Raw genomic sequence first — 72,089 nt, 5'->3', positions numbered from 1 at the left:
ACGATTTTATTCTTGGAACAGCATTGGTCTCTAATGATTCTCTAGCCAAGAGAATCATTTTAAAGTCCTATAGTCTTACTTAAAAAGGCAGAACTGGTTTGTTGTTTCCTGTTTGCGTGTTGGCTTGACCAACATGCTTTGATGTTTCCAAATGCGAGAAAGAAAGTTGCCATAGTGGCATGCCTGCTGGAGAAAGGACAGGACTGTCCCCATACTTTCAGGTGTGTGCCTGTGACTGAGGCCTCAGAGTTGGGTTATGGTGTCTAGGGAAGTTGTTTGGAATAAGTCTAAATAATGCAACTACATTAGCAAAAGAATAGGAAGAGCAACCTCACTACCATGGACAAAGGGCTGCTCCCTTGTAGCAAAAAAAGGAAACCAACTAGCTCATGTAGCATCATAAGGATGGAACAGCTTTCCCATGCCCTCCCATCTAAGCCTTTGGAGCCTCAAGCTGGTCTATGCTAGGTAATGGGGGTGAGAAGGGGGAGGGGTGGAAAGAGACTTTTAAATTGAACAGAAGATTGAAATTTTAAGTGGGGAAGGATTAACTTTTAACAAAGAAAATGACCCTGTCTTAATAACCAAGAATGCTTGACAAGTTATGGAATCAGTCTAAGATGTCTTTGAGGGAGTCTATTACCTACTGGGAAAAGTATATGCAAGCCAGATGTCAATAGAGCTGAATTAGTAGAAGTTTTTGGGAAAAAATTTTTTGTACTTGGATAAGATTCCTCACTGGGCCATTTAACAACAATTATATTCTGTTGTGCTGACACACTTCTGTCCCTTTGCCACTGCTTGGTGCGAACCTAGAGAATGTTTTCCTGACTGGGTTCCTGTTCTAACTGTCTTTTGTTTCTAGAGGACATGGCCCATGACTCTCTTTCAGAGATTTGCTCTGCTCCCTTTGACATTAACTTTCAAGCTTTGAGTTTATCCCCACATCACCTAAGGTTTCAAGAATCCCAGTGGAGAACCATTTAGTTCAGGAGCTGTTTCCAAAGATATGTGCATGGGTCCAACAGGCACAAAAATCTCTCAAAAAGTAGCCAAAAGCTATTGCATGAATCATGGCAATTCATCCTTCTTCAAATAACATGATTTCCCTTTTTGTTTTCCAAATTTCTGTTATATTCTGTTTCTTTTTCTTATTTGTTCTGCTCTGTATTTCCCAGAGGAGTGCCCCATAATTTTCTTGTGAACTGGATAATTATAAAGTCTAAATGAGTTCTTTTCATGTGAACATCTCCTAAATTGTTAACATACTCAAGTTTCTCATTTGAATAATGGCTAGAAATTGTTAAATTTGAGTTATGTATGCATAAAGTATTCCATCATTGGAACACTGGAAAATCTTTTGAGGCTATTGATTGTATTGGGCTAAGAAGTTGTTTTTCTTATATGTGTTTACAGAAAAAAAAAAGAACTATGCTATTTCAAAGTGTTTTATCTTTGGGCTTATTTCTTTCTAAATGTGTAGCTGTTGAGCACTGTATCTTTTGTGGCAAAGATTGTAAGGCTATTCTAAAAGAGATGTTAGGCAAATTTTATCACAGCCATTATTAGTTTGGAAGACTTTGAAAATTATTTTTTAGATACTTATGACAATGTATTTGCTCCAATTAGGAATGATAGAGGAGGATCCAAGGAAGGCAGAGTTTGTCATTCCTCATTTGGCATAAGGGCTTTTAAGGCTTGGGTGTGTATGTATTTCTCAATTGAAATGCCCATCTGAGTTCCCCTCCTGGATTCCGTCAAGGATCATATTTCCCTAATGGTCAGACCTCTGTAAAACTAGATCACAAAATACACTCTTTAGGAATGAGACTCCTCTCACAAATAAGAGACAAGGTGACTGTCTACAGGATAAGACTTAAGATAGATTGGGCCAATTGAGCTTTTGGCACCTTTTCATAAGTTTAGGGAATGACACAATTTCTAGGAAATATATTATCTATATCTTCTAGATCTGCAAATAAAATAATGATGATTGTCTCGTGCTTGTAAAGTCCTTTATAGTTTACATCATATTTTCATGTCTTAACATTTATTCCTCTTCACAGTAATCCTTTGAAGTAGGTATTATTATCCTTACTTTATGAGATACTCATTTACTTTCCTAATATGGTATCCCTCAAAATCTTATCCTAGGTCAGTCAGTGCTTTTCTGATCATCCACAACTTTGGCTTTACTTCTGGTGGATAGATCTCTCCCTGAGAAGCTTTAGGACAACCTCCTGGAATACTCCTCAGCCCCAGCACACAGAAACCTCAGCATGGCTGATGGTATTGCTACAGTGACCATATTGGCATATGAAAAGGGAGATTTTGTCCCCAAAAGTTCCACGATCTCCCATATGATCCATTGTGACATTTAGGTAGTCAACCATTTTGAAGTTGATAAACTTAAAAAAGTTCAAAGTATAAACCATTAAGAGGTAGAGTAAGTTTCACATCTTCTTTCAACTTGATCCCAGTTAAAAGAAGCCAATATCCTCTTCTACTCACTCATGGTTATATTCTTCTTCCAGATGCCCTGTATAGTCCAGATTGTGATTCTTCTGACTCATCGTACTGATCCTCAGCTGAAGTCAAGTTCCCCAAGTCCCAAGAAAAATGGGGACCTTTTCTGTTTTGGCATTAGGGCTCCCGCTAAGGCCGTTGGGGTAACTATTCTCTTATAGGTCATCTGGTCTCTGACTTAGCACCTGTGAGTCTGTCCAGGGAAATACCCAGAACTGACAGCCTCTGTAGGTTGTCACTCTGCCTATTTCTAGCCTTCAGTGGCTAGACTCTTAAAATGTCAGGCAGCCTTTTTTGTGAGGCTAAGAATTCCATCTTGTTTACCTTTGTATTTCTAGTAGTGAAATTTCTAGCAGTGCCTGGCACCTACTAGAAGTTCTGTCAGTATTTACTAAATGAATGAATGAGAAATCTGTATGTTCTCATTTTATGGAGGGAAACTATTACAATGAGTCTTGAGTGAATTGTTAAAACATGTGGTTGTTTAGTGAATGAACCAGGACTTGAAATCTGATTTCTTTATTTTGATTCCAATGTGTTTCCTCTGACTTCTCATTCCATTGTGTTGGTGGTCCTTAAGGTCATCTTCTCTGTTCCTATTCAGTGCATTTCCAGATGGCATATTTCCTTCACTTTTCCTAAACCCATTGAGCTACACGTCTTCTTCTGTGTAACCTCTCAGCCTCCTATCCCCTAAAACCTATAACTTTTATAAAAGTTCATCATAATGCATGACATCAGTACAGTCCCATTTCACCTGGGCAATATAGTGTGTCAAACGGGAAAAATCGTTTAACCCACACAAGCTGCCATGGTATGTTTGTATCCCTTGCCACATGAACAGGATAAATTTTACATCTCTAAACTATTTATTCATTACAAAATAACAACTTTAGTAAAATTTCAAACACTTTTGAAAGGGTATAAAATGAAAAGTAAAAATCCTACTTCTCTCCATTGATTCCCAGTGTTCCTTTCTTTGTCTCATGTGTATCTCTAGGAAGCTATCTTGCAAAAACAAGCATAGGCATGTACCCTTTCAACAAGAGAAACAAGGGGAATTCACACTCAAAAGTGATGTTGAGTGAAGAGAACAATCTTCAGAGTGATAGAGGAATAAGAAAGCAAGTTGATGAGGTCATAACATTTAGGCAAATTTAAAAGGTCACAAAAAATAATAATACCGAATTCATGTTACCTATGTATGCATGAAAAAGTATAAAAATAAATTAATCAGATACACACTAAATTCATGTAATTCCCAAGAGATGAATAAGGTTCAAGGGATAAAGGATGAAAGACAAAGGGAATTTGGAATTTTTTTATGTACAGACACATTGAAGGAAATATGACCAATGTTACGAATTACCAGTTTCAGGGATATGTTCATGGGTGAAATTTATTCTTTGTACATTACTTATTTTTTTTAATGTTTATTTATTTTGAGAGAGAAAGCACACAAGCACAGGTGGGGTAGACAGAGAGGGAGAATGAGAGAGAAGCCCAAGCAAGCTCCACACTCTCTGCTCAGAGTCTAATGGGACTTGATCTTATGAACCGTGAGATCATAACCTGAGCCAAAATCAAGAGTCAGACATTTAACTGAGCCACCCAGGTGCCATTACTTATTTTTAAATACATTTAAAAAAAAGATTTTAAAGCAAAGTAGATTCATTCTATACATTCTGCTCTGCACTGTACTTTTTTCCCCCCATTTAACCATATATCTTGGAGAGTTTTAATCATTTTAGCATATATAAATCAACCTGAGTTTTAAGTGTATGCATATCATTGGACCATATACTTAAGAATGATTAAAGTAGGGAGTGCCTGGGTGGCTCAGTTGGTTAAGCATCTGACTTCCGCTCAGGTCATGATCTTGCAATTTGTGGATTGGAGCCCTGTGGTGGGTTCTATGCTGATAGAACTGGGGACTGCTTTGGGTTCTGTGTCTCCCTCTCTCTCTGCCCCTCCCTGACTTGTGCTCTGTCTCTGTCTCTCTGTCTCTCTCAAAAAAAAAAAAAAAAAAAAAAAAGAATGATTAAAATGGGAAATTTATGTTATGTATATTTTACCTCAATTTTTTAAATCACAAAAAAATGGTTTCATGGCATTTCTTTCTTTTTTTAATATTTATTTATTTTTGAGAGAGAGAGAGAGAGAGCACATGCACAAGTGGGGGAGGGGAAGAGAGAGAGAGGGAGACACAGAATCTGAAGCAGGCTCCAGGTTTTGAGCTGTTAGCACAGAGCCTGACACAGGGCTCAAACCCACAAACCGTGAGATCCTGACCTGAGCCAAAGTTGGACATTTAACCAACTGACCCACCCAGGTGCTCTGCATGGTATTTCTTTATATTTTGATCATTTTACCATTCTTCTATGGATGGACATTTATGTTGTTAGCAGGTTTTTTTTTTTTTTTTTGCTGTTGCAAATACTGATGTAATGAATCTAAACATACGTTTATATGTTACCACATGCATCTGACTGAGAATAGAGATAATTTTCTAAAATGGCTTTGGCTCACTATGGAATTTTGATATGAATTTTAAATGACCAGTCCTAGCTAATATGAATTTTAGATGACATTCATTTATCATTACAGAATTTAGCCAAGGTATTTCATTCATGTACATTATTTATACTTTGGGGCAACACTGTCAGTCTTTAATATTTTTAAATTTAAATTCTGGTTGTTATCATGATTTTGGTTAAAATTCCACTATCAGAATTATTATTATTATTATTATTATTATTTTTAGTGTTGGGGTAAATCTCCAGTTGTTTATACCTTACCGTGATGGAATTTATCGGCTCCTTTTCTAAGATTTATTAATAAATAAACTTGAAAACAGAAGACATTATAGACCTACAGAGAAAAAGCCCCCAAAAGAAGAAGCTGGGGCCCCCAAAGGTAAACTTAACTCCTACAAAATTTTGTGTAACGCAGACCCAAATATTTCGGAAGTGTTTAGTATGTTGACACCAACCTATCACTCCACTATCAAAGGATATTTTTAAATGATAACAGTGAAGACTGTGAAGTCTGAGTCAGCTGAATATAGATCTTTGAGAATTCAGGTTATTCCTAAAATTGCCCTATACATTTTTGTTCTAATTTCCATCCCCTACCCCCACCCAGGCTTTCTCATTAGAGGCATTACATTAAATATTTCTATTCACTCTCACTTTTAGGCTTTCATATTTCAAAGATATTGTAAATTATGGGAATAAATATTTGCCTGGACATCTGGGTGGATACACATTGTATCCAATCATGTGGCCAATCATGTGGCAATGCCCATAAAGGAAGCACATGATTGATATTGCAACTGCACAGATTTCTCTCTCTATAGATAGATAGATGATAGCTAGCTAGCTCCCTCCCTGGAGGAAGAAGCACTGACCAGCATTTCCCCCCACTCCCATTTATAGTCATTTTAAAATTGTTTTAAAAATATGGTGAGGAGAGGGAGTTGTATGCATTTTTAAGCAGAGGGGAATGGAAACCAACCGACAAACAAATAAACAAAAACATCCATTTCTGAGAGGTTTCAATCTCGATTTGGGGGACTCTGATCTTAACGTCAGCGTGCCGAATTGTTCCAATTTTCCCATGAAGGGACCCAGCCTTCCCGTCCCGACCAAAGAAATTGCAGTCTACTTTTTAAACTTATGCTTTTGTTTTCGTCTGAGTCATTGGGAGTCTACAAATTCTGTCATGTGGCTGTGCTCAGTGGCCCTAATAGTCGTGATGGAAGCCGTGTGTCAGCGCTGATGAAGGAAAATGGAAAAAGAATAGAACACGTTAATACTCTTCGGTGGAGGGGTGGGGTGGCGTTCTCTTGCTATTTGGAGGTAGATGTAAGCTTGGGATCAAAAACACAGATATGATTCAATTATGTGAAAGTCGTGTTATTTTTGCATCACACGTCACTTCAAGGATTTGCATGCTACTGTCACTAGGCTATCGAAAAAATAGCTTTAAATTCAGGCTCTGATAAAATATTTTTAAAAGTACAAGAAGACAAATTTTAAAGTCTGCAGCGAAGAACTGCTTTTTAGAAAAACTGGATCTATGTGCTATTTGCATGTAGATAACTCACCCTGCATGCAAGTATGTATACATCCGTGCATAATTTTAAATGACAGGCACCAATTTAATGCAGAAGCCAGGGCTCATTAGTTCCCTGAGAAAGATTGATTCTCCAAAGCCGGAATGGCGCATACAGCAACTAGATAACTTGTAATGAATTGAATTTTCCTTCAGCGTACCTAATTAGTGACTCTTTCTTTTGCTACTTAAAGGATATAGACGTTTAAATAGATAAATGTTTGGAAGTCTGTTAAAATGCCAGAAAGGTATTAAGCCTTCATGTGCATGGGCTCTGTGCAAAAAACAAAAACAAACAAACAAACAAAAACCACGAGAAAAGCACTTCATTCTGGAAAAATTAAGTTGTCAGGGTTTTGCTTTAAGAGCGCCATACATTTCTGGCTATTTGCAGAATTACTTGGCAAATTTTATGTGAGGTACGTCAGCCTTCAACCACGTCTTCTGGTTCCCTCTTGATCGGCTACCTGGATGACTGGCTCCTCAGCGCCCCTTGAGGTAAAGCATAGGAATCCCTGGAAGGCATTTCTCAACTCAGAGCTTTGCACGCAGAGAGGTTTGCTTTTCTCTACAGTGACATGTAGACAGGACCAGTCCAAAGAGAGATACGGGATCATGTTTTGGGAAGTAGACTGATGGACCTTAAATAAGTTTCTCTATTCATAAATGTGTTGCACCCATGGACCCAAGACCTGAAATTGTAATTTCTGGCAGCCCTGAAAATGAATGCTGTGGTAATTCAGACTTCTATCTCAGATTTTCTTGGAATTATCGATTGTTTCAAAACCCCACATGGCATAGATTAGACATGTAAAAAATGATGTAGTAATTTTAATTACATTCCATCTTGAGGTAAATTATAACTCTGTCCTGTTTCTTATCATCAAAAGCACCATATGTATTGAATTGTGCCAAACATTAACAAATAATAAGTCCCTTCCTGGGGAATGTAGGGGAAGTCAAGAAAATAGAGATAATTCAGTGGTGGTGTGATGGTGTTTATGAATAGAGAAAAGCTCAGCGTCTATTCTCTCAGAGAATAATGCATCCCAACACATATTATCGTGTTGGATGGAGATTAAATGCTGTGGCCAAGGATGAGGAGATGGAGGCTTCTTCACTGAGTGGCTAGAGAAGAGACTTGTTTTTCCACCTTCAAATGATTTGGATCAGTAGGTAGCAAGTCTAGCAGCGCTGGGATAGAATAGGAATTGATCACCTTTGAAGTCAAGCTATTTAAGAAAAGAAATTTTACATTCTGAACCGAGATGGCACTGACTTTGTCTCTAAATCTTTGGGTGCCATTTCGACCAAAAAAAAAAAAAAAAAGAGTTAGTCTTCACATATACAACATATAAGGTTGGTTCATAGCCTATGAATTAGAACAGCAACAAGAAATGCATAGTCCTTACTTAAGAGAGTGGAGTTCCATGTTCGTTTAGTAGTTTCATTGAAAAACATTTTTCTTGCTTTCTTTTCTAGATATTTTCTATGCCACAGTCTGTGTTTTCAAATATGCAAGACTTAAAGGACATATATAGTTATTGTTGATAGAACTAATCATTAAGTGATGCAGGATTCCAACAAATGTAAGTTCTTGAAAGAATGAAACACTCAAAGCCAATAGAGAGAAATCAGTATGGATAAAAGTGGAACTGACAAAGCAGACTGACCCGGTACACACTTTCCCAGCCTCCCTCTATGAGAATTGGACAGCTGTCCCAAAACATTTGAAGGGTTCTCACGTGGAAGAGTCAGAGCAGATCAGTGTTTTTCAAACTTTTTTTCATAACCACCTCCCTTTTTTTCATAACCACCTTTTTAAAGATTTTTATACTAACTGCTTCACCCTCACCATGAAATCTTTGTACCACATATACACGATGCATGTGTTTATGTACTCTATGTATTTCTGTGCTTGATACATAAAAAGAACAAGACTTCTTTTGCTGTCTCTCCCTAAGAACTACTTTTCCTCTCCTTGGAGGCCATATGACCCCCACTGAGAGGTAGGGATAGGCTGAGGTGATTAGAGTCACTCTCTCAAATAAAAGCAAATCCAGACTTAGAAAGCAGAGGTTATTCCTAAGAATTGTTGCAAAGGGGAGAAGGGAACTGATTTCTAGGGGCACAGGCCTCAGGTAAAATTCAACATCATCTGTCCCTCAGAGGGACAGGTTTTTAGCTCAAGGTTAAGTTGCTAAGAGCCAGAATTTTCTGAAGGTGAATCGGTTGATGTTCCTGGACACTGGGTTTGTTCAAACAACTACTGACTGACCCCTCAACCTGTATGCTATAAATCATGTGTCACAAGGTGTAGACAGACTGAAAGGCCCATTTAAATCTGGGTTTCTGTGATAACTATAAAGCACAAGACACTGAAAATATAGCCATTCCCTTTGGAAACTACCTCGGGCATTAGCTCACAAATAGATTTCCTCACCAAGTTTAATCTCAAATATGAGCTACAGCACTGTGTTTGAACTTCTAATTCCCCATGCCCTGTAAGGTCTGATTCTGTCCGTAAGTTCAGAGGAGGAAGCAGAGAATTCACATCCAAAGCATCTAGGAACCCTAAATGCCAAGGGAGAAAACAGAGCTAAAACATAAACAGGTAAGCTGAGTCCTACAGTGAGGAGGTGTGGGAGTCTCTGTAAGGCTGGGGTAGGCCCAGGAATCTGAAGGAGGGAGGAAAGAGGAGCTACAGATGAGTTAAGAGCCAATGGCTGGTTGGTGGGGAAGTTGTGGACACCTGCCTACAACATTGTCTCCCAAAGGAGCCATCCTAGGTGGACCAGAGGGCTCGCAGGGCAGGACTGGAAGGTATACATTGATACCCCTCAAATAGCTCTCGCTCCATGCCTCTGGGGAATGCACTTAATTTACCTTCCTGGGTCTCTATGTCTTATGTGCCAAATGCCCTAGAAAGGACCAAACAGACTTAAGGTCCCTTTCTGGTTTGAAAGTGCTAAAGTTTTGGATTCTCTCTAATCTGCTTCATTTCTTTCAGATTCATATTATCATAGAACATCAGCTATTGTTGATTTTTAAGAGAAGCCTCACGAATACAATATAATTTACATGCTCCATTTCTTAACTTCTTTTGTGAAGTGTTTTTCTACTTGGATTACCCAAAATTTTGAAATATTGTAGTTTTTTTTTTTTAACTTTTCTTGATCAAAAAAAAAAAAATCTTATGGGCTACACAGATTCTGCTTTGCAATTTAATTATGCTTGGATCTAATGTCAGTAAAATAGTTAAATATTGAACACAGAAATTTAATTTTTGTCACTAAGTAAATTTAAACATGTTCTATTTAGTTTCCAAAGAAAGAAGTCATGAAGAAAATACCTCCTGTATTCTCATAAAGGTGTTGAATTTTAATTAAATATAGAGTTTGGCTTCATATCATGCATAAAGGAATAAAAGCACATTGTAGAAAATTAAAGGAGCAATTTAGAAAAAAAATCTCGCTTGAAGTATTTTACTTAAAATCTTCAGCTCTGAGCTAAATAACTGCTTAATTTCTTTAGATAACCAAAGAACACTTAAATAGAAATTAAGAAAATTGGTCTTAGGAGTTTGCAGTTTGAGGAACGCATTAAATAGATTTTATTGACATTCTCTTGAGTATACACAGGCTATTTTAAATCTTATACCTTAACTAGTTAATGTAACCGTTAGGTCCCTATTATTTTCCAGGCGAGGCGCTAAGCATACAACAGTGAGAGTACAGCTGGTCTCTGCTCTCAAGGCCTTAAATTCTCTTCTGTTCCAAGGAGGCAACAGGGCAAGGGGTTCACCTGTTTGGTTGTACAGTCTGATTACCTGGGTCCAACTTCAGTTCCACCTTTTACTAGTGCAAAATGTTAGGCAAGCTGTTAATTCCTTCACGGTTTTAATTCTCTCATCTGCAAAAGTGGGGTCACCATAGAACTTCAAAAGAACTTTCTAGCTAAAATATTTAGAACAATGTTTAGAGTATGTTAAATATTCAAAACACGTGGGGCACCTGGGTGGCTCAGTTGGCTGAGCACCTGCCCTCAGCTCGGGTCATGATCTCACAGTTTGTGGGTTCAAGGCCTGTGTCAGGGCTCAGTGCTGACAGCTCACGGCCTGCTTTGGATTCTGTGTCTCTCCCTCTCTCCTTTCCCCTCCCCTGCTCATGCTCTCTCTCTTTCTCTCAAAAATAAATAAACATTTTTAAATATTAAGTATTAAATATTTAGAACATGCGTGTGATGATCTTTTTGATGCAGTAACTTGGTTAGGCTACGGCCCGTTATTCAACCAAACACTCATCTAGGTGTTATAATGAAGGTATTCTGTATGTGATTAAAGCTACAATCAGTTGACTCTAAAGAAGAGAGAAAATCCTACAGCATCTGAATGGGCCTGATTCAGTCCATTGAAAGGCCTTAAACTCTGGGCTGAGACTCCCCTGCAACAAGAAGAAATCCTGCATATGGACAGCAGTTTCAGCCTGTGCAGGGGAGTTCCAGGCTGCCCTGTGGGTGAGCACTTTTAGAAGAAGAGACATCTCCCTTATACAAGAGAGGGAGAGCGCTTATTTCCTCTTTTTCTCTCCTCTGTGTAAGCAAGCAGGGAGAGAGCTCTCACTAGAACCCTGATCCAGGACTTCTCAGCCTTCAGAACCGTGAGAAATAAAGGTTTCTTATTTCAGCCACCAGTCTCTGATATTCCTGTGTAGCAGCCCGACCTAACAAAGCCAGCAGGCCTCAGATTCTACCCTGGGACCCCAAAATGCCCTTCTTTCTTGTCCTCCTCGAGGGCTACTTATTCAGTTATTTGTTCCATGACCTACTCAGCATGCATCCAATGAGCTCTTTTGTTTTCTATTGCTTACATTTATTAGATTGGGTTTTCTATTCCTTACGGCTGAAGAACTCTAATTGATACTTTGGGATTTTGCCCTGAGGTCTTTCCTCATTGCACGCAGACAACCCGTCAATTCCCATGGCCTCAGCCACTCCTGTATGTCCTTGTACGCCTCCTGTGTGTCTTCAGCCTGGAGCTCCCTCATGAACTCCCCACCTGCATGGATGATTACCTAACTGCTTCTCTTGGATGGCTCCCAGGAACCCAGAACCCAACACATCCCAAGTGAACTTGGAGACTTTCTCCCCTAATCTACTCCCTCCCCTCCTCTACTCTCTACTTCAGTGATTGACACCATCCACTCAGTCACTCAAACCCCACCTCCTCCTCTCCCCCCTCGTCACCAGACTAGCATTTGCCTGATTCTGTTGATTTCCCCTCTTACTACCTCTTTTATGCATTTACTTCTCCCTGCCTCCAGCCCGCTCACAGCCTGGTCCACTACGGTAGCCTCCCCACTTTCCCCCATTCTCACATTCCTCTCCCTCCCTATCCACTTGTGCCAACCCATACACCTGAGACTTATTCCTAAAGCAATATCTGATCAGTTCTCTCTCCTGTTTAAAATCCTTCTTCCCTATGGCCTAGGTAAAAAGGAGACTCTGCATGGCAAACAAAGCCTCCCAGGTCTTACCTCTGCCTGATTACCCCATCCCTCTTTCCCCACTGTAATCCCCTAGACTTTAATCTCCTGGATCAAATGGCACTTTACTTAAAATGTCACCCTACTCTCCCTGTTCCTCCAGTCCATCTGTGCTTCTGCCAATCCCTTTGCCTGGAGTGCCCTCCCCCACCTGTCCCCAGCCATCTGCCTGGTAAACACCTACCCATCTCTTTTTTCCAAAGACCATCATGCTTTTCCTATTACAAAAATAGCAAAAAAAGTTGTTGCAAAAAAATTCAAAATGTACAGAGAAGTGTAATAAAGAAATAAAGATCACCTAAACCCACCACCCAGAAACAAACCTGGAACCGGGTGAGCAAATTCTCCCATCCTAGCTTTGCAGCAAAGCCATGGCAGGTGAGTAGACTGCCCTGGGAGAGGGACAGGGACCAGCCTTCCGGAGCAGGACCTGCATGGGAGGGGGCAGGGAAAGTGAGTCACAGAATGACTTCAGGTAAGGATCAGGTAATCTGGACCCTCGCTCCTCTCACCCCACTTTTAACCTTTAGCTACTGCACACCTGTGAGTATTTATATTCTAATCAATATCCTTCTCTACCATTTTCTCTGTAAACACACTCATGCCACATATTCCCTCTCTTAACAAAATGCTGTTTGATAACCTGTTTCAAAAAATAACCATTTTAAGGTGTAGGGGAGGAGCCAAGATGGCAGAACAGCATGGAAGGTTTTTGTGTGTCTTGCATCCATGAAATACAGCCAGACCAACACTAAACCATCCTACACACCTAGAAAACTGGAGGATTAACACAACAATCTGCACAACCTGAACCACAGAATTCAGCAGGTACGTGGCGCGGACAACTGAACTTGAGGAGCAAGAAGCCGCAAAAGGTAGGGAACCGCTTTTGTGGGCAGAGAGAGGATGGACACTGGGGAGGAGGAGAGAATACAGGAAAAGCACCCCTCCCCAAAAGCAGCTGGAGAGAAAGTGGAAAATTGGAAACAGCCGCAGGGACTAAACTAAAAAGGGAGAAAGGAGAAAAGAGAGGGTTTAAATTCCATGAAGACTGTAAACAAGGGAAGTGCAAAGGCTGCAACTCCGCAGCTCCATACCTGGTGGTGCTCTGGTGGGAAAGGTGAATCCCCAGGAACAGATTGGGGTCTGGGACGTTCTCGGGCCACACGGGAAAAGCGGTTTCACTGCTGGAGGGGCTTTGGTAGAGACTGTTGAAGCCACCTGGTCCCAGCAGACCCCGGAAGGCGGCCACATTCGCTGGTGCTGGGGCAAGGTCCTTGAGGGTGAAGCCTGGTGCCAGATGTGTGTTGTGATTTTCCATGGTCCCTGAAACGCTGCTACACTATCTCACGAACTTTTTCTGGGGCGGGCTGGCACTTGGCCACAGTCTCGGGGCACCGGCAGTAGCAGGGTCCAGCAGGCATTCCTGGGTGCAGCCGGCATTCGGCCATTGCTCAGCGAGACCCTCCTGCAGGGGGGCGGAACGGGTCAAAGCCGCAGTCCTTCAGAAGTAAGGGGCCAGGGAAAACAGCCGCATCTAAGACAAAACTCAGGAGAGAGGTACTGCCTGGGGCCTGGTCATGGGGAGTGAACGAGAGTGAAGACAGAGGACAGGTGCGCGATTGCTGATCTGGGAGAACAGACTGGGTAGGTGGCGCCATTTTTTACCGCTCCCGCACATGCGCTTATGCACCTACAAGCGCTGCAACAATCCACCCCAGTAGGCTTGTGGTGCCATCTAGTGGAGAACGGAGCCGTTACACTGAGCCCCGCCTAGCTGGGCCAACCTTGCTCTTCCACAAGTCTCACCACCTGCTTAGTTTATGGACTATAAAGAACTACATAGACTGACTTCTAGGGGAAAACGAAATAATTTCAGCCTTACTTCAATCTGTTAGCAGGTTCATCTATTCAATTTTCTTTCTTTTTTTTTTCTTTTTCTCTTTTACAATTCTTTTTCTTGAATACAGAAAGGGAAAAAATTCATTTTTATTTTCAATTTTTCTTAAGAATATTTTCTTTAATTTTCATTACTATATTTTTTACTTTTGTGTAAATTTTTTCAAATTCTATTTTACTTCCATCATTTTATTTTAGTCTGCTTCAGTGTATTCACCTTTTCAAATTTTCAATTTCCTTTTTTCTTTCTTTTTCCTTTTTTCTGTTTTCTTTTCTTTTTCTTGAATGCAGAAAGAGAAAAACTTCATTTTTACTTTCAATTTCTATTAAAAATATTTTTAATTTTTATTACTATATTTTTTGCTTTTTGGAAACTTTTTCAAAATCTATTTTACTTCCATCATTTTATTTTAGTCTACTACAGTGTATTCACTTTTTCAAATTTTCAAACGATTTCTTTTTTTTCTCTTTTTTCTTTTTTATCTTTTTTAAATCTTTTTTGTTTCTTTTCTTTTTTCTTAAATACAGAAAAAGAAAAAATTCATATTTATTTCTAATTTTTATTAAAAATATTTATCTTTAATTTTTTCTACTATATTCTTTACTTTTGTGTATATTTTTCCAAATTGTATTTTACCCCCATCATCTCACTTTAGTCTACTTCAGTGTATTCATATTTTTCAAATTCTCAAACGATTTTCTTTCTTTTTTTATTCTTCCTCCCCCCCATTTTTTCTCTAATCTGTCAAACCACTTTCAACACCCAGACCAAAACACACCTAGGATCTAGCATCATCTATTTAATTTGTGTTTTTAATTTTTTATTTTAATATCTTTTTTTTTTAAATGTTTATTTATTTTTGAGACAGAGAGAGACAGAGCATGAACGGGGGAGGGGCAGAGAGAGAGGGAGACACAGAATCGGAAGCAGGCTCCAGGCTCTGAGCCATCAGCCCAGAGCCTGACGCGGGGCTTGAACTCACGGACCGCGAGATCGTGACCTGGCTGAAGTCAGACGCTTAACCAACTGTGCCACCCAGGTGCCCCTATTTTAATATCTTTTTAATTTTAATTTTTTATTTCAATTTTTCTACCTAATTAATTCCTTTTTTCCCTTCAAAATGACAAAATGAAGAAATTCACCCCAAAAGAAAGAGCACAAAGAAAGGACAGCCAGGGATTTAACCAACACAGTTACAACCAAGATGTCTGAACCACAATTTTGAATCACGATAATAAGAATACTAGCTGGAGTCGAAAATAGATTGGAGTCCTTTCTACAGAGATAAAAGCAGTAAAAAAATAGCCAGGATGAAATAAAAAATGCTATAACTGAACTGCAATCACGGATGGATGCAGAGGCGTCCATCCTTGCAGCAGCGGCAAGAACGGACGAGGCAGAACAGAGCATCAGCAATATAGAGGACAAACTTACAGAGAATAATGAAGAAGAAAAAAAGAGGGAGATGAAGGCAAAAGAGTATGACTTAAGAATTAGAGAAATCAGTGACTCATTAAAAAGGAACAACATCAAAATCATAGGGGTCCCAGAAGAGGAAGAGAGAGAAATAGGGGTAGAAGGGTTATGTGAGCAAATCATAGTGGAAAACTTTCCTAACCTGGGGAAAGACACATCAAAATCCAGGAAGCACAGAGGACCCCCAGTAGATTCAACAAAAACCGACCATCAACGAGGCATATCATAATCAAATTCACAAAATACTCAGGCAAGGAGAGAATCATGAAAGGAGCAAGGGAAAAAAGTCCCTAATCTACAAGGGAAGACAGATCAGGTTTGCAGAAACTATCTGCAGAAACTTGGCAGACCAGAAAGGATACAGTCAGTGTGCTGAATCAGAAAAATATGCAGCCAGGGTGCCTGCGTGGCTCAGTCAGTTGGGCGTCCGACTTCGGCTCAGGTCATGATCTCATAGTCCATGAGTTTGAGCCCCACATCGGGCTCTGTGCTGACAGCTCGGAGCCTGGAGCCTGTTTCAGATTCTGTGTCTCCCTCTCTCTGACCCTCCCCCGTTCATGCTCTGTCTCTCTCTGTCTCAAAAATAAATAAACGTTAAACAAAAAAAAAAGAAAAATATGCAGCCAAGAATTCTCTATCCAGCAAGGCTGTCATTCAAAATAGAAGTAAAAAAGTTTCCCAGACAAACAAAAATTAAAGGAGTTTGTGACCACTAAACCAGCCCTGCCAAGAAATTTTAAGGGGGACTTTCTGAGGGGAGAAAGATGGAAAAAAATATATATATATATATACCAAAAGCAACAAAGATTAGAAAGGACCAGAGAACACCACCAGAAACTCCAACTCTACAAGCATCATGATGGCAATAAATTCATATCTTTTAGTACTCCAAACGTCAATGGACTCAATGCTCCAATCAAAAGACATAGGGTAACATAATGGATAGGAAAACAAGATCCATCTGTATGCTGTTTAGAAGAGACACACTTTAGACCTAAAGACACCTTCAGATTGAAAATAAGGGGATGGAGAACCATCTATCATGCTAATGGTCAACAGAAGAAAGCCAGAGTAGCCATACTTACATCAGACAATCTAGGGCATTATATCATAATCAAGGGGTCTATCCACCAAGAAGACCTAACAATGGTAAACATTTATGCACCAAATGTGGGAGAACCCAAATATATCAATCAATTAATCACAAACATAAACTCATCAATAGAAATACCATAATAGTAGGAGACTTCAACACCCCACTCACAACAATGGACAGATCATCTAATCAAAAAATCAACAAGGAAACAATGGCTTTGAAGGACACACAGGACCAGATGGACTTAACAGACATATTCAGAACATTTCATCGTAAAGCAGACCAATACACATTCTTCTCCAGTGCACATGGAACATTCTCCAGAACAGACCATGTACTGGGACACAAATCAGCCCTAAGTAAGTACAAAAAGATCAAGATCATACTGTGCATATTTTCAGACCACAACACTATGAAACTCGAAATCAACCACAAGAAAAAATTTGGAAAGGTAACAAATACTTGGAGACTGAAGAACATCCTACTAAAGAATGAATGGGCTAACCAAGCAGTTAAAGAGGAAATTAAAAAGTATGTGGAAGTCAAATGAAAATGATAACACCACAACCCAACACCTCTGGGACACAGCAAAGGCAGTCATAAGAGGAAAGTATATAGGAATCCAGGCCTTCCTAAAGAAGGAAGAAAGATCTCAGATACACAACCTAACCTTACACCTTAAGGAACTGGAAAAAGAACAGCAAATAAAACCCAAAACCAGCAGAAGATAGGAAATAATAAAGATTAGAGCAGAAATTAATGCTATGGAAACCAAAAATAACAAAAAACAAACAAACAAACAAACAAAAACAGTAGAACAGATCAATGAAACCAGAAGCTGGTTCTTTGAAAGAATTAACAAAATTGATAAACCACCAGCCAGTTTGATCAAGAAGAAAAAGGAAAGGACCCAAATAAATAAAATCAAGAATGAAAGAGGAGAGATCACAACCAACACAACAGAAACAAAAACAATAATAAGAGAATATTATAAGCAATTATCTGCCAATAAAATGGGTAATCTGGAGGAAATGGACAAATTCCTAGAAACATATACACTACCAAAACTGAAACAGGAAGAAATAGAAAATTTGAACAGACCCATAACCAATAAGAAAATCAAATTAGTAATCAAAATTCTGCCAAAAAACAAGAGTCCAGGGCCAGATGGCTTTCCAGGAGAATTCTGCCAAATACTTAAGGAAGAGTTAACACCTATTCTCTTGAAACTGTTCCAAAAAATAAAAATGAAAGGAAACTTCCAAACTCTTTCTATAAAGCCAGCATTACCTTGACTCCAAAACCAGACAGAGACCACACTAAAAAGGAGAACTATAGACCAATTTCCCTGATGAACATGGATGCAAAAATCCTCAAAAAGATATTAGCCAACCAGATCCAACAATACATTAAAAAAATTATTCACCACGACCAAGTGGGATTTATACCTGGGATGCAGGGCTGGTTCACTCTCCGCAAAACAATTAACGTGATTCATCACATCAATAAAAGAAAGGACAAGAACCACATAATCCTCTCAATAGATGCAGATAAAGCATTTGGCAGAATACAGCATCCTTTCTTGATAAAAACCCTCAAGAAAGTAGGGATAGAAGGAACATACCTCAAGATCATAAAAGCCATATATGAACAACCCAACACTAATATCATCCTCAATGGGGAAAAATTGAGAGCTTTCCCACTAAGGTCAGGAACAAGACAGGGATGTCCATTCTTGCCACTGTTATTCAACATAGTATTGGAAGCTTTAGCCTCTGCAATCAGACAACACAAAGAAATACAAGGCATCCAAATCGGCCAGGAGGATGTCAAACTTTCACTCTTCGCAGATGACATGATACTGTATATGGAAAACCCAAAAGATTCCACCAAAAAACTGCTAGAATTGATTCATGAATTCAGCAAAGTTGCAGGACATAAAATCAACACACAGAAATCGGTTGCATTCCTATACACCAACAATGAAGTGACAGAAAGAGAAATCAAGGAATTGATCCCATTTACAGTTGCACCAAAAACCATAAAATACCTAGGAATAAATCTAACCAAAGAGGTGAAAAATCTATACACTGAAAACCATAGAAAGCTTATGAAAGAAATTGAAGAAGACACAAAAGAATCGAAAAAGATTCCATGCTCCTGTATAGGAGGAGCAAATATTGTTAAAATGTCGATACTACCCAAAGCAATCTACATATTCAATGCAATCCCTATCAAAGTAACACCAGCATTCTTCACAGAGCTAGAACAAATAATCCTAAAATTTGTATGGAACCAAAAAAGACCCCGAATAGCCAAAGCAATCTTGAAAAAGAAAACCAAAGCAGGAGGCATCACAATCCCAGACTTCAAGCTATACTACAAAGCTGTAATCATCAAGACAGTATGGTACTGGCACAAGAACAGACACTCAGATCAATGGAACAGAATAGACAACCCAGAAATGGACCCACAAATGAATGGCCAACTAATCTTTGACAAAACAGGAAAGAATATCCGATGGAATAAAGACAGTCTCTTCAGCAAGTGGTGCTGGGAAAACTGGACAGTGACCATGCAGAAGAAGGAACCTGGACTACTTTCATATACCGTACACAAAAATAAACTCAAAATGATGAAAGAGCTCATTGTAAGACAGGAAGCCATCAAAATCCTTGAGGAGAAAGCAGGCAAAAACCTCTTTGATCTTGACCGCAGCAACTTCTTAACAGTCTCTGGAGGCAAGGGAAACAAAAGCAAAAATGAACTACTGGGACCTCATCAAAATAAAAAGCTTCTGCACAGCGAAGGAAACAATCAGCAAAACTAAAAGGCAACCGACAGAATGGGAGAAGATATTTGCAAATGACATATCAAAGGGTTAGTATCCAAAATCTGTAAAGAACTTATCCAACTCAACACCCAAAAAACAAATCATCCAGTGAAGAAATGGGCCAAAGACATGAATAGACACTTCTCCAAGGAAGACATCTGGATGGCCAACCAACACATGAAGAAATGCTCAACATCACTCATCATCAGGGAAATACAAATCAAAACCACAATGAGATACACCTGACACTTGTCAGAATGGCTAACATTAACAACCCAGGCAACAACAGATGTTGGCGAGGATGCAGAGAAAGAGGATATCTTTTGCATTTTTGGTGGGAATGCAAGCTGGTGCAGCCACTCTGGAAAACAGTATGGAGGTTCCTCAAAAAACTAAAACTAGAACTACCCTACGACCCAGCAATTGCACTACTAGGCATTTATCCAAGGGATACAGGTGTGCTGTTTCGAAGGGACAAGTGCACCCCCATGTTTATAGCAGCACTATCAACAATAGCCAAAGTATGGAAAGAGCCCAAATGTCCATTGATGGATGAATGAATAAAGAAGATGTGGTATATATATACAATGGAGTACTACTCAGCAATCAAAAAGAATGAAATCTTGCCATTTGCAACTACATGGTTGGAACTGGAGGGTATTATGCTAAGTGAAATTAGTCAGTCAGAGAAAGACAAAAATCATATGACTTCACTCATATGAGGACGTTAAGAGACAAAACAGATGAACATAATGGAAGGAAACAAAAATAATATAAAAACAGGGAGGGGGACAAAACTTAAGGGACTCATAAGTATGGAGAACAAACTGAGGGTTACTGGAGGGGTTGTGGGAGAGGGGATGGGCTAAATGGGTAAGGGGCATTAAGGAATCTACTCCTGAAATCATTGTTTCACTATATGATAACTAATTTGGATGTAAATTTAAAAAAAATAAAAAAAAAATTAAAAAAATAACCATTTTAAGTAGGTTCCAATTTTTCACTTGCTTCATAAAACTCCACTGTAGTGGATAGACTTGTACACATTCTTTTGAACATTTGTTTATTTAATTAATTTAAATTTTCAGAAGTGACATTTCTGGTTGAAGGGCAGATATGTGCTCATTTAAAATTAAAAATTTTTAAATTTGTTTCCACACTGTCCTTCGCAATGATCAAAGCAATCTTTATTCTCTCCTCAGTGTATGAGAGTTCTTATTTTATCCTAGCTTATCATTAGTTGGTATCAACATTCTTTTTAATCTTCACTAATCCAATAGGTTAAAAAAAGATCTCTCATGTTCTTTTTAATGGAAATATGTTTTAAGATTATAAAAGTAATGCATACTCGTTACTGTAAAAAACACCAAACTATACAGGCTGTTATCAGTTGAATTGCATTGTCCCTCTAAAATCTACATTAAAATCCTAACTACTGGAATCTGTGAATGTGATATTATTTGAAGATAGGGGATCTTTGCAGATATAATCAGTTAATATGAAGTCATAATGGAGTAGGATGGGCCCTAAATCAAGAGGCTAGTGTCTTTACAAAGAGAGAATGATCTACAGACACAGACACAAACAGGGCAGAAGGCCAAGTGAAGACCGTGGTAGATACTGAAATGATGCACCTATAAGCCAAGGAATGCTGAGGATTGCCAGCAACCACCAGAAGTCAAGAAAGGAACCTCCCCGAGAGCCTGAAGACTGAGCTTGGCTCTTCTTGATTTCAGACTTCTAACCTCCAGAACTGTAAGATGATAAATTTTAAATCACCCATTGGTGGAAGCCACCCAGTTTATGGTATGCTGTTAAGGCAGCCCTGGAAATGAATACATAGACCTCAAGGAATAACCACATTGACAGTGTGACAACTATTTCAAGAAGTTCCCTGAATCTTGTTCAAGATCAGCCTAGGTACTGACCCCTCCAGGAAACATTTCCTGAACATACTAGGTAGAATTTACCTCTATGGGTCCACTGGACACAGTGTGGCCTTTGTAACTAAAACTATGCCACATGAATGTGTATGTATATCTGCCTTCCTATGCTAGGCTTCTTGAAAGAAAACACTATATATTTTTTTCATCAGTGTGTCTTCAACATTTAAAATACAACCTGCCATGCAGCTGGCACCCAATAGTTGTTTCAATATTTGAATGATCAAAGGCCAAATGGCCACCATGTCATGCAGCGTATAAGCTTTGGAATCAGGCCAACTTGAGGTTGACTTTCAGCTCTTTGTTATAAGTGACCTTGGTCACTTCTCTGTGCATCACTTCCTTCCTTGACCTCAGCTTTACCTTTCTACCTTCAAAAGCTCTACTCCAGCCACCCTGGCCCTGATGAACATGACAAACATCCTTGTGCCACACAGACCTTGGCTCTTGCTGTTCCCTCTGCCTGGAACACTCTGGCCCCAGAATCTGTGTGCATTGTGCCTGCTTCTCCTTCAGCCTTATCAGGGAGCCTCTCTCCCTCTACAAAATAGCAACATTCCCACACTGGCACCCTGCTTTTTCTTTTTCCTCCATAGCACTTCTCATCATCTGTTGCATTCTGTGTTTATTTGTTTATTTTCTAGCTGTCCCTCCACCCCTATTATAGTGCAAGCCAGCTGAGGACAAATGCTTCACCTGTCTCCTAATGGCAGGACCTAGAACATGCTTAACATATAGTATCACTCATAAGCTTGTTAAATTAATAAATCCATTTCTGTATCAAGGATAATTTTGACTACCACAGGGGAAATTTTAATAACTCTCAGACACCCCAGGAAACCTTCGAAGATTAGGCAATATTGATGAATAAGAGCTCATGAGATGGAGAAGGGAAGATAAATATTCTAGACATAGTGATGAACAGGAGCAAAGGGGCAGAGTCACAGTAACCATGGCAAGCTGGGGGGAGCATGGTAGGTTGGTACAGCTGAGATGTGGGCTGCAGGGAGTGGAGTAACTAGAAATGAGGTGAGAAAGTAGAGCCAGATTGTCAATAGCTGTGGGTGCCTTGCCACCTTCTGCCAGGAAGGAATTGAAGAAGGATTTTTAAGCAATGAAATTGTGGGATTCTTCTATATAGATACCTCTTGCAGCAGGTAGATAAACATAGTGAAATAAGATTGGACACGTGGAGACGATTCGAGAGGTTTGAGCGCAATCAAGATGGACTCAAGGAAATTTGGATGAGCCCACTTACTTTGCAAATAGGGAGAAAGGTTCTGATTTCAAAAGCATTTTGTGGATAGAAGCCAGTCGTCTTGATGAGCAATCGAATATGGATGGCAGTTTCTAGTTTGGAAGGGTAGTTGGATAGTGAAGCCAAAGCTAATGAGTAAGGGAATCTAGAGAAAGAAGTTTACAGGGGTGGGAGTGAGGAATAAACTGAAAAATGGTACTGTATTAGGTATTGCAGGAGCCAAGGGAAGAATTTTAATGGACAGAGTGATCAAAACTGCCAAATCAGTAGAGGTCAGGTAAGAGAGAACTGAAAAGAAACCAGAGACTGATGTTATCCAAGTGCTAGATGGTTTTAGGGACAGGAGGATGGGGCACAGTAGTAAGGGCAGAGTCCAGACTACAGTAAGTGAATGGCAAGGAGGGGATGTAGATAATTCATGTAGATTGCATTTTGAAGTTTCAGCTTTAAAGTATAAAAGAGGGCAGTACTACTTCATACCTGTAGGGTGGCTATTATTGAAAAAAAAAAAAAGAAAAGAAAATAGCAAGTGTTGACATGGATGTGGACAAATGGAAGCCCTTGTGAGCTCCTGGTGGGAATGCTAAACAGCGCAGCTACTGCAGAAAAGAGTATGACAGGTCCCTAAAAAATTAAACGTAGATTTATCATGTTTCTAACTCTATGATTTCCATTTTTGACTATATACCTTAAAGAATTGACCTTGGTGCCTTGAACAGATATTTGTACACCCATGTTCATAGCAGCATTTTTCATAATAATCAAAAGGTAGAAACAATCCAAATGTCCAGCAATGGATGATCAAATGTGGTATCTACATAAAACGGAAGTTTTGTTCAGCCTTAAAAAGGGATGAAATTTAAAAACATGCTACACATGAATCAATCTTGAAGACATTATGCTAAGTGAAATAATCCAGTCATAAAAGAAAAAACTGCATGATTCCATTCATACGAGGTGCCTAGAGTAGTCAAGTTCATAGAGACAGAATGTAGAATGGAGGTTGCCAGGGCCTGGGAGGAGGAAGGACTGGGGAGTTAGTGTCTAATGGGTACTGAGTTTCAGTTTGGGAGGATAAAAAGTTTTGGAGCTGGATGGTGGTGATGGTTGCACAACAGTGTGAACGTACTTAATGCCATGGAACTCTACTTAAACATGGTTAGATAGTAAATTTTATGTTATGTATATTTCACCATATTTTTTTTTTTAAAGAAGACCAGACAGTTTTAAGTGGTAGCCATCTGAGTCTGGTTTTTTCCCTCTTTTTTTAGAGTGGAGGGAATTGGCTTATGTTCCTGGTAGGCGGGATGGGAGGAATTGGTGGAAAGGAGAAACTGCAGATTGAGAGAAAGACGGAACTATAAATTATTCCATTTGTTACCAGAGCGACTGGTACAAAATGTCACTGCTCCTTCAATATTCAAAATGGCTGAAGTCTCCATTTGGCTACTGCCATTCTTCCTTTCCAGGTTCTCCCCTTTCCTCCTACACCTCCAGTGATCAAACTAAACTCTCCCGGGGTTACTCAAACTTGGGGTTACCAAGCCTGGGTACAGTGGCAGGAAGCCAAGGGAACAAAGGAGCAGCCAGCTGTCTGCAGGGCCATCCTGGGCTCTGTGGCTGTTGCTGTTGTGGCCACAAGGTGGCACTGATTCTCCGGCGGCCAACGCTATCCCTGACCTAGGGGGATGGGGCGGAGGTGGGGCTGGGTAGGAGCAGCACACTCCTGGGAGGCTGCTGGTAGGTTCCACCTCTGCCACCACTCTTGTGCAGCTGCCACCGTAGGAAGAAAGGATGTCTGAAGATCTGGTTCCTGCTTCTTCTTTTCTCTGGAGGCTCTCCTGACTCGCTGCATTCAGGGAGTCTCTCTCTGAGACTTGCGCCATTGTGGTTGAGCAGCCTGCTCTCAGCAATCCTACTATGAAACCTCCAGGCTTGTACTTGCCCCCAGGAGCACTTCCCAATCCTAGCGGGGTTCAGGGAGCCTATCTCAGTCGCATAAACTCTGAGCCCCATAGCGCTGCCCCCTTCTTATTTAGAGCTTTACTTCCTAACCCCAGAGTACAGGAAATCCTCCCCCCACCCTTTTTTTTTTTTTTTTCAGTTCTTCTCACAGAGGGAAGGTGTTTTTTCAGGGTGCAAACTCCAGTTTGTCAGAACGTTGACTGCGCAAGCCCTTCCCTAAAAAATTTGGAGGGCAGAAGATAGTCTGGATAGAAGGGTCAAACTTTGAAAGAAGGAAGGACACATAGCTCTCCTTCTGAGAAAAGAGATAAGGAAGTTAGGTGGGCAAAAGAAAGGGAATTGAGGAGACCTGGGACCAGTTTTCCTCCATATTTTCATTATGAAATGGACATAGATGTCATGTCCAAAAATGAGGAGGAGAATAGTAAGAATGAGGCACATTTGCAGAAAAGGAAAACTGCAGAGGGAGGGGCCAGTAGGCTGAGTCTTGCACAAGGGCCCATGTGATCTTGGAAACCAATTTGTTCACTCATTTACATATATAAGAACTACTTATTGAACATCTATTGTGATACTGTTTCAAGAGGTGGGGATATATTAGTGAACAAAGTAGAAAATACTCTCTGTCCTTGGGAAATATTCTTAGTTGGGGAGGGGTACTAAAAATAAAGAGTGAACATAATTCATTAATAAGTGGAAAGGAAAGGTGATGTGTGTTATGAAAATAATAGTTCAAGGTAAGGGACATCAGATGTTGGGGAGGTGGTGAGGGAGTTATGACTTAAAATTCAAAATCAGATGTTCAGGAAGTCCTCATTGTTTTCACAGACCTGAAGGAGGTGATGGAGTTTGCCATATTGCTACTTGGGATGGGGTGCGGGTTGGGGGCGGTGCTGGAGCATGGGTGGCAAGCAGTCCAGCAGAGAGAGCAGCCAGCTAACTGCCTGGCATGTTACTGTCACTCCTAGAGAATATGGGATGCTTCAGTAAGAAAAGAGAGAAAAGATGAGATGGTTGGGCAGGGTAGTATAGTGCAGGGGTGAAGAGGGGTAATGTGGGAAGAAATTGAAGGAAATTGATGTGTGAGTCAAGGAACTGATGATAGGGAGTGATCCTGTGTTCCAAGTACACGAGGGCAGAAGGAACCAGGAGGTCTTGACAAGAAGGAAAGGAAGCTTAGTAGAAGTTGTCAGAGTGGGAAAAGGGAGAGGATTCAGTGGATATGCAATAGGTACCTGGGTTAGAGTTTGAGATGCCATTAGTGGAATAGTTCAAAGTGACGACAAAGTCAAGAGTGTGCCCTTGGGGGCACCTGAGTGGTTTAGTCAGCTAAACATCTGGGACTCTTGGTTTCCACTCAGGTCATGATCTCACTGTTTGTGAGTTCGAGCCCCACATTGGGCTCTGAGCTGACAGCACGGAGTCTACTTGGGATTCTTTCTCTCTCCCTCTCTCTCTGACCCTCCCCTGCTCTCTCACTCTCTTTCAAAATAAATAAATAAACTTAAAAAAAAAGAGTGTGCCCTTGGGAGTGAATTTCTAAAAATGGCCTGATGTGGGCTGACACATGGTGCATGCCCAAGCAAATCACAACTACCACTGCATTCTTCTGAAAGGAGTTTCAGATTATATTGAATAGTACAGGAAATTTCTCTCAAGCTTTACCAACAAATGCACAATAGAATTTATCATGCTCCCTAAAGCAGTTGGGAATGCGTGAATGCCTGACGACCAATATTATAGAATAAATAAAATTATACTCACAAATGGTAGGGACCTTAAATTCACCACCAATCTATCCATTTCTCTTATAATAGGTGGATTATTTTGTTCTCTCCTAAAAGGATGATGCCTGTCTATGTTTATGTAAATTTTGGTGAGGCTGTGTGGGGGTGTTGAAGTCACAGAGAAGTGTAGCAGAAGCTTTGTGAGCTAGCAACTTCCATTTCTCTTTTGCCAACTCCTGACTCTAAGGAAGGAAGTATTGCTGGGAGGGGCAAGGTGGAGTAGAGAAATCTCAATCCAGAACTGTGTATAGGGAGGCCTGGGTCTAGTTTTCTTTACCTGGGAATGGTTTCCCTATTGCTATTCCCTTATCTTTCACCACTAAATATGCTGGCACGTCCTCTGCTATCTTGTGAAAAAAGTTGATCTTTGGAGGCTGATGATACATGAGTATAAAAGAATGTGGCTGGGTGGAAGGGAAGTGCAGAACAGTGATGACTCATGCATTCATTTTCTACTTCAACAAATATGTATTAAATGACTGCTAGTAATGTGGAGACATGTTGCAGATGGGGTGGGGGGAACACATCACTGAACAAAACAAAGGTCCTGCTTTTCGAGACTTATGTTCTGTTAAAAGAAGATAGAAAATACATAAAGGTAGTAGGCTGTAGGGGTTGAATTAGAGGAATCTGGGGGCTGATCAAGGAAAAAGATGGCTGTGAGCAAGGCAGTAACATACAACAAGCTCTATTGGGTGGCACGTAGATGGGTTTGCATGAGAAGGAGGTTCCTCACAGTGTGAGACCATCCAGAGATTGTGGTGAGGGGAGTAGTACCCAGATGGAAAGGAGGGCAAAGGAAGCTCCAGGGATGGAGTGGGGGTTGGGAGGTGGGCGGGGCGGAGGGAACAGGAGTTTGAAAGGGGGTTTATGTGTCTGGGTGATATCGTTCAGCAGCATGGCGAAAAGTCTCTGGGTCAGAGAGCTCTGAAGGGCCTTCTAACTACAGTCCCCTATCTTATCGATGAGCAACAAATTTTAGGTACAGTTTTAAGGGGTATACAAAGCAAGCATGCTCTAAATGAATGGAAATCTGCATGACTGGGCTATTTTTTCAATAATTGGATGTATACAAATTTGAGTTTGGTTCATGCAGGTTTTTGAGCTAATGGGACTCAGCCTGCAGTGAAGATACTGTGTAGACAACGTAGAGGCTAACACACAGAGAACATCTTTCGCTCACTTATAAATGTATGTGCTAAGGAGAAAAATAGGGCAAGGTAAGGAGACACAGTGTCACAGGGGAAGGATTATATTCTAGACAAGTTGTCAGAGAAGACCTTTGTGGTAAGGGGGCATCTGTGCAGAGACATGCGAGAAGTAAGCGATTGAGTGTGCCATGTGGAGACCTGGGGCAGGAAAGTTTTGGTAGTTTTGTTTGGTTCTGAGGAACAACTTAGAGTCCAGTGAGGCTGGAGCAGAATAAGCAAGAAAGACAGTGGTGGGAGATGAAACCACAGTACTTAGAGCCACACAGGCCACACACAGGAAGGATTTTGTTCTGCGGCAGAACTGCCCACTGGACATAGGGGCAATGTGATCTCATTCGCATTTTAAATGTGCTCTGATATTCCACAGAAACACATGTTATCCAGGAAAGGAATGGCAACGGCTTGGACCAGGTACTGGATACTGGGGAAGGCCGTGAGACACCAAACTCTGGAATTTAAAACCTAGAACTCATAGATGTTGATAAACTGAGTGTGAGGTATGAGAAGGAGAAAAAAAGGAGTCAAGAATGACCAATATCTTTGGCCCACGAAGTTGTCCTGCACTTGCCATATTTAAATGGTAGACAACATGGTGTCTGAAATATGCATTTTACACATTTAGGTCTCCGCAGAGCTGTTAGTGGAGACAGCACAGTATGGACAGGAGCAGAGGCTATGGAAGCAAATGGCAGGCAATTGAATGCTGGCTTCCCCATGTAATAGATTATGTGACACTGGGCACATTTCTTAACTATTCCCACATCTGTAAAATGGACATGATAATAGAACTCTCATTGAGATGCTGTAAATATGAACATATATAATGGGGAGAAAGTACCTAGTGCCTGATACATGCCAAATGCCCAGAAGGTGTACCTATATTTATTACTAGCAGTGTTCAGGTAAGAACTTCAGAGATAGGAATGCTTACCACTGGGCAACAGAGAGAGGGACAATTTCAAGTGAAGTGAAGGATATTCACTGATGATGATGATGAAGGATGGGGTTTGGGAAGGATGTTTCTTCCCTTCCTTCCTTCTTTCCTTCCTCCCTCCCTTCCTTTCTTCCTTCCTATCTTCCTTACTTCTTTCCTTCATCCCTCCCTTCCCTTCCTTTGTTTCTTCCTTTTTTAATTTTTATTTATTTATTTTTTTAAGAATGCTTAGGGGGCACCTGGGTGGCTCAGTCAGTTGTGTCTGACTCTTGGTTTCTGCTCAGGTCATGATCTCATGGTTCATGAGTAGGAGCCCTACGTTGGGCTCTGTGCTGACAGCATGGAGCCTGCTTTGAATTCTCTCTCTCTCTCTCTCTCTCTCTCTCTCTCTCTCTCTCTCTCTCTCAAAATAAATAAATAAACTTAAAAAAAGAGAATGCCTAGAATATGCTTTGTATATACATGTCTTCAGCCAGTCGCTTTGTGTACACAACCACGGTTCTTAACTGGGGATAATTTTCCTAACAGGGGACATTTAGTGATGCCCGGAGACATTTTGGTTATCACATTGGGGGAATGCTACTGGAAACTAGTGTACTCCCAATTAGAATAATCTTTAGAGTGGTGGGGGGATATATTTTAGCTGCCCAAAATTTAATGGGTTAAAGCAATAAACATCTGTTATCTCACCAGTTCTGTGAGTTAGGAATCTGGGTGCAGCTTAATTGGGTCTTCTAGCTCAGGATCTCTCCAAAGACTACAATTAAGGGGTTGAGTTGGGGCACAGATTTCAAGGCTCAATCAGGGGAAAATTCACTCCCTGCTGGAAACAGGTCTCCAGTCCTCTCTGATTGTTGATTGGGGACATCAGTCTAGCACACAATCAAGCTTACACATTTGAGGGCATAAAAACAGAAGTGAGGATTACTGGGTCCATTTTAGAGACTGCTCACCCCAGGACACAATTTAGCAGTATGCATTCAAAAGCATTAAAAAAATATGTATTTTGTTGGCACATCAGTTCTAATTCTCAGGTTTATCTTAAGGAAATAATCAAATGAGTGCACAAAGATATGAATGCAAGAATGTTTTTTATGGAATAGCATTTAACAGAATAAAATGGGAACAACTGTTTAAATAAGTTATGTTATAGCTACACGACAGAATAGCATGCAGCAGTTAAAAGTTATGTAGATGCATGCATAGTAACATGGAAAGAAGTTGTTGAACTATTACTGAGTTTAAAAATCAAATTGGAAATAACCTTTAAAATGCAGACTTTTTATAAAATGTTAAATATATACACAGGAAAAAAATCTGGAAAGACAGACTCTAACATTTGACAGTTATTATTTCTTTGAAATGATAGGAATACACTTTAGAATTTTTTCTTTAGTCTGCTTAACTCAAATTATTTACATTTTCTCCAGTGAAGATATAGTATTTTATAGCAAAAATGAGCCAATACTTATAATAAGTAATGAAACCAACTTTGCTTGCTAACTGTCCTACTGTACATTTAGACTCTGTCTTAGTCCATTTGGGCTTCCATAACAAAAATACCATAGACTGGGTGACTTAAACAACACACATGTATTTCTTGAAGTTCTGGAGCATGTGAAGTCCAAGATCAAGGTGCTGGCAGATTTGGTGTCAGATCAGAACTTGCTCTTTGGTTCAGAGACAATAGCTTCACCCTGTGTCCTCACTTGGTAGAACAGAGCAGGGGAGCTCTCTGGGGTCTCTTTTCCTAATCCCATTCATGAGAGCTTCACCCTCACGACCTAATCACCTTCCAAAGGTCCCTTCTACTAACACTATTGCATTGGGGATTAGGTTTCAACATATGAATTTCGGGGGGACTCAACCGTTCGCGATTCAGTCCTGCTCATGCTCTCAGCACACTAGACAATCCCCCCTCCCTGACTGTCAGCCCCCACTATCCTGAGGCCCTGCCCAGACATCTGAACATAGCAGGAAACTCCAAGAATCAGACCCAGATCATTCTTCCTTTCTCTGGGAAAGGTTCTGCACAAACCTCTTCCAGAGCCTTCCTCACAGCCGTGGCTGCCCCACCCCACATCCTTGGGGAGGGAGGTTGTCACTGTTTTCCAGGTATAGATGAATGGCACCATGACGCATGTTGCTAACAACCAGGGAAGGCCATAGTTGGAGACATGGACTGCCATACTCCAGATCCTTCCTCGGACTCCTCAGATTTTTGTGTGATGTTGACACTTTCTTGTCTGTGAAAGAGAGATAGCAGTAATTTTTCACTTTTTAACACTCGTTTGAAATTTAAAACACATCATTTGTGTCTTTGGAGCACAAAGCTCTTATTTTCCATTAACAAATGAGAAGTAAAAGAAATTACATTAAGCTGTGCTGTCAAGTCTTCATTTCGACGAGATTATTTCTACTGAAACATTTAATTGGGCATGGTTTATGCATTGACAATAACCAGTATATTCATTCCCCAGTGAACTGGGAATCAACTCCCCCTGTTTGAAGGAATCGTTTATATGTATGTTACAGGTTCATTAAGTAAAACAAGTGACACCCATAGCTGCACAATATTACCAAAATAGTTTGCAGAATGCATTTTGATTCCTTTATTGCCTGATGTTGTAATTAAATTCATGTGCTATAAAGCAATACAGAAAACTATTCCATTCCTTTTTGAATGAAATACATTCCTTCCAGTTTTAGAAATTAAAACTGGAAAATGCCTATATTTAAGGGAAAGTGCTTTCAGAACTAATCCCAAGGAGGAGAATTCTTAATATGGCAAATCGTTAGAAATGTGAGTTATTTCCTACCAGGCCTTTCTTAAGCTCCAGCCCCCAACCCTTTTATCTGATTCTGAAACTGCCTCAGACATAATTGGGTTTCCTAAGACCTGTTTCTCTCACTGGACACAATTGTGAACAAAGAGGACTGAACTGGGAAAATAATTAAATTTAATGAGAGAGACACTGGGGGAGTGTGAGTGGTTTCCTCTGTTTTCTTTGATCTAAAATAATGAATGTTCATGTAGCAAATAGAGCAGAAAGATTACAAACATCTCGTCCTAAACAGGGGTGGCACTTTTACGCAATCTAATGAAATCTCCTTCAACAAAACCATGTTCACAACTGGGTTTGTTCAACCGTGACGGAACATCCTGGAGCTCTGTATTTTTAATCTCCGTTTGTACCAACAAAATTGTACAAAATATGCTTTGTTCAAGGTACACAAAAGTTGTGTCCAGTCATTTCTATCCCTTCAGGTTTTGGATGTAGAATTTTCTCCTTTAGTTGTTTAGGACCTAATTTAATTTAATTTAATTTAATTTAACTTAATTTAATTTTTTCACCCTTTGTACAAAGACTGTCTTAGCTGCACTTCCTTCTGACACATGGCAGCACTGTGAGCTTGCTCAACTAAAGACAATTCCATGTTTGTCACTGAACCCCAGCACCTCTCACAGGGCTGTTGCACAGGTTTTAGTAAACTTTGTTGAAATGAATGAATATATCACTGGTAAGTCCACCACTGAAATGTAGCCACTGTTTACATTTTGCTTTCTATCTTTCCAGTCTTTTATAAACAAATATTTGTTTGTAATTTTGGAGAGAGTTTATTCAAGACTGACAAACGAACTCTGGCATCTTAGTGGCTCAAACTTTTCTTTCTTGATAAAGGAAAATGCTGCTGTAGGCTGGGTGACTCTCCAGGACGTTGTCCTCCAACCAGTGGCTCAGGGACCCAGGATGCTTCTTTTCTGTGGCCCTGTCACTTCAGCACATGGCTTCCATGTTTACTGTCAAAGGAGAAGAGAAAGACGGAGGAGGAAGACTGACTTTTAACTGCCTTGGCCTAGATATCACACACTTCCCCCTGCTCCGTTATCCATGGCCTTCTTGGCCACCTGGCCTCCACCTAACTGTCAGGGAGGCTGGAAATGTAGGCCATCAGTGCTGAACATTCTGAGAGTGAATGTGCCTTTGCCATGTAATTTCCCAAAGTACTCCATCATATTATGGCTGTGCCATAAGTATTTTTAACGAATTCTTTATTGTTGGACATTATGGCAATTTTCAGTTTTTATATGTTCTAAATAATGCTGAAGGGGAAAGAAGAACCCCAACAGTTTATGCACATTTCTGGTTACTTCAGGATAATTTTCTGGAAATAAATTACCTTTCCAAAGGAGGCCTCTTGACTTTTGCAGTAGTGATTGTCAACCTGGGAAGATTTTGCCATCCTTTCCTCCCCATCCCCCAAGGGATATTTGGTAATGGATGGAAACATTTTTATTGTCACAACTTGGGATAGGTTGGGGGGTAGGTGCTACTGACATCTAGTGAGAAGAGGCCAGAGATGTTGCTAAACACGCTACAATGTGCAGGACAACCTTCATGATGAATAATTCCCCAGCCTAAAATGTCAGTATGGCTGAGGTTGAGAAACTGGTTTTAAGTTACAAACGTGTCCTAAATGAATATGCAAACTTTAGTATCATATGTGTATTTTATACCTCCTCATAGTGTTAATCCTTAATATTTTTATGGTACTTTTCAGTTTATAAGGGGCTTTCATACACTGTGTCTCATTTTTCTACTTACCAATGTCATAAAGGTGGACCAGAGAAAATAATCTTTGGTTAGCACTACTCTGGCCTGAGAACACTGAATTGAGCACCTAAGGGACTTCTCTCTGATCCCATAGTAAGATCTAAAGCCAGTTTTCTGACTCTGAGTTCAGTATGTATCATGCAATAACTAGAAGCTTCTCCCTGAGCTAGTAGGTTCCTTCCCTACGTGCATCAGTGAGTTGAGGGTAGCCTTGGTTAGAGAGAGAGAGACCCCCGTCCCCAGGTAGAGAGTCAGGTTTGGGAACTGGATCAAAGGAAATAAATGAGCAATAGAGACAGGAGGAGAAAGCCTACCTTATTTTAAAATATTGCCTGGGGACAACTGTGTCCTTACAAACTGGGTTCAGGGAATGTTTTGAATTCCAGAAGATAGCATTTCCTTACAAGCCATTGAGAAAGAAGAAAGAGGTAGAGGTGTGTTTGAAATGTACCCCCTCACGTAAAACCTGGTTAACAAATGACTGTCTGGCTACAGTTTCCCAGACTGTTGGCATGTCTGCTGACTTTAAGGAGAGGTAGCTGAGATTTGGGGTTGAGGTAGGAATGCAGCACAGAGGAAGTTGAATGGTTCTGGCCCTTCATCCATTAGTGAGTGGCACCTGGAACTCTTTTACAAATACTTCCTGAAACCATATTTCATTAAACAAAGCCTCTTACAATAATTGGATTGGAAATTAATGCTCAAATAGTCCCTTATGTCCTTTCTAGTTCTGTAAGCATTGGTAGGGTCTTTCTGAACTTGCTAGCAGTAACTAAAAAATCCAATCATTTCACTGACCTAGAAACTCATTTTCATCCTAACCTAAATGAAATCTAACCAAATGGTGCCTTTTATGAATGACTGCTTATACTTTTAATCCCAAGGGGAAACTGCATTTCAGATGTACATTTTTTTTTGTAAACATGGATTAGATTTATTATTCCAATTTTTTATTGTTTTATTTCATTTTCAGGTTAAAAAAAGTATGTAATAATATTTGGGGGCAACTTGAGTATTTATTTTTATCTTTGCATTCTCTTTATGGCAAGCTATCTTTTTTTTCCAGTTTATTTATTTATTTTGAGAGAAATAGTGGAGGAGGAGGAGCAGAGAGAGAGGGAAAGAGAGGGAATCCTAAGCAGGCTGTGCACTATCAGCATGCAGCCCGATGTGGGGCTTCGTCTCATGAACCCATGAGATCATGACCTGAGCCTATATCAAGAGTTGGACGCTTAACCAACTGAGCCACCCAGGGGCCCTCTTTATGGCAAGCCATCTTGATTTTCCACACAAAGCAGTAATGCATTCTTTTAAACAATTCTTTTTAAAATAAAATTAAGTAAAACAGGGTCAATTGGAAGAAAAATATTTAATAATAAGTGTAGATGGCACATAGATGTCATCAAAATTTGTGAGGTTGTAGTTTGAATGAATGATGTCTGAGAAGAAGTGATTTAGTCACCACCATAGAGCCCATCTTTCAGGTCTTGGAAGCTGGATGTATACCTTTCACTGTCAAGGTGACAGAAAGTGGTTCTGCATCCTGGCTGCACATTAGAACTACCCAGGGAACTTCTAGAAAATGGTGATATGCCTAGACACTCCCTCAGACCAATTAAGTTGTAATTTCTGGGTGTGGGTCCCAAGAATGAGTATTGTTTAAAGCTCCCTTTGTACTACGTAGCTAAAATTAGGGACCACTTATACAAGATCTCCTCCCTTCTCTTCACGATGATTTCCAAGATGAACTTTTGAAACCTACATTCTAAGTATACAGCTTAGCTAATAGATGAGGGAGAGTAAATTCAGTTTTTAGCCATTTGATTTTGAGAACTATACTCAGTTTTGACATCGGGCCCTGGGCCACCCAAACCCCCAACCCCCAACACTGACAGCCTGCTCAGGCCAAGCTATCCCCCCCCACCCAATGAGGATGACCTCCTCAGCCCACTGGGCTCCGTAATCTTGGCTACAGGCTGTGTAACAAAGGACCACAACAGTAACAAAAACAAGCTTCCTTTTATCGAGTCTTTACTATATACTATCCTTTGCTACAATACATCAATGACTATTATTGTACATAGACAACATTTTGCACATATGAAAGTATATGTCCGTAAGACAAAAACCTACATATGTAACTTCCTTATAAAAGTGGAATTCACATGTACATTCTTTCACTTTTTATTTGGAAACAAGCTCAGAAAAGTTGCAAGAACAGTTCAAGGAATTTTTTCCTGAGCCATAGGGAAGTTGCTGACATCACTCCTCTGCTCCCAAATACTTTATTATGTATTTTCTACAAACAAGGACATTCTCTTATGTGACTGCAATATAACCATCAAAATCAGGAAGTTAGCACTGATACATTATTCATCCTAGGTTCCATTCAAATTTCACCAATTTTCCCAAATGTCCTTCATAGCAAAATGATTCAGTCTAGAGTCATAGGTTGCATTTAGTTTTCTCAGTTTTCTTTCCTCTGGAAGAGTTCCTCAAACTTTCCTTGACCCTCATGACCTTAGTGCTTTTGAATATTACAGGTTGGTTATTTTTTTTAAATTTTTTTTTAATGTTTATTTATTTTTGAGAAAGACAGAGACAGAATGTGAGTGGGTTAGGGGCAGAGAGAGAGGGAGACACAGAAGCAGAAGCAGGCTCCAGGCTCTGGGCTGTCAGCACAGAGCCCGATGCGGGGCTCGAACTCACGAGCTGTGAGATCATGACCTGAGCCGAAGTCAGACGCTCAACCGACTGAGCCACCCAGGCGCCCCTAAAAAATTTTTTTTAATGTTTATTTTTGAGACACAAAGAGAGACAAAGCACAAGTGGAGAAGGGGCAGAGAGAAAGAGACACCGAAGCTGAACTAGGCTCCAGGCTCTGAGCTGTCAGCACAGAGTCCAATTCGGGGCTCAAACTCACAAACCATGAGATCCTGACCTGGGCCGATGTCTGAGGCTTAACCGACAGGCACCCCTGTTATGGGTCAATTATTAGCAGAATGTCTGTCAGTTGAGATTAGTCTGCTGTTCCCTTAAGATTAGATTCAGGTGTGCACCTTTATGGCCTCATGGAAGTTTTGCTGCAGCGTTACCTTTTCATGCTACCAGGTGCTGCATCATGTCAGTTTGTGCTATGCCTGGTGTTGTGAATTTTCCTTCATTAAGGAGATGTTGACCAGTCCTCTAAAGTGACTCTTTGTCCTTATAATTAATAAGTGTTTTGTGGGAAGCTGTTTTGAAAGCATGTATTTATCCCATTCCTCTTCAAACTTTCAATTCATTCATTCATGCATCTATATGATCATGAACTTACAGATTTCTAGTTATTCAATGGGTTATAATCCATCTGTGTCACTACTTATTTTGATATTAAAATTATTTCAGACTTGATCAGTGGGAACCCACCCCACCCCCAAGCAGGCATTGTATTTCATATATCATTCTTTGATCACCTCCTTGTTTTCTTGCATAGCAAGATGTTCGGGCTCAGCCTTTGCCTTCTCTGGCCCCAGCCCTGGTATCATCCATTTACCCAAGGACATTTGGATTTTTTTCATACAGACAAGTATTTACAAATAAAAATCTAGCCACTAGATTTATGTATCTTATTGTAACTTAACCTGTATTTAAAGAAAAACAGGGCCCCTGGGTGGCTCAGTTTGCTGGGCATCCAGCTTCAGCTCGGGTCATGATCTCATGACCACACATCGTGGGTTTGGGCCTCACATCGGGCTCTGTGCTGTTGTCTCGGAGCCTGGATCCTGCTTCGGATTCTGTGGTCTCCCTCTCTCTCCGCCCTTCCCCTGCTCATGCTTTGTCTCTCTCAAATATAAATAAACATTAAAAAAAAAGTACTTCTACAAAAGAATTAAAACTCATATTCTCACTAAAACTCAAAATTATGATTCCATTAGCGTTCCTTTAAAATTTTTTTTAATGTTTATTTATTTTTGAGAGAGAGAGAGAGTGGGGGGGAGGGGCAGAGAGAGATGGAGACACAGAATCTGAAGCAGGCTCCAGGCTCTGAGCTGTCAGCACTGAGCCCCAAGTGGGGCTCAAACACTGACCTGAGCCGAAGTGTGCCACTCAACTGACTGAGCCACCCACGTGCCCCTCCATTAGCATTCTTAATCTTTAATAGTAAACATCAAACTTTGTAAAAGACTGAAATTTCCTCAGTTATGTAATAGCATATTTTCCTCTGTTTAATAACTAAATTGAGATCCAGAAACATGTTGGTAAAGATTTAATTGAAAGGAATAGCAAATTTTAATGTCTAATGGGACAAGAAAAATAGCACATCAACAGTCTGTTTTGACTAGAAGAGTTGTCAAATCAATGACTAATTGTACTTATGTCACTTTATCTGGGGAAAAAAATGAATTTAGAAAGGAAAAAGGCCTCATCATATGATAATAATGGAAGGCCCAGGTCATTTGATTTGTGTCAAGGTTTTGGAGAAAGTCAGAGTGCCACAGCATGACCTTGATCTCACAGAAGCTCCCAGTCCACATTTCCTTCTAATTGGCCGTGGTCTTTATCGTGCATTGACAGTTCATTAGAAGCACCATTGTTCACAATAAAGCCCTTCGTACACAAGGCACCTAATGGGAATTGTATTCCATTTGCACTTACCCAGTAAGCAGCACTAAAATATCTATTTACATTTCCCTTTAGATGGCCCATGGTCAGATCAGAGCAGGCTGATGCAATTACTAGGCCACTATTTTCCTCTTTCAGTGTGCAGTGGAGGTAGACATGTGAATTTTAACAACCTCTAGAAATGAAACATAATATATCCTAAAAAATTATGCCACTTATATTTAGTTAACAGAGCCTTAAGAAAAAACAAAACAAAACAATGATAGCTTAAGTTTTGTATTATTTCTTAGATTTCGTCAGGTAACCAGAAATTGTCCAAGACTTTCCATTTTGAGAAGCAAGAGGGCATTCTTCAGTCATAATCCTGCAATTCAGAGCTCAATGTATGCCTGGGATTTTACAAATATTCACTTGGTGCACTCCATGAGAAGAGGGCATTCCAAAGGTTAAATTCATTTTGCCAGCTATGCTTATGAGAATGAGGACCATCATCACAGCAACATCTCACTTATCCAGCATTACTGGGCAGAACAAGGTTTTCTCTGTGAATACATTTCTGGGATAACAGAGCTTTCAAGACAATTGAGGTGATTTAATTTTAAATATCTTTGCTAATATTTTTTTTTCTAAGTGTCATCATTCAAGGGATTCTAGAACCAGAAAGTAGAATAAAGATTATCCTGTTTAAAGTTCTTATTTTTCAAGTGAGGAAGCTAAGACATAGTAAGGTTAAGAAATATGCCCAAGGTCCCACAGTGTCCTGTCTGGAGCAAATTGAAGTAGGAGGGGCATTACCAGCCTTCATCAAGTAGGTTATAGCTTCATGCACCATGATGCAAGAAGCAGGGTTGCAGGGGTCATGAGGTTAATGATGGGAGGGGTCATTAGGCGGCACCATCAAGACTCAAGGGAGTAAGGGAGAGATAGAGTTGGAAAACAGCGGCATTTATTGGAGAATTTCTGCTTATCTTTGAGGTCTCTGAATGTTACCTCTTTGTGAAATCATACATGTGTGGCCTAAAAGAGGATGCAATGGTGAACTAAATATTTGTGTGCTGAGTACATCCAGCATTGTCTGACATATGATAGTTACAAAAGATAGGTTAGTGGAGTAGTTCAATAAATGCATGAGTGAATGATAAATGAAAAATGAACACAAACTGTGTCATGATTTAGGGTCATGGACAACAGGGGACTAGCTGAGGATGGATAGGCCTTCAGGATGACCTCTTCCTTTGTCACCCAGGTTTCCTGAACCTTTCTGGGTGCTTTGACTTGTCTTATGTCTTACTCTCAGCTTAAACTCTCAGAAAGCTAAGCTTATTAAATCACTAATCATAATACCTGGAATAAGCAACAACAGGATTCATTAATTCCCAGGGGGAAAAAATTATTGATTGCCAAATATTTATTGAGGGCCTACCATGTACCTGATGCTGTTAGAGAGTCTGTGAATCCAACAAAGTTTTCACCCTTGTGGATCTTACATTAGAGCAAGGACCATACAATAAATAGATGGGTGTATAATAATCTATAAGCTAGTGATGAGAAAGATTAAGACAAAGCAAGGTAAGGGGCTTAAGAGACAGGGAGGGACTAACATTTTAGACAGCCCAGAGAAGAATGTTTCTCAGAGGAAGTGACTTTTAAGCAGAAATCTGTTTTGTCCCTTGTATGTCAGACCTGTAGCTTCTGAGAATGTCAGTGCCACAGTAGACATGACGGGGTCAGGTGATTGGTTGGATCACCTGATGAGTGGGAGTGAAGAACACTCCATTCAGAAAGCTTTGTCTTCCTCTTCCCCATTATCTCAGCTTTGAAAAGAATAGCATGTCCTGGCTCATGAACTTCAGTTTACATGACTTCGTTGGAATTTTTATTAACCAACAAACAACTTCCAATTCTATCCTATCCATTAAGCAATGAATTTTAAATTGAAAGAGAAGAGTTTCAGAGGCCAGTTTCACATCACTGCTTTAATTTCTTGTTTGTCAAATTGTATAGATTTCCAATGCTACAGAAAGGGAGGGCAATTGGGCAAAGGAACACAGGGACGCCTGTGATTCCCTCTAGGCCTTTAAATGAATGTTTTCAGTGGCACATAATAAACTGCTTTTCTTTACCTACACAATAGATGGAAATGAGAAATTAAGATTCTGAGTGTTGCTGCCCCATCCTCTGTCCTCCGGCTCCCCCCCGCCTCGCCCCTGACTGTATACTCTGTATACTTCTCTGAAAGGCAACTATGTCTAAGGTAAAAACTATTTTATGTGCCAGACCAAAAAAAAATTGCAATTTAAAATATCTGGAATTATTTCAGAAGCAGAAGTCCCTTGAATGAATTTAGACTTGTCTCTGTGTTTTTAGCATCAACCCAATAATTCAATAAGGTAAATTAAGGAATCAGTAATGTAATTGATGTGTTTTATCACTTACATTTTGAAATTAAGTGTGCAGAAGTGCTTAGAGTAGATGTTAGAGCTCCTTCCTGAAGGAAGTCACATGATCTTCTCTACCTCCCACAAATGCTCCTTTTTATATCCAACAGCCATTTGTTTGCTCTTAACAGCAAATAGCACACTCCATCCTCCAAATGGCCACCTGCTCAAGTCTAGTGTTTAATAAAGACTAAAAAGCTATAGTAGCCAGTGAAAATGCAAAGGCCTTCACGAGGCTGATGGATTTGGATTGTCTCAGAAAAACCATCACCAGAGTGTCAATTTCTTAAGTGGATTAGATGAGGTTGAAGGCTGTATTAGAGGCTCCTCCTATTCGGGAAAAATCTGAATCATTACAATATCTTCTATGGTAAAGTTTTCTATATAGACCCTTGAAAGGAAATGAAGCACTTATTCACTGCAATGCACCAGGCATCAGCCAAAATTCTTCACCTGGCAGTTCACTGCCCAAGATCCACTTTACAAGATGCTGAAGAGTCTAGTCCCTCCCAGATGTCAGTGTCAGGTTCTGGGACAAGATGTTTGAAAGTCACCTGAGATGTGAGGGACCTATTCTCTATTTTCATTGTCCATCCCTTGTGTTTTTTTCTTTTAGGCTGAAGAAAATGTGTTTAAAGTGTGGACCCCAACAAGTCTGTGCTGGGGCTGTCCATGGGAGGGACACCTGCTTGAAAGGAAAGGTGGGGGGGGGATGGGAACAGTGGCAAGAAGGCAGTGGTCCTCAGATTTTATTGTGTATCAGAATCACCTGGAGGTCCCAGTTCTGATTCAGTGGGTCTCTAGGTGGGGGTGGTGGGGAGGTGAGAATTTTCATGTCTAACAGACTTCCAGAAGATGCTGATGCTGCTGGTCTGGGACCACCCTTGGAGAACCACAGCCATAGAGCATCCTTTCAGAACCCCTTCGGAGGAGGCTGGTGGTTAGCTGGGTATAGCACCCTGGTGTCGGTTTCTCCACCCCCTTGGGTATCATGTATTCTAATTCTCACCCTGCACTGGCTGGCTCTCTCACCACCTGCTGTCCTCAACACAGTCATTATTATCTCTAGGCCTCAGCTTCCTCCTGCCCCTGTCAGAACACCTTTCCTTCTCTTTCCCATCTCTTCACCTTCCTCCCATTCTCTAAAGCTCATATCATATGCCACTTTCCACAAAGACAACCCTAACCAGCTCATGTCCTCATTTTTCTCTCCTTTTCTTTAGTTTTTCTGGTTTTGTGTTCTACAGCAAGCCTCACTTGTTTTCGGACTGATTCATGGGTTTGTTTTTGTTTTGTTTTTTTCCTCTTCAGTTAGATTGTAAGCTGCTTGCAGGCAGGGCCCATTTGCAAATAAAGTCATAATGGTATTTAGTGTACTGAATGTTTACCATGAGTAAGGCATTGTGTCAAGCGTTTTACTTGTATTAACCCATGAGGTACCCCTTTCACAAGTGGGGAGAACTGAAGAACAGAGAGAGTGAACAACTAGTTTAAAGTAACACACACAAGTAGTACTTGCTGGGGCCAGGATTCAAGCCTGGCTGCCTCACTACCCAGCTTGTTGTGAGGGACCTTTAGGCACCTCATGAAAATCACTCAGCATAGCACCTGGCCCGCAGCATCGTGAGCATTCTGTAAGTGGCAGCCACAGTCCCAGAGGGTGGGCTAATTCCCAAGTGGTCGCTGATGGGCAGAGCGGACATACAGCCTGGCTTTTCTCACGATCATTTTATCTCAGCCAATGCCTTTTGCATTGTTCTGAGCCCACAGAGGTGATGCTCACAGACCAGGCATGCAGAGTTGCTTTCCAAATAGTCAGTTGTCTTTGCACCGTGCTATTCACCGTCCATTATTCTTCTCTTGGATGGTGGCCCGTATCTGATGGCTGGGATAGAGTTGTGAGGGTGTCCCATGCTCACTAAACAATCTTTATGCTGTAAGATTCATTGCTCATTTGGCCTCTTAATAACCCTGGACTTAGCACAGCAGGGCATGGCAACATAAACCAATTGCCAGATGTGAAAACAGAAAATAAAATATTATGCAAAGATACATATTTATGACCATTTTCATAGCAGTATCTTTATTTTTTATAACAGTATCTTTAAAAATTAAACTAATAATGGCAACGCAAAGCATAGATAATCCCTATGAAAATATTTGCTTTGAAAACTCTACAATATAGCAGTTATTGTCTTGCTGCTCTTTTGCTCAAAAGCAAATCTTTTTTTTTTTCTTTTGGCTGATCTCTTAATTCCCCCCAAAGGAACATGTTAGTCAGTGCCCGAGAGCCTAGAGCATTATTTAGATAGTGTGCTCTCTTTTAAGGTAAGAAGCCCTAAAATTTGTGGTTCAAAGAATGACACACACAGTCTATCACATATCAAAATTTCAAATATACTGTGTAGTCGTGCTTGTCAATACACTAATTTTTCTGTACAGGGAATCCGCTTACCTAATTCAGGCTTTCCACTCATTAAGCACTGCAGTATATGTTTCCATGTACTCCTGTTTTCTTCATGTAAAAGATAGAAAATAATCTCATGAGCAGAAAGCACTTAACCTGAAACCATGTAGAACCCACCTCATTCTGCATCACCTTGCTGTCACCGTGAGCACCAACATGCTGATGTAAACAAATGGGCTTTGCTGAGGGGGGTGGCATTGGCCGCGCAGGCTGTGTGCTCAGCTCCACTTGGCCGGGTACATGGACACCGGTGTAAGCAATGCCGAGTCACCGTGTGAGCAATATTAGCAGCATGGCACCTCTCAAGAGAACAGGCAGAAAGGCAGGAGGTAGTTTGCCCCCAGTCCTGGGACAGAGAAGCAGAGAAATCATGCTGGCTGCAGCAATCCAGACCTGGGTAGAAGGTACTGATTCAAGCAGATTTTTTTTTAAGTTTATTTATTTTGAGTTAGAGAGAGAGCGGGACAGAGAATCCGAAGCGTGCTCTGTGTTGACAGCAGAGAGCCCAACGCGGGGCTCAAACTTATGAGCTGTGAGATCATGACCTGAGCCGAAGTCAGACACTTAACTGACTGAGCCACCCAGGCTCCCCCTGAGCAGAAGCTCTTGCTCAAAGGCACAGTGAGGTGTGTGTTACAAAGGCCAAGCCCTGAGAACCAGGACTCCAGTCTAAGAACTGGCTGAGGAGCAAAGTTGTTGCTTGCAGGAGCATGTTTTTGGCGTCATTTACTAAGTAGAATATCATAAGCAACCTTTGAGCCTAGCCTACCACAATCCACACACACATACACGGATGGTCCTTTTTCAGTGACCTATGCTAATGTGTGAGAGGAATGGGGAAAATAATGAGTAATTGACCCCCCACTTCATTTCTTTTAACCCTCTCCCTGTCATCTCCACACTCAATCATTTTACCAGACTTCCAGCACAGTCATGACCTTGTGGATATATCCATATCAGCTTTTCCGGGCCTCTCACTTCCCGATGCTTTTTTGTGTTGGCAGGAAATGCAAGAACCTAGGACGTTCCTTCCTGCACTGAAGGGATTGCGGATTTCTCTCTGGAGGCTTCCCGGAGGCTGGGACCCTAACTGAGCCTTTCTCTTAACCAAAGCATCAGGCTTCCTCCAGAAACACCACAGTCTTTGGTGCATAATACAAAGGCTTTTGTCTTCCTGCATGTAGTTTCTGGTCAATTAGCTGTTCTTTCTCCCACATCCCAGGCTCATCTTAGAAAAGCAGGTTAGCTCTAAATGTGATGATCATGAGGAGGAAAGTGTGTAGGTGTGAACGCCTGTGTAAATTTAGAAGCATTGCCACTTTCCCCCAAAGCTATTTCTTCCTTCTTAAATCAAGAGGAGAAAGTTTGCTAATTTCTTAGTTGAAATTGCTTCTGTCATTTTACTATGTACTTAAGGCTGCTGCAAGCAAATGTGTAGCCTTTTCACTGAATTGTATCAGCTTTTAGCGCTGCAGATTTCAGAAAGCTGCTCCAGATCTCAAGCTTCTAAAGAAAGTGCCAGTGAGATGGATGCTGCTATATCTGGCTCTAGCGTCATACCCCAGGCGCCTGATACCCCAATTAACTGAATATCAAACGCTTTTTGCCAGAGTTCTCATGTCCTTGGTATAATTTAAAGGCAGTTGTTCATCAATTGCTCTTTGCTTTTGTTTTGATTTTACTTCCTATTAATGTATGGGTGGGGATGGCTGGGTGGTCTGTTGACAACTTAGCTTCATTGTGATACATGTGGCCTCTTTCCCAACTCTCCTCTGTGTCTCCGCGGAAAACCAGGAACCTCATTCCCCAGAAGTTCTCTCCCTGTGTTCCTCCAGTTTGGATTTGGCCAGTGAGAGGCACCCCCATGAGACAACCAAGGCAGTAAAGATGGAGAAGCCAGTTTCCTTTGGTGCCAGCTACAGGCAGGAAGTGCCTCAGATCCTTGGTGTCTGGGGAATGTGTGTGTGTGTATGTGGGGGGGCTACTGAGAAATAGTCGCCAGGGGCAGCTTAATCACTTCAGCAGACCGAATTTCCCTTGAGATCCCTGCACTCCCAGATGTCCCCAGAGCCTCCTGCCCCTTGCTTACCTACCTACCCTTACCTACCTAGCCCTTCTAATGGTGTGTAAGCCTTAACTCCTTTCTCATGTCTCAGTGAAAGACCTAGTGTGGTTTCTGTTTTCCTGATTGAACCCTGACTGATACAGAGGCCAAGGGCTCATTTTCTCATGAAGATCTGTCCTTATAATACAAACATGTGGGAATTCAAGTATTTCTTGAATGCCCATCACGTACATCTCAGTGTCTTAAATACTGAGGACACATATCAAAGATGAAGTCTTCACCTTCCAATAGTTCTGGATAAAAGAGGGATATAGTGATGGCCTTTCATGCATACACGAAAATGTGTGTGTAACCATTCCTCTTACATGTCCCTCTAGCCACAGGTGGGTCACAAGCCCACTCTGAAACCTATTATTGGGAAGAGAATTGGACCAGACAAACTGGCTTAGTTCAATCCAGATTTAACCCTCGGCCTGGGGATAGGTCCCCACCTTTGTGTCACATTGGTGTCACCCTGATACTGGGGCTTTGGCAATAAGAAATGAGTTGCCGTTTCCAGAAAGGAGTCAAGAGGGTAACCAGTTATTGCAAAAGGAAGCCAGGAGAAACCCTAAGATTGGCCAGGAGTCCATGTTGTTCATGACAACTACAGACCTCTGAGGAGTTTCTGTAGGACTCAAACCTTGTTTTGCACCTCCACATTCAACTGTACTTGGATTCCATTGTACTTCATATACATTTGCATTCAGCTATTTCAGGAATTCCACTTTCAATCCTGATTGTAATGAGAGGAATACCTATTTACCACAATAAAGTCACCGTCAGAAGAGAAGCTCAATAAGGTACAGAGGTCACAGAGGTAGAAGTCCATCTTCAGTAACCTCCACAAGTTGGCTTTGGTGCATTTTTCACTTATACCTCCTTATCCAGGTGCCAGCTGGGAGGATGGGGATGAATGGAAGTGGAAGGAGTCCCGAGGTGGACCTGCTGAAGTGATTTCATCCTCTCACAGATTTCTTGAACATTCTAGAGTGAGGCTGGAGCTAGGTGTTCACCATTACTGTGGTTGAAGCAAGCTAAGCCCAGTGGGTAAGAGTGTTTTAGGTTTCAAAATAGAGGGACAACCAGAAAATATTCCTACCATTAATATTGTGCATACAAAGACCTTTCCATATAATGAGACAATGGCAGTCCTGGCAGACCTGGAGATGACCCGGTCCCATTTTACTAGATGCTATTAGATGTTCTGTAAAAGCAGTGGTTCACAGTTAATTGCATTATGGAGGGAAACCTGGCTGGCTCAGTCAGTAGAGCATGCGACTCTTTATCTTGGGGTCATGGGTTCAAGTTACATGTAGCTTAAAGTTTAATTAAAATTATATGTGTGTGTGTGTGTGTGTGTGTGTGTGTGTGTGTGTATAGTGGCTATCCAAAAGGGACATTATATTCAGTGTTTCCCAAACATACTTGATCACAGAATACAAACTGGAATATATGACACTTATGTGCGGAAACCCCTGTGGGAAATGCTGCGCAGGCTTTTTATTTTGCAGATAAATCAACAGAGGACCTGCCAGCTGTGGGCACTTGTCTAAAGTCACCCTATTAGCCAGACCCCTCAGGAAACAGAATAATCAAAAGAGTTTAAAATAAAAAACATAAAGTAATGGATTGAATGTGGGCAGAATTAGGGAAGCCAACAGATGTGGTGAGACACCCAGGGACTAAGAGCAGCAAGAAACCATTGCCACCCCAACTCTGAAGGGGAAGGGAAGGAATTTTAGGAAGGAATCCCTAAGAGCTGGGGCCACCGCAGAGGGGTTGCCTGTCAAAACGGCCATGTAGCAGGGATGAGACATAAATGCATGCCCTCAACCTTGCTCTCCTCCTACCCTCCCACTGGCCAAGCCTGTCTGGAAGCCAGAGGGCCAGGAGCCTTTATGCAGTCTGTAGAAGTCAGCCTCCAGGCACAGAGCTGAGCAGAGAAGAGCCGATGTTATATCTACGTGACATGAGAGGAATAACCAACACAATCACACAGCTAGGTTTTTCATTGTTTTCATTTTTAAAAATGTTAACCTCATATATTTCATAAACTTAGTTGAGTTTGCTTAATACAATTTAATGCAATAGGATATGTCAGTTATATCTCAATGGAAGTGGGGACAATTTAATGCAATGTAAACCAGAACAAAGCTAAAACTGAAAATATAAAGCAGGGGTTCTCAAATTGCAGCTTGGGGATCTCTGGGGATCCCCAAGACCCTTTTAGTTCCACAAGGTCAAGTTATAATAATTCTCTGATGTTATTTAGCTTTTTGTTCTCAGTCTCTCACAAGTGAACAGTGGTGTTTTCCAGAGGCTTCCTAATGAGCAATGATGTCATTGCTCTGGCAGCTTCATGGAATGTGTGCTTGTGTATTCTCATGTTTAAAAATTGCTCCATTTTAATTTCAATTATAGTAGATGATAAACGTTACTCACATAAAAAAAATCGCTTTGAGGCCTTTAGTAATTTGGGATGAAAGAGGTCCTAAAAATGAAATGTTCGAGAATTGCTGAAGTAGAGGTAGCAAAGGGACCGTGTGTGTCCGGGTACTTGAAAGGAACTATTCCTAAGGTTAATCGCCAAATATGCTCTCAGGTTCTCTGGCGGCAAAGCCTGTAGGAGACAAGAGTTACATATAAGTCATCTCTCGAGCCTGGGGTGTGACTAGGATACATTTTCTAGCAACAAAGTGCAAGAAGATTTTGTATATAGTCCATGTACAAAGATAAAGGTATGTAAATAGTGATAGGAGGAATACCGGGTAATAAAAACAATGAAATATTTTTATTACAAGGGTGTATTAGTTTTCTATTGCTGCATAACAAATTACCTCACTCTTAGCAGCCTCAAACAACACCCATTTATTATCTCACACCTTCTGTGAGTCAGGGATCGGGGCGTGGCCTAACGAGGTTTCTGCTTGGAGCCTCACAAAGGCTGGAATCAGTGTCGGCTGGGCTGTATTCTCATCTGGAGACCCAGTTAGGAAAGGATGTGCTTCTAAGCTCCTGCAGGGTGTTGGCGGAATTCACTTCCTGATGGCTGTAGAATTCATAGCTTCTTGCCTCATCAAAGCAAACAATGGAGAGATGCTACTTCAAGTCTCTAACTTGAGGGAAGACCCAAAGGGTTTGCTTGATTAAGCCAGGCCCACCCAGGAGAACTTCACTTTTGTTTAACTTTTAAAGTCCACTAATAACACTACATGTTAGTTATACTGGAATTAAAATAAAAAATAAAAACAAAAATAAATAAAAAATAAAGTCAACTGATGATCTTAAGTCAACCTTAATTATATCTGCAAAATCCCTTTACCTTTGCCATATAAAATAGTATAATCACGACAGTGATATCCAACACTTTCGCCATATCCTATTGGGTAGAAGCAGATCACAGGTTTCACCTATACTCATGATAAGGGAGTTAACCACTCATGAGTGGTTATCCTATGGTGTGTCCGCCATGGGTGAGGAACAGATCAGAAGTGTTTTAATAATCGGATACCTGGGAGTTACTCAAGGGTTCGTCAAAGTCTGACCCTTGAGCAAAGACCTTGGGCAAAATATCTTTTCCAGCAAGATCCCATATATATGAGCAGACTTTGAAGCAAAACACTGGGATGAAAATTCAGAATCACAATAATATAGAAGCAGCACACCCAGGGGCACCTGGGTTACTCAATTGGTAAAGTGTCCAACTCTTGATTTTGGCTCAAGTGGTGATCTCACAGTTGTGAGATTGAGCCCCACATTGGGCTCCGCACTGACAACACGGAGCCTGCTTGGGATTCTCTCTCTGCCCCTCCCTTGCATGCTCTCTCTCAAAATAAACAAACAAACAAACAAACAAACAAACATTAAAAAAAGAAGCATCACTTCCCCAGGTGAATGAAACAGTAACAAAGAAGATGATATAAAAGATGATGACTCAGAATCAAAATAAAGCTGTACCAGCATCCTACAATTCTGCTACTCTAGTCTAATCATCATTGGCTAATACAAACCACACTGTGAAAGCTAACTAGAATCAAGGAGCCTTTGAAGGGCAAGGAGATGTGTATGTGTATGTGTTTTTCAATCCCTAATATATTTTTGAATTCATTAGACAATTTCGTTATTTTCTAAAACTCTCTTCCTGGAAATTGTTGAGAGAAAAAGCTGACATGATTTTTAAAGGAATAGCCTACAGATGGGATGAACTATTAAAGAAATTTTATTTTTTTTAATGTTTATTTAGTTTTGAGACAGAGAGAGACAGAGCATGAATGGGGGAGGGTCAGAGAGAGAGGGAGACACAGAATCTGAAGCAGTCTCCAGGCTCTGAGCCGTCAGCACAGAGCCCGATGCGGGGCTCGAACTCATGGACCGTGAGATCATGACCTGAGCCAAAGTCGGACGCTTAACCGACTGAGCCACCCAGGCGCCCCTAAAGAAATTTTCTAGAAATAGACTCGCCTGTGACTTGGGGGGTGATACAGACAAAAGGATGAGGCTACCCTTTATGCCTGTGATGCAGAAACAAAACTTGTAGAATTCGGGGAGCTAGTCCATCAAGAAGGGGAAGGTCACCATTTGTGATGATGTAACTTCTCAAGCCTCCCCATGCTCTGTACAGTCTGCTCAAAAATCTTGACTGAAGATGATGGTGAAGATGAAGAGGCGAACCTTCTGAAAGCATCAAAATCCTAAACCTTACCATTGTCTTAGCTAATATCTTGTTACTAACCAGGGCCATCTGAGATGTTATGCAGGACTGGCCCCCAGAAGGGGAAGGAGAGGAGAGAGTGCTGGGGAGGGTACTGCTGGGCCAGCCTCCTTGGAAGGAAGGCAGAGAGCTTCTGAGGCAGACCGTACCCAATTTAAATGTTTCCCAGAGTGGTTGTTCATTTTTGTTCTAAATAATTCGCTGATGGCAAAGTGGATATTTTCTCAACAGTGTTCAAGAAATAGAAAGCACAAAATTCTGTCTGATTTCCAATATATCCTGTACTTTAAATCAGTCTGGATGCATTTGTATTCTCTTTCTCCTCCACTTTTTCTGGTATGGCTTAAATGTAATCAAGAAAATCAGCACATAGGTACTTACCAGATATTAACAGAGCCATTTATTAACAAGCTCAGTTATAAGATGAAACCAAACTCTGGCAAAGATTTTAAAGCCTGTAATAAAATCTATTAATGACAATAGTCATTGTTTAGAATCTGAATTCATAGGCACAATATCATGATACCTTGAAAGAAATTTACGGTAATTAGTTATTTTTAAAATTAAGAAAATGTAAAAAATGCAATAGTAAGTGGGAATATGGTACAATTTTGTAAAAGAACAAATCAAAACTTAAGAATAAAACAAAAGATGGGGAGCCCAAGTGGTTCAGTCAGTTAAGTGTTGGACTCTTGGTTTCAGCTCAGGTCATGATCTCACAGTTTGTGAGTTTGAGCCCCACATCGGGCTCTGCACTGACAGTGCAGACTAATTGGGATTCTTTCTCTCCCTCTCTCTGCCGCTCTACCACTCGGGCTGTCTCTGTCTCTCTCAAAATAAATAAATTTTAAAAAAGAATAAAATAAAAGAATAAATAGAATGATGAGTTGAAGATAATCTGTTAATCTGTTTCTTTCTCAGTCCCACATACTTTTATTTGCATCCATGCCTATCAAAAATTTCTAACAACTACTCTAAGGTTGGTTACCTTAGTGATTTTTCCCTCTCTCCACTTAAATGTGTTTTTTCAAAACAGCAGCTACGGGGCTAAAGTTAGGTGAATTAGTTATAATAAGGCAGCTGCAGAAATTAAATTATTCTGCTGCCACCCCTAGAGCTGTGATTTAAAAGGATGAAAGCTTAATTTTTCCATCAACAAAGTCAGGTTCATCCAAGCTGCTCTTCGGAGTGCCATATGCATTTAAAAATTACATGTTTAAATTAATCAGAAGAAAATGGAATTTAAACCCCTCATCACAATAACGTGGATGGCTTGTAAATTTATGGAGCATTTTCACCATAGAAAACATACCTAGCAGTCTTCAGGCAAACAGAGCAGGATAGATGTAAAATACCCACTGTGTGAGTGTAAAGCAAAATGGTCTCTAATAAATTAGCGCAAATAGCAGCTGAACTGTCCTCACCGTGGCTTATCTGTTCAACCTACCAAGGAAAGAAAGTTAGCATTAATTGGTACCCTCAACGCTCTCTCAAAGGAACAGGCACTTAGAGCAATTAAGTCAGATGTGGAAAAACAGCCCTGCATTGCAAGCTGACAGCAGGACTCGGGCACAATATACATAATGAGCGGCTGAGGATTTTAATGGATGGAGGCTTGGAGACTAATGGACAATTAATGTAAAACAGATGACTTCCCTCGGAGATGACAGTCTTTTGAAAGGCGCTTCACCTGCTGCTCAAACAAATGCTGCTAAAATGAAATGATAAAAGGAACACAGTCTTATTTAGCTAGGCTACAGGGCGAGACTGCGTGTCCCTGCTTTGTCCTTGAATATTCTCAAAAACCAGGTCAGGAATTTAACAGTTCCTGCAGCTGGCAGTGCGACCCCCTCCCACCGCCTTGCGACAGCTAGGGTAGCCAGAGATTGCCGGCTGTGTTTTCCGCAGAGCTGCCCCAGAGAAAAAAGACAGGGCACATAATAATGTTAACAGCCTCGCTTTGAAAATGACAACAAACCACCCCAACACAAGAATTGCAGTAAACACATATTGCAGCATCTCTCAGAAATTTTCAAACAGGGTTTCCTCTTAGCTAAGCCATTTTAATTGTGCTTACTGAAGTCAGATAGCCAGGGTCCTTCAAGTTTGAGCTTTGTAACCATAGACGGCATCCTCCTGATAAGCTGTCAGGGACCGAAAGCATATACTTAAATCAATCGTTTGGAAAAAGAAATCCATTTCCTATAGAAATAATGCTGCGATGATATTTAAATTCCCATGTCATCCCCTGCAAAGTCTATTTAACCCAGAAGGAGGCTTAACACACATCACCTGTGCCCTGGGTCGCAGGGAGAAGAAAGTGGGTGTTTTTCCCTCTTTCTTAGCAGGAAATGGGATTGGGCTGAGCTATAATTTTGAGATACAGGCTAATCCTTGACAATTTTCTATCTTCTAACATCCCTTCTCTGTGCTCACCCCCTCAAGAAATCAGTGCCTTTATGTAACATAAGCCACCAGGCATATTACCCCAATCTCCACTCCAAATGTACCTATTTTAAGCATAATCCTCCTCTGCTTTTTCTTCCATTTGCTGAGGACAGTATATCTCAACTGGAAGTTAGAGGAGAGCCATATGTGTGGACTAATTTATACCCCTGCATGAAGGCCCGAACACTAACAAGTCTTTGTTAAAAAAAGAAAATAGCAGCACCTGGGTGGCTCAGTGGGTTAAGCGTCTGACTTTGGCTCAGGTCATGATCTTGCAGCTTGTGGGTTTGAGCCCTGTGCTGGGCTCTGTGCTGACAGCTCAGGGCCTGGAACCTGCTTCAGATTCTGTGTGTGTGTGTGTGTGTGTGTGTGTGTGTGTGTGTGTGTCTGCCCCTCCCCCATTCATGCTCTGTCTCTCCTTCAAAAATAAATAAAAATTTAAAAAAATTTTTTTTAGCGAAAACAAATGGCTTCTAATACTCCCTGTATCTCTAATTGGCAGAATTTCCGTGAGGAAAGTGAAAATGAAAATTTCAGGTAGCTGAGCACTTCCCTTGCTAAATATCTAATTTAAAAGTATCTCCATGGGCAGGAGAAATGTGCAAGGCTATTTGTTAGGACAGTGAAAAGCAGAAACCACATGAAAGTCGACAAGAAAATGCCCAAGGGGTAGTATACTCCCAGGGTGTAATAACGTTATACAGGACCTGTTCATGTCCACTTGAAAACTAGACAAAGTTATTCTTTGCTCACAGCCTGGCTGGATTTCACCCACCAGGTGTTAGGCAGGGCAAGAATCACACAGCTGTGCCAAGAAGGTCCCTCCCCCCCCCACCCCCAAGTGACCATAGAGTTCAAACCATAGCAGGGTCTGAACTTGGTTTGAAGCCTCAAATACTTACATGTGGATTATCTTGTTACAAGTCAGAAATCCATGTGGTGGGTGTGGCATTTTCTCAAAGTTGGGAAGGCAAGAAATATCTATTCTCTTCAAATCAAATTCAATCTGTGCCAAAGCATTGGCAAGAAATTCAGTTATTTGTGTCCTCTCCTCTCAGGGTTAACATAAAAATCTGGAAGGTCTATTTGATGCCCAGAAAATTAGTGAGTCTCTCTGTGTTCCACGTGGTTCATATCGTCACTGTCCAAGGTCCATCTGAGGAGTGAACTTGCATGGTTCTTGGCCAAGCAGCTTTCCTTCAAGCCCCATTGTCACCTGAGCTCAGCCCAGCCCTGGGGCATGGGTAAAGACTGGCCCTGATCCTCAAGAAGTTCAAGATCTACAGACTTCCATGTTTTTCCTGGGCTTTGGGAATGTCCTTTCCCTCCATTTCAAGAGCTTCCTTGTTCCCTCAACAGACACATTTGCCATCCCTTCCCCACAATTTGACACACTCCCTGGCATGACCTTCTCAATAAGCTCAGGCTTCTGAAACAGAAGGGACGTATCCGGGCTGCCAGGAAGAAAGATTACCTTAACGCAGTAGTTCTCAAATGCGTGGCCCTGGCCTGCAGCATCAATATTAAAGATAGACTTAGGATTTGAAATGCCGGGCCCTGAACTCTGCCCCAGACTTGCTGCATTAGAAACCCTGGGAGCAGGGCTCAGCATGCTGTATAGTAAGCATTACTGGGGACTTAAAGCAGCTTGGGCTTTCTGCTTAGACCCCCAGCAATCACCCAGAAGCAAAAGATCTTCAGGTCTTGGCTACCTCCTTTAAATAGGGAGGAAAAAAAGAGAGGTAAAACCAAAACAGCTCTTATTCTTTCCATGCTTCTACAACAATAAAATAACAACAACAACAATACCCCTTTTATAAGGCACTGTGTAAAGCACAGTCTGGATTTACAAAGAATGAAGGAAACCTGAAAACTTATTGGATCCACACCTCTCCAACAAATCCTCACCACACCTTCCAGGTTTAAAAATTCAGGAGGCTTTATCCTGAGGAAAAAAAAAAAAAAAAGAGCATGCTGAGAAATAAAGGTCAAGTGTTCAGACTAGGCTGTTCCACATCTCCATGGAATGTAGAAACGTGTGAACAGCCTCAGAATTTCAATTGGGTCTCCTTTGGAAGGATTTTTATACTAACCAAGGTGGGGCCAGCATATAACTTCCTGTAGTAAAGAATTCCATATTAAAGAATACAATACCCTACCCGAATATTTTATACCAGACAAATGGTAACTTTTATCACATCATCTTATTTCAACTTTGTTATAAGGTTTGATTGAAAGTAGAGAGTCATTCTCATTCGTAAGCCCAATTAAATCACCATTTCCTGATTCATCCTCAGGCTGCCCCAGATACTTCCAACACATTTCAGACCTGAAATTTTCTGAACTGCTTCTTCTTTTCCAAGTCACTTTAAGAACCTAGCATTAAAACATAATTACATGACTGAAAATACTTTTGAAGCCTGCTCAGTGAGACTTTTTTTTTAACAGTGAGGTTTCCGAATTGCATGCCTCAGAGGACAATTTTCTGAGCTGTGTATAACTCCAGAGCATCTCCCTGAGCCCATTAATCACCTTACAAAATTACATGAACTCTTCCAGCCCTCTTGGGGTAGCAACGATTTAGCAATAAATGAATGGATTATGCTTCATACAGTCATATTTTAAAACAAGCGTATATTAACAACCAAGACTGTTGGAGCATTTTTTTTTTCTGGCTTCCGAGATTATAGTCACAGTTTTTACTATGAAACACAAGATTTACTTTTTATAGAATTAAAAAAAAAAAAAAAGGTAAAAGCAAATGGAGAATTGGTCTCTGAGTTTTACTTGAGGAAATTCAGGCCAGAGATCAATTCAGTCCTTGATCAAGGTCACACAGTCGGCTTTCCGTGCAGCAGGAATTGGACGCACGCTTTCCTCCAACTGCCAATCCTCATTTCAGCCAATTCTTAATTTTCCACTAACCAAAAAGCCAGCCCATTACCTTCCAGCACACGACTGCCACCTAGTGGTGATAATGGTCATTGCTGCTTATGCTTATAGACTCAAAAGCCAGGAAGGAGATAGAGTAAGAATTAATTCCCCTTTAAAATTTATTGAGTCGACTGTTCTGTTATTTATGTTTTATTTACGTTATCTTAGTTAACGGTTTTAATACTATGAAATAGGCATTTTTATCCATGAAGAAACGAGGCTCAGATCAAGAAATTTACACAAGTTCATAAAGCCTTGCTCCCAAGAGCTTCATCACATTATTCTTCCTTGGGGCTGTAACTTCCCTCCTGTAACTTTGACCCGCGCAAGGCTGGCTTCTCTTAGCTCTTAGCAGTCCTCTTTGACATATGCTATTATTTCCTGGACTGCAGTGATTGGTTCAGGGAGAGCCAATAAGACCCACTGACACTCTTGGTGGAACAGGAGAGGGAGAAGCAAATGCCATTTTCCACTCACACAGGCTAGTATTAAAACCAGTGGGAAGCTGGAAGCTAGCTGCCCATGCTCTCTGCCAGGTGGAGCTGAGAATCAAGTCACCGCAGTGCAGGAAAAACTAAGAGATGAGGAGAAACTGAACCCCATGACATCCCTTATGCCCCTAATTCCAGCTGTGTTTAAAATGCTCTACAGCTGGGATTTCAGTGCTGAGAGCCAATAAATGCCTCGGTAAGGATTAAGTCAGTCTGAGGTTGGTTTTTGGTATCTTGTGCTGAAAAGTCTGGGTTTGTTCTTTCTCAGTTTCTTCTCTTTTCCTACTTTCAACAGTCAACAAATCAATATTTGTATTGTTCCTATGCTTACAAGGCATGGGTCTGTTTCCCAATACTTGTCACTCTACTCTTGCTGGTACAGTACTTAAATAAGTGTAATTTGGAATTAGTTAAGCATAATTTTTAAATGTTTCCCAAAAATTTAAAGTACAAAATTCCTTGGAAATCTTTTATTTTTCATCCTAAATATTAGCTTCTCAAGAGCAACCAGGAAGTCTACGATCTAAAGTAATTAGTTCTTTCATTAAAGCAGGAGCTGAATAGAGCTTTGGGGCTTGTGAGGGAGTCTCACCATCTGTGCAGGATTTCTGTGTCATGATGGCTTAAAGAAGTGTAGGGTTTTTGTCAGAAAAAACATATTCCCATGAGAATATCATTCATTTATTTCAGGTAAGGTCAAGACGTATAAATGCCTTGGGAAAAGTAGCCCTACAAATCAATATTTTTTTAAATGTTGGCAATTTATGTTTGGATGATAGGAGAAATTAACTCCTTTTCTTATAATTATACATCTCATTTATTAAAATCACATATCCCATTCTTAATAATTATAATCTCTTTATTAATGTTCAGATAAGAAGTGTATTACATGTAATTTTCTAAATCAGAGAACTTCTTGGGAGGTGAATTGTTTACAATTTCAGTGGTAAACAACTTGATCCTAAATGACAATACCGTGTGTATAATTTGTTTTCCCAATGTTACTGAGTGTCAATTTTGGGGACTGTTTGCTGATTAGTTTGAAGGCTGGTGGCCTGGCTGATGGCTGCCCTAAGCAATGTTTAAACGCTTACCACAGAACTATCCAACGAATATGTTTTGGCTGCAGCAAAGGGAGTTTTTGTGTTTTGCTCTTTACTAATTGAGGCCACTGTATCAATGGGAGATATACATTTTGCAAGTCATATATGGAGCTATGAATAAACACTGGAGTTAAGTGCTACTATTTTTACTGAGTCATTTTAGTGATATTTTAAAACTCTTTTTAAAATAGTTGACCAAGACAGCTCCAGATTGCAGGCTCCTTCCCTCCCCACACCTTCCCTGGTTTTCACACTCTTCTCTAAGGAGTTTCAAGAACAACTAGAAGAGAAAGTCAAGTAGGGGTCAATCTACGTCACCACCACTCATTCCCACCCTCAGCTCTATTCAACCAGAGCAACTTTGCTCTGAGGTTTGTTGTTGTTGTTGTTTGTTTTTTGTTTTGTTTTGTTTATTTATTGGGACTTCTTGATTTTCTTTCACTCATGTAACCACTGTCTCTTGAAAACCCAGCTATCTTTCAAGCATTATGCTAAGGTATTGTGATATTCCCCAAACAAGAAAGTCAAACTACCCTACCTTTATGTTCTAGTGGAGAACAGACAATACACAAATACGCAACAGACTAAAAATAATACTAGCAGAATTGAGTATAATAAAGAGAATAAAGTGGTAGTATGATAAAGGGCCACCAAAGGGGTCAGGCATCATTCCAAAAGGTGGTGAGGACACACCTTACTGAGAAAATGATATTTGAGTGATACATTTGAGCCATTAGAAGATTTTAAACAGAAGTTTGATATGATCTAATTTTTAAAAAGTTGTTTTTGTGTGTCTGGTGAAAGGAGGCAAGAGAGAGTAACAAGAGGGCCAATGGGAGGCAACTGGGATCATTCCAGTGAGCTATCATTTGGGTGGGATTAAGATAGTATAACACTGGCCATTAAGAAAGCAGAGAGAAATAGACACACTGGGCATTTTATGGAGGCTGACAGAACTTGCTGTTGGTTTACATATGATAGATGAAATAAAGAAAGAAATGAAGGACAACTCCTAGTTGGTTGTTTATTTATTTATTTATTTTTTTAACAATTGGATAAATGGTGATGCCTTTCACTAAGATAGGAAAGTCAGAGAAGAGAAACAAGTGTGACTTGAGAATGTAGAAATAAAGTTTTGTTTTGGATAGTTCTGATTTATAATGCCTCTTAGATACTAAAGCTGGGTTGTAAAGTTTTGTATGCAGTCAGAAGCTCAGAAAGGAGGCCCTAGAGACCTAATTTTGAGAGTCAAAGATATAAAGCATTGGGGTGAAAGAGTTTGCCAGGAAGGGGACCCGAGACAATGTTCTAGCACTCAAGCAATTAAAATTTGAGCAGAAGGGGAAAAAGCAAGATCGAGAGAAAGCCTGAAAAAGGCAATGGATTTTGCTGCAAAACAAACTCCCACATCCCGCCAAAAGACAAAAGAAATCTGTGGCAATTGCAATGCATATTCCCAGAATTAAGCTGCAGGGACACTTCAAAATTCCTGATTGGGCAGAAGCAGGAAATCTTGGCCAGTGATTCAGGAAGGAAAGTAGGAAAATTTAATGAATTCCGCTGCTTTAAAAAGTCCAAAAATTTTATAACAGGTAATTTAGGGAGAACAATCCCATTCCTTAAATGCTCTACTCCGGGTGGTGGGAGGATGCCCTAATCTTGGGTGCCACAGTTGGGACTCTAATTGTTATATTCACATGTTTTTTGCTCCCAAAGGATGCCCCAATACTTGGGTGGCTAGATAAGAAGGAGCCATTTTCAACTACTCTTCAAAATCGACCCTCTTCCATGCCAAACTGGAATTTCTATATTGAACATAGATTGCCCATCCAGAAGACCGTACAGTGAGTTCCCCTTCAAGAGTCCCTCTTGGGGCGCCTGAGTGGTTTCGTCAGTTAAGTGTCCGACTTCAGCTCAGGTCATGATCTCGTGGTTCCTGGGTTCAAGCCCCGTGTTGGGCTCTGTGCTGACAGCCCAGAGTCTGGAGCCTGCTTCAGATTCTGTGTCTCCCTCTCTCTGTCCCTCCCCCACTCGTGCTCTGCCTCTCTCTCTCAACAATAAATAAATGTTCAAAAAAAATTTTTTAAGCCACATTTTTATCATTTAACATCTCAAATAACTAACATTTCTTTAAGCTTCCCAAAGCCTGAGTGAAATGCAACAAGTTATAGTCAGGTCTCCATTCTTCCAATAATGAACGGCAATGTGAACAAGCCTGTGCAGATAATACAGAAGCTTTTTTTGGCTTGGAAATACAATGCAGTTTTCATGCAGAAAATATATCTTTCCAATGCTGAATGTCAAATGAGCCTGTCTTCCTGGTGTACCTTCCCTCTGGCAGTGGGAAGAGGCTTCTGGTTTCCAAGTGACACGGGAATGCTGGGAATAACTTGCAAAGTAGATAACCTTCTTAGCATATATCATAAATCATGCTATACATTGAAAGGAATGAAGAATAAGCAAATATCTTTAGAGAAAATGGTCTAGACCCATTGGTGTGGAGAAAAATACATGCATCCAGTTACATAATATCTCAGTACCCAGAGCACACCCAGCAGCAAACTGCCTTCAGCAGTTGTATGACTGATGTAAATAGGCTAAACAATGTTATTTTTAATGGTGTATATTTTGTCATCTGTTTGGAACTCAGAGGTGAGCCTCATGTAGAGCACTCAAAAGAGTTCATTGTGGGGTGCCTGGGTGGCGCAGTCGGTTAAGCGTCCGACTTCAGCCAGGTCACGATCTCGCGGTCCGTGAGTTCGAGCCCCGCGTCAGGCTCTGGGCTGATGGCTTGGAGCCTGTTTCCGATTCTGTGTCTCCCTCTCTCTCTGCCCCTCCCCCGTTCATGCTCTGCCTCTCTCTGTCCCAAAAATAAATAAACGTTGAAAAAAAAAATTCATTGTGAATACTAAGCTCTTGTTTTTATATTAATCATTAAATCCATTAATTTGTAATGGATGTTTAGTATTAATCTCTTAAACTATATACTTTAAGATGCTCTGGGTTCATTTTGAAGTTTTTAGAGTAAAAATTTTTAAAAACTGGGCTAATTTTCTCTTGCTCTTTATATATATATATATATATATATATATATATATATATATATATTAAAAACCTAACTCATCTACGAGTTGTAAACCCATCAATTGTTGGCTATTTACTTTTATTTTTCTGCTACCGTTTGTTCCTATATGTGCTCTCTGTTTTTGTTCGAGTTGGTGGTCTCCAGGTGTTGTACTGGTTTTCCCCCTCAGGGTTAGTTAAGCCTGAGGGACATCCCAGAGAAAACTGACTCAACAAGCCTCTCCTACTCTATGGGGTTACAGAAGGTATGTGATTGGCTACCCTCATAGCCTCTGAAGACAGGTGTATTGTGAAACTTTAAGGCGACCCTTGGCAGTAGCCAGCATCAACTGGAAGTGGGATCATCAGGGCAGAGAACACAGAACTGGTCACGCAACTTCAGGCTGTGACCAGAGACCTAAATTACCTCCTACATGGCTCTTTTCTTTCTTCCACAGTTGCAGGCTTTATCTAAGATCAAGGATCAAGGGCAAAAGACTAGGTATTACTGGACTCGATCAATTCTTTCCCCTATATTCATTTTCTACCTTTTTTGGAAAAGGTGATTGTCTTCTAGAACTCTTTCTGTGAGTGAATAGCCATAGAAATGAGTCTCCCAGTTGGCAGTTCCAGGGCTGACCGTGTGGGATCTATTGGTTGGGTGACAAACATCAGCCTGTGTCCTGATGTCTAGGGTGCTAGACAGAGGAGAGGAGACTCATGCATTCTTTAACCAGCCCAGTTCCTCCCTGTATCCAGCCTTTGACTGCTAAATAATCTGGAATGGGGCACCTGGCTGGCTCAGTCAGTAGGGTATCTGAATTGATCTCAGGGTTGTGAGTTCGAGCCCCACATTGGGTACAGAGGTTACTTGAAAATAAAATCCTTAAGTAAAATAAACAATCTGGAGATAAGGTGAGTGATTTCCCTGGGGAACTGAGAGAAGTAGTACTTACAATACCAGCGAGACAGAAGACAACTGGTCAGTAAGGTACTGTATGGGCTAAATGTTCAGCTTTGCTTGGAAAAACTTTTACAAACTTACATAAATGTCCACATGGACCTAAGTTTCTTCTAAGTTAAAGGTTGACCTCTAAAGTTTTTTTTTCTTTCTTTTCATTTTATTTTTAAATTTTCTGGTGCTTTCTATGTTCTTCACATTTAATTATGAGTCTTTAGAATTACCCTTAAAATAAAATCTGTTCAGATTTCAAATACTGGCACAATAATGCCACTTGCTTCATTAAGTCTTGGGCATTTTAACCTCACAGCAAATCTGGTAGAAAACCACTGCGTTTACTACAACGACATGCAGTCTCTGCTGAGGTGACAAATGATACCTTTTTATATTTGAAGAACCATTGATCACACAGGTCCTAGCAAAAGGGAAAAGGGAAAAAGTCATGGTTACTTTTGAAGGAATGAAGTAATGGTGTAAAAGACTGCTCAAGGAAAGAAATATATTTTAAAATGTGGGGTTACTGCAGGGTTTTGTTGAATGCCAGGAGCTTCGGAACTGGCAAACCATGTTTACTTCTTCCTAAAACATGCTCTGGGAAAAAGATAGACATTTTGTGGGAAAGCTGCAGGCCAGTTTGATTAACTTTCTTTTCTGGGACAAAGGCTACCATTTAATGCAGAATCCTCAGGAGCTTACCCAAAATTGAGTGATTCAGGCAGTAATATTTATTCCATTTGAATTCCATTTGACTTTATTGATTCCTTCATCTGGGAAATAAACAATCAAGAAGAAACAGGGGGCAGTTGTAGAGGCAGTAACCCGGGTCTTCCAGGTCTTGGCTGGAAATCATAGGAAGGGATATGGTCTAAATTGCTCCCATTTGTAAATGTTTCTAGACCGTTTCTTATGTGAAAAATTACTTATCTTCTAACTCCTTACTCTGTCTTTCATTAAGCTACAACAGCCTGGTGGCTAGCAATAAAGAAAATTGTACTAAACAATTGGGACAAAAAATTTTCCCAGGAGACTAGCTAAATGAAAATATGTTGGGCTTTGTAATCAACATGAGCTGAGAATGGTGTTATTATCTGAAAGGTGGTCTTGTGGACTATGCAGACCTCAGATGCCAGCACTTGCTGGGAACCCAGAGCTGTAGGGAAGACGGCTGTGATTAATGATTCCTAGCACCCCAGGTATATGGAACAAGAAGTTCACTTGCATTTCCGTTTACAAAACAAAATACATCTGGCAATAAATAATGCCTTCCACCTTGATTTTTTTCCCAGGCTAATCCGATTCATTAATCAAACTAAGCCATTATTCTAAACCCCAAGGCTTAATATGCTAGAAAAAAAGTTCCCCGTTAACAGTGAGGGAGGATTGATTTGTGATTGGGGTGCGGAAAAGAAAGATGGTCTTTTGTTTCCTTTATTTCTCCAAAGCTTGCTGCTGAAAACACATAACAAATTTCTATTTTAAAACCTTCAGTTTCTTAAACTAATAACACCTGATTGTTATTCAAATAGCTACTGATATACAAAGGGCACACCCATGAACTGAATGTTTGTGTCCCCTTTCCCCTAAATTCATACATAGAAATCCTAACCCCTAAAGTGGTCATATTAGGAGGTGAGACCTTTGGGTGATTAGGTCATCATTAGGTCATAAGAGCTCTGCTCTCAGGAATGGGGTTGGTGCCCTTATAAAAGGGGCTCCAGAGAGTTTTCTTGCTTCCTTCTACCATGTGAGGAAACAAGGAGAAGTCTGCATCCCAGCAAAAGAAAGGCTCTCACTCAACCGTGCTGTCACCTTGATCTGAGACTTCAGCCTCCAGAACTCTGAGAAATAAGTTTTTTTGTTCATAAGCCAGCCAATCTATGGTATTTTGTTATAAATGCCTGAACAGATTAATAAGACAGCTACTCTCAGAGAACTGCACTCAGAGAAACTGTAGAGGAAGCCAGTGTTTTCATTTATAATCATGTGAAGATAGATGATAGAATAGAACAACCTAACATAGGGCACATGGGGAATCTCACTCTGGTTAGTGAAAAAGACTCTTCGTAATCTTTATATTTCTTGGCTGAATCAAACATTATAGTGTGTTGCCATCGTGTTACATAGTTTTACTCTCTAAAATTTTAATTTCATCCCTTTACCCTAGGAACTGCTTCTTGTGGTATAAGGAATTTCTAATAACCAAATTGTTCCAAGAATCATTAAATTTGGCAAAATCTATAAACAATCTTAACTATTTTTGTAACTCTTGGTCAGTAATTCCACTTCTAGTGATCTGTACTAAAAAAATAAACAAACATAAGTTTGAATAAGTTTGTGTGTGTGTGTGTGTGTGTGTATGTGTGCATCTCAAGATGTTTATCACAGCATTATATATTACACACACACAAAATAAAATACAATAATAGAGAAATTTTTAGATTTTTCAAATCAATTTTAAATATGATTTTTTAAAACTATATGATAGAAAAAAATAAAATAAAATAAAAAAGAAAACTATATGATAGAATATTAAACCCTTACAAAAAATTTTGTTTAGGAAGCTATTTAGAAAAAATTTGGCTCCTTTAACTGTAAAAATCCATAGTGTAAAGCCATGTGTAACAAAATTACCTATATGTGAATTTTAATATATTTGTAATATATTTGCAAATATTATGTATTTTTTTTTAAAAATCAGAGGAATTAGACCAAAGTGTTAAACTTGATGATCTCTGGGTGGTGAGGTTCTGAATAATTTTAAATTTTTTCTTCTTTTCACTATTTTCAAAGTTTTGTCTTTTATTTAATAATTAGAAAAAGTATACAAAATAAGTTAAGCCAGTGAGTACAATTATAGAATGTGAATGCTTTTTACATAATTATCATACACCTCAGGCAGTCTATTACTTATATGTGGAATTTTAGAAACAAAACAAATTAGCAAAGGGGAAAAAGAGAGAGAGAAACAGACCCTTAACTATAGAAAACAAACTGATGGTTACCAGCAGGGAGGTGGGCAGATGGATTAAAATAGATGATGGGAAATAAGTGCACTTGTGATAAGCACCGGGTGTTGTATGCAAGTGTTGAATCACTATATTGTACACTAATATTACACTGTAAGTTAACTAACTAGAATTTCAATAAAAGCTTTAAAAAAAAAAGAACAAGATAAGGATGTCACCTCTCACCACTCCTTTTCAACATTATATTGGAAGTCCTTGATAATGCAAGAAGACAAGAAAAGGAAAGAAAAGATCCATAGTTTGGAGAAAAGAAACTAAATTTCCTTTAAAAAAAAGATTGTTTATTTAAAAAATCCAAAAGACTCAACAAGAAGTCCTTGAGCTAATAAGAGATTACAGCAAGGCTGCAAGATACAAGGTCAATATACAAAATAAATCACTGTCCTATGTATCAGCAATGAATAGACAGAATATGAAATTAAAAACACAATGCCATTTACACTACCCCCCTCAAAATGAAATATTTAGATATAAATCTAACAAAATATACACAAGATCTATATGAGGAAAACTACGAAACTAATGAAAGAAATAAAAGAACTAAATACATGGAGAGATATTTCATGTTCATAGATAGGAACATTCAAATTTGTCAAAATATCACTTCTTCCCGATTTGATCTGTAGATTCAATACAATCCCAATTGAAATCCCAGCAAATTATTTTGTGGATATATACAAACTGACTTTAAGGTTTATATGAAGAGGCATAAGACCCAGAATAGCCAATGCAATATTGAAGAAGAACAAAGCTGAAGGATTGACACCATCCAACTCCAAAATTGAATATAAAGCTACCATAATCAAATGTGGTATTAGCAAAAGAATAGACAAATATACCGTGAAACACAATAGAGGGACCAGAAATAAACCCATATAAATATTGTCAACTGATCTTTGACAAAGGAGCAAAGGCAATACAATAGAGAAAAATAGTCATTTCAACAAATGGTTCTGGAACCACTGGATATGCCCATCTGAAAAATCGAATCTATGTACAGACTTCTAGCCTTCACAGATATAAACTCATAATGGGTAATAGACCTAAATGTAAAACACAAAAGTATAAAAATCCTAGAAGATAACATAGAAGAAACTCTAGATGACCTTGGATTTCTTGACGACTTTTTAAGTACATTACCATGAAAGAAATCATTGATAAGCTGGACTTCACTAAAATTTAAAACTTCTCTGTAAAAGACTCTTCTTCTCTACAAAAGAATGAGAAGACAAGCTACAGACTAGGAGAAAATATTTGCAAAAGACATATTTGATAAAGGACTGCTATCTAAAATATAAAATTAAGGGGCACCTGGGTGGCTCAGTCGGTTGAGTGTCTGACTTCGGCTCGGGTCATGATCTCACAATTCGTGGGTTTGAGCCCCACATCAGGCCTGTGCTGACAGCTCGGAGCCTGGAGCCTGCTTCATGTTCTCTGTCTCCTTCTCTCTCTGCTCCTCCCCTGCTCACATGCTGTCTCTCTCTCGAAAATAAAGATTTTAAAAAAATAAATAAAATATAAAATTAATTCTTAAAACTTAATAAGAAAATGAGCAACCCAATTTTTAAAATGAGCAAAAGAACTGATAGATATCACCAAGGAAGGTACACAGATGGCAAATAAATAATGAAAAGATACTCATATGTCATTAAAGAATTGCCCATTAAAACAATGAGATACCAGGAAACAACAAAACTAAAAGACAGCCTACAGAATGGGAGAAGATATTTTCAAATGACATATCTGATAAAAGGTTAGTATCCAAAATCTATAAAGAACTTATCAAACTCAACACCCAAGAAAACAAATAACCCAGTTAAGAAATGGGCAGAGAAATAAAAAAGAAAGAAAGAAAGAAGAAAGAAAGAAAGAAAGAAAGAAAGAAAGAAAGAAAGAAAGAAAGAGGCAGAAGACATGAGTAGACACTTTTCCAAAGAAGACATCCAGATGGCTAACAGACACAAGAAAAGATGCTCAACATCATTCATCATCAGGGAAATATAAATCAGTCATGAGGAGATACCACCTCACACCTGTCAGAAATGGCTAAAATTAACAACATAAGAAACAACAGGTGTTGGCAAGGATGCAGAGAAAGGGGAACCCTCTTGCACTGCTAATGGGAATGCAAACTGGTGCAGCCACTCTGGAGAACTATTGGAGGTTCCTCAAGAAACTAAAAATAGAACTACCCTATGATCCAGCAATTACACTATTAAGTATTTATCCAAAGGATACAAAAATACAGATTTGAAGGGGTACATGCACCCCAATGTTTATAGCAGCATTATCAGCAATAGCTAAACTATGGTGAGAGTCCAAATGTCCATCTACTGATGAATGAATAAAGAAGATATGGTATGTATATACAATGGAATACTACTCAGCCATCAAAAAGAATGAACTCTGTTGGGGTGCCTGGGTGGCTCTGTTGGTTAACTGTCTGACTTGGCTCAGGTCATGATCTCATGGTTCGTGAGTTCAAGCCCCATATTGGGCTCTCTGCTCTCAGCACAGAGCCTGCTTCTGATCCTCTGTCCCCCTCTTTGTCTGTTCTGCCCCTGTTCACACACTCTCTCTCTCTCAAAAATAAGTAAACATAAAAAAAGAGAATGAAATCTTGCCATTTGCTATGTTGTGGATGGAGCCCTAGAATATATTGTGCTAAGTGAAATAAATCAATCAGAGAAAGATAAATACCATATCATTTCACTAATACGTGGAATTTAAGAAAAGAAAAAGATGAAAATATAGGAAGGGAGGCAGAAGAGAAGAGAAGGAAACAGACCAGAAGAGACTCCTAACGATAGAGGACGAACTATGGTTTGATGGAGGAAGGTGGATGGGAGATGGGCTAGATGGGTGATAGGTACAAAGGAGGGTACTTGTGATGAGCACTGGGTATTATATGTAAGTGATGAATCACTGAATTCTACTCCTAAAAGCAGTATTGCACTGTATGTTAACTAAGTAAAATTTAAGTAATAAAAAACACCAATGAGATATCACTACATACCTTTTAGAATGGCCAAAATCTCTAACACTTACAACACTAAATATTGGCCAAGATGTGGAACAACAGGAACCCTCATTCGTTGGTAGTGGGAATGCAAAATGATACAGCCTCTTTAGAAGAGAGTTTGGTCATTTTTTATAAATGAGTTAAAAACTTATATTCACACAAAAGCCTGCACACAGATATGTACAGACACTTTTATTCATAATTGCCAAAACTTGAGAGCAACAAATGTGTTCTTCAGTAGGTGAATTGGATAAATAAACTGTGGTTCATTTGCTAATATATTATTAGAGATCTTTGTGTCAGTATTCATCAAGGATATTGGCCTGTAGTTTTCCGTTCTTTTGGTTTTTTTGTCTGACTTTGGTATCAGGGTAATGCTGGCCTTGTAAGATGAATTTGGAAGTGTTTCTTCTTCTTCAATTTTTTGGAAGAGTTTGAGAAGGATAGGTGTTAATACTTCTAAATATTTGGTAGAATGCATCAGTGAAGCCATCTGGTCCTAAACTTCTCTTTGCTGGAAGATTTTTTGATTACCTTCTCAATCTCCATACTAGTTATGAGTCTGTTTAGGCTTCCCGTTTCTTCATGATTCAGTTTTGGCAGGTTATATGTTTCTAAGAATTTATTCATTTCTTCTCGGTCATCCAATTTGTTGGTGTATAATTGTTCATAGTAGTCTCTTATGATAGTATTTATTTCTGTATCATTAGTCAAAATGACTCTTCTTTCATTTCTCATTTTATTTATTTGAATCTTTTTTTCTCTTTTTCTTAAGAAATTAAGAGTTTGTCAGTTTTGTTTATCTTTAAAAAAACAACTCTTAGTTTTATTGATTTTTCTCTACTTTCAACTTTATTTCTGCTCTAATCTTTGTTGTTTCCTTTCTTCTGCCAACTTTGGGCTTGGTTTGTTCTTCTTTCTCTAGCTCTTTGAGGAGTAAAGTTAGCCAAGAGGAAGCCACTAGAATTGCCCCCACTACCAAACTGTAAACTTGAAGTAATTCTGCATTACTGGAAGAGTAAAAATTCAGAGTGTTATCACCAAAGACTTGAAAGCTTCCCTTGAAGGATGGTGATTTCCAGAATATTCCCATTGCATTCATCTATTTTGCCTTTGCAGAAAGCAGATGAAATTCAGGAAGTGATAGTAGATTATTGTAATCAGGTGGTGACTCCAATTGCACCTGGTTTTTTAGTATGTTTCATTGTTGGAGCAAATCAACACATCCCCTGGCATATGGTATGCAGCTATTGAACTTGTTACTGCATTTTTTTATTTTTATTTAAAAAAAAAATTTTTTTTAACGTTCATTTATTTTTGAGACAGAGAGAGACAGAGCATGAACGGGGGAGGGTCAGAGAGAGGGAGACACAGAATCCGAAACAGGCTCCAGGCTCCGAGCTGTCAGCACAGAGCCCCACGCGGGGCTCGAACTCACGGACTGCGAGATCGTGACCTGAGCCAAAGTCCGCCGCTCAACCGACTGAGCCACCCAGGCGCCCCATTACTGCATTTTTTTAAAAAAAATCTGTTAACTATTAATAAATATCAACAGGGACTCTTTACTTTTGGATGGCAGGGCCAATAGCACAACTTCAAAGTCCTAGCTCAGAGCTCTGTCAGGTCTCTAGTGGTATGTCATAATCTAGTCTTCAGGGACCCCAGTCACTTCATAGAACGTCTTATCACATAGTTTCATTACATTCATGATACCATGCCAGTTGGTGAGCAGGAAGTAGCAACTATCCTAGGAAAATTGTTAATACACATGCATGCCCAAGAGTGTAAAATAAATCCCTGAAAACATAAGGGCTTGCCACCTCTGTGAGATTTCTAGAGGTCCACTAGTCTAGGACATGTTGACACATCTTTTCCAAGGTGAAGGAAAGTTGCTGCATCTGGGCCTCCTAAGAAAGTGACACAGTGCTCAGTGGGTTTCTTTGGGTTTTGGAAACAAAATATGCATCATTTGGGTGTACCAATATCACCCAATTAACTTAAAAAATTAGAAAATTTTAGTGGAGTTGAGAAAGGAATAGGTTTTGCTACAGATCTAATTCACTGTATAAGCTACCCTGGTCAGGGTTCAATCAGAGAAGCAGAATACTAATATTCACATACATACATACATGTATATATTTTTCAATATAAATTTATATATACACTTCAGGGGTAAAACTCTAAAGTTTCCAGAAAAAAAAAACATAGACAATCCTTGTGATCTTAGAGATGACAAATATTTAATAGACAGACAAAAAGTAATAATCATAAAATATATTCCATCAAAATTCAAAGCTTCTGTATCAAAAGATCACTAATATGATGTAAAGGCAAGCCACAATTGGGAGAAAATATTTGCATACAAATATCTCACTAAAGATTCATATCCAAAATATATGAAGAATTCCTACTACTACTCAGTAACAAAAACAAGGCATTTTTAACTGCAAAAATTGAAAAAGATGCTTTACAAAACGAATTATATGATTGTAATCATACAAGTGGCCAATACACACATGAAAAGATGCTAAACATTGTTAGTCATCAGGGAAATGCAAATTAAAACCAAAGCGAGATACCAATTTACACTAACTGGAATAGCTAAAATTAAAAAGATGGACAACATTGTGACAAATGTCACTCTTCCACTTTGCTGCTGGGAATACATAAAGATAAAACTTCTTTGGAGAAAATTTGGTAGTTTAAACATGTACTTATGGGGTGTAACTTAGCAATTCAACTCCTAGGTATTTGCTCTAGGGAAATGAAAATATATTCATAAAAAATCTGTTCAAGAATTCTCAAAGCAACTCTTCCAGAATAGTCAAAACCAAAGCCAAAACAAAAACAAACAAACACACAAACACACAAAAAACAATTAAGGAAGTTAATGGCTAAATTATATTGTGGTATATCCATACGATGAAATTCTACTCAACAATAAATATGAACAAACTACTGTGTGTCAGTTATCTGGTGCTGCGTAACAAATCACTTTGAAATGTAGTAGTGACTTATGTTGTACGTAAGTGATGAACCACTGAATTCTACTCCTGAAATCAATATTACACTTCAGGTTAACTAACTGGATTTTAAATAAAAATTTGAAGGAAAACAATGTAGTGATTTAAAACAACAAAAATTTATTGTTTCTCATAGTTTTGTAGGTTTGCCGAGGCTCACTCTTGCGTCTGTATTCAACTATTGCCTAAACTGGGCTGAAAAGATCCAAGATGATCTTACCCACATTGTCTGAGGCCTTGATGCTGGCTGTGGGCTAAAGCCACTTTAGACCTATTCCATAAGGCCACTTTATCTAGATGGTCTTCTCATCCTCTAGGCTTTCTCTCTCTCTTTATGTAGACTCTCTCTCTGTCTCATTAGGACAGCCTGGACTTCTTTATATGGATGCTGCGTTCCAAAATTTAAAATGGAAGCTACCATCTTTCTTAAGGCTTGGAGTCAGAGGTCTGAAGTCAAAAATCAGAAGTCAAGAGATATCACTTCCAATCAAGTCACAAAAGCAGCCCAGTTTCATGGGGTTGGAAATAGACCCTATCTCTTGATGGGAAGAGTAGCAATGTTACTTTGCAAAGAGTCAATGTAACAGAAAAAGGTGATTCTTTGACAGGCTATCTTTACCAATATAACATCACAATACATACGACATGGATTAATCTCAAAAACAATTCTTTGACTGAAAGAAGACATTCAGAAAAGAGTAAATGGTATATAATTCCATTTATATAAAATTCCAGAAGAGGGAAATTTAAGCTATGGGGCAGAAATCAAAATACCAGTTGCATCTGGTCATGGGGGTAAGGGTGTGAGGGTTGATTCAAAACTGGGACAGGGAAGCTTTCTGTAGTGACTCAAATGTGCTATAAATTTGAGTTTATTTTCATTGATTTTAGTATTTCATGTGAAATCAACATATATATACATATATATGTATATATATGTATCTTTCTTCTTTGTTCATATAATTCCTCTTTCTTCATTAATTAGATGAGCAAATAATTGAATATCCTATATATTACTTCTATCAAAATTCATCTCTTAGTGAATTACTGTGCTCTGAAAAGTTTTTGTTACAATTCGCCTCTTAGTGCCTAAAAAATATCTATTTATTTCACTGTTCTTCTTCATTACTTTTCTTATGGCCATCAACTTTTGAGCCTAATGTCAATATAAGAAAATGGGAAATTACTTAGAGTTTTCCCCCCAAATTTTGATGTCGCTAGAGGAAGTAAGTTAATAGGTAAATCTGTGTTTGTACATAATTTGAATGAACAGAAAATAGGTTTTTTTCCCTTCTACCACCAAACAAAAAAAAAAAAAAAAAGAAAAAGAAATTTGTTAATGGAGAATTTTTAAATATACATAAAAGTAGATAAACCAGTATAATGAATCCATTGCCCAACCCTAGCAAACATAAACAGGCCAGTCTTGCCCCATCTGTACCCCTAGGCCCAGTGCTATTAGGGATGGGCCATCTTGTTACACTTACTCTTCAAAAATTATCTAAGACAGTGTGTGTTTAATTTATTCCATCAACCAGATGAACCTGAAAAGAAAACAAAACTGTTGCTAAAATACCAAAGTAATTAATAACTTCTGGTCCTGAGAGGCAACTTTTTATCTAATGAGTTGAAGAGAAGGAGCAACACATATTACATACTCATTTTTTTCAAGAGTTCACACAGCTCTTGGTCCTCAACTCTGACCGCTGTGTTGTCATACAGCTGATGGCAACTGTTTTTCAATGACAGGTTGCAATTGTCTAGAACATATTTTCTTGGTAGAAGAAACTCACAAATAGAAGATTTCCATGGGCGGGGAGCTTAAAACTGCTCATAAAATTTCTTTTTGTATCCCTTTTGCATCATTATTACCAAGCGATCAGAATGTGTTGCATCCAGTGTAGATTCTATGTTAGTGGAGTAGTATGTAGTGTCTGGTTTACTGAATAATTCATTTTGTACATGTTCTTTCATCATTTCAATTATTATTACTATTATTATTTTTTTGGTAAAATGTTTGGATAAAAAAGTCACACTTATTTATTTTTTTCATTTTGACGTTTTTTCAAGTCCTTGTGCAACAATGAATTAAACTTAATAATTAAGTAATTTCCAGGGTGCCTGAGTGGCTTAGCTGGTTAAGCGTCTGACTTTGGCTCAGGTCATGATCTTGCAGTTTGTGAGTTTGAGCCCCGTACCCGGCTCTGTGCTGACAGCTCAGAACCTGGAGCCTGCTTCGGAGTCTGTGTCTCCCTCTCTCTCTGCCCCTCCCCTACTCGTGCTCTGTCTCTGTCTCTGTCTCTGTCTCTGTCTGTCTGTCTCTCTCTCTCGTTCTCTCTCTCAAAAATACATAAACATTAAAATTAAAAAAAAAATAATTAGGTGCTTTCCATCAAGTTTCCGTTATTTGAGAACTTCATTTTTCACTGTGACCTCTGTGTGACAAAACTTTTTCACTTAAAATTTAACAACTATAACCACTTGTT

Source organism: Acinonyx jubatus, chromosome B2, assembly GCF_027475565.1.
Source record: "Acinonyx jubatus isolate Ajub_Pintada_27869175 chromosome B2, VMU_Ajub_asm_v1.0, whole genome shotgun sequence".
Classification (NCBI taxonomy): Eukaryota; Metazoa; Chordata; class Mammalia; order Carnivora; family Felidae; genus Acinonyx; species Acinonyx jubatus.
The sequence above is the reverse complement of the archived record's forward strand: the minus strand, read 5'-3'. Positions refer to the sequence as shown.